This window comes from Pecten maximus, chromosome 3, assembly GCF_902652985.1.
Source record: "Pecten maximus chromosome 3, xPecMax1.1, whole genome shotgun sequence".
Taxonomy (NCBI): domain Eukaryota; kingdom Metazoa; phylum Mollusca; class Bivalvia; order Pectinida; family Pectinidae; genus Pecten; species Pecten maximus.
Genome location: NC_047017.1, coordinates 30,209,512 through 30,281,600, shown reverse-complemented (window position 1 = coordinate 30,281,600; position 72,089 = coordinate 30,209,512). Strand labels below are relative to the sequence as shown.

Here is a 72,089-nt window from a genome sequence, read left to right as displayed (position 1 = left end):
ATTGTCGTCCAAGTGTATATAAACTGATACAATTGTTTTCCAGTAAAAGTGTTAAAACTTTGAATAGATTGGGTAAATCTTTGTTACATTCCACTGCAGAAAGAAAAAGTCTCCTCGTAAGTACATGTAATTAAATAAAATATGTTTTGGAAATTAAGATCACAGTTTTCATGTATAGTGTTCTGGTGTATATTTAGAAAGTAGTTACTTATATTGAATAGTATATGTTTAAATTATGACTTCATGCTGTCATCACGTCACAGGTATGCATAACGTAAATGCTGAATTGTTATGCATCAGTTACAAGTTTTCACAATCGATATGTAATTAATCATTGTTTGTCGTAATTATATTGCTTGTGTTGTGTCCTCCGTCATCTTATACATATATATGAATACTTTGTAATCCTATATGCTGTGTTGCATTTGGAAATAAATTGAAATTGAATCATAGGTAAATAAAACTGGACTTATAAGTAAACTGACATAACGATAGATGATGTGATCGCCTCTGGAATGTATTTAATTAACAAAACATTGATAAATGGAGAGTTCGAGTGTCATTCCTAATTGGTGTTCACCTCACAGAATTAAACATAACCTTGGGGACAAGATTGATTATTCCCCATACAATATATTGAAACAGATATCGGTACTGGTAAACACTGATTAACTAGAATATAGGAACAAACAAACATGTTATCGAGTGAACTCACTTGGTTAATTATAAGTCGGCGGAATGGACGGACAATTACGACTTAGTAGGAATGGCCATCGCCTGTCAGTGATCCATGGAATCAATGACTGTAGTTTTGCAGCTTCTCAGACCGATCTGTCTGCGATTGTCCGTTTTCCATGGAGAATACATCACCTCGTATAGCATGACTCTTAGTACTCCGTAGACAACGAGAGGAACGCTTATTAGGCCGCTTGGCACATCTGCGCCATACCCAGGTAATGACCGCTTGGGTTATATAGGTCATTTGTCCGGTAAATGATGATGTCATACAGATTGGATATACTTTCACTCACCAAAGGAGACGTAATCTTAGTCGCACCTACATGTAATAAAAGCCATACTTTCACTGAAAATCGATTATATTAATGATGTACAAAAAGGTACTGGTAAAAGTACAAAGAGAATAAGATAAGGCGTTCTGGAATAGTAACCGTCTTCTATATCATCGACGACACCGCCATGCTTATTCACGTCATTTCGAGTCGCAAGCTAACGTCACACCCAGAACGCTTGGTACAATGTATCTAGAGATATTTTATTACGTTATGGAATATCTTGGCAGACGTTATTTCTATCTTAATCTTTTCTTTGTCACCTTCTCAATCTCTTTTCTTTGTCAATGACCTGGATTTTTGTTAAACATTTACCTAACGGATGTCTTGGATAAACGCCCGAAACAAACAGTAATTTTACTCTAAATACGTTAACATTGAAAACTTAAGGAATTTGATTTTGTAATCGCGAATGAAACTAGTATTATGTATACGTATGTGGAATTGGCTTGGCACAATTTTGACACATCATATTTTTTTATGTGGAAATTGTTTACATCAATATGATTTTACCTTTGACGTCAATTTAAGAGTGATTATTATTCCCAAGGTTCCAAGTTATCCGTGTTTAAGTTTCGTTTGGAGTGACTCTTCTGTTCTAGTTTCATCAAATCTATATTCAAATTAAGCTTTCTAGAATGCCAGAATTTCAATCCATTGACCAGAATAAAATCACACGTTTGTTGTGTTGGTATGACCGGGCCTCTCAGCGCAGAACAGAAACAGGCTGGAGCCGGTTATAGTGAGAAAGATAATAATATTCTATTTTTAAAAGTTAAATGTTACAGATGCCACAGGTGGCTGTCGCTTAGATTGACTGACGCCTGTGAAAGTCAATTCTCTCGAGAGTCAATAGCAATTTAAAAAAAATAATTGATTTTCTTATGTAAGCAACGAGAGTCAAATTAGATTATTGACAAATGTTCCAATGTCGTTTGCGCCTGCAATAACTGTTTTAATTATACAGATTTGAATTGCGTAAAATAACCAGTAATACTTGAACACATTACAGGCATGGGCGCTCTAGTAGCGGCAATCCCTGGGATATCTGTGATCTCGTCGGGCTCGAGACTACGCTAGGAACGTGTGAGATTGGCTTTAAACCACAATCCATTTTCACATCAGAATCCTCGGCATTGATTAATTACATGCCGGGTCTCTCTGACATTATTGATTAATTAACATGCTGCTCTCTTTAATTGAAAGGTTTCGTTTGATTAGCTTTCTAGCAATATTTCTTTTCTTCTGAAATCAATCGGGACTAATGATCGGACATATTTGTTAAAGGATCAGCTCTTGATATTATATAATACAATCCTGCAATATATAACGGTTAGCCTCTCGTTATCATTAGATTTTCACTCACTTACATAGCCAGAGACGAACTAATACGATAGTACAATTCTTAATGCTGTGGGTGACGTCTCTCTTTCGTTTGCACTTTGTTGTTTTATTTCTGTTCTGTCGTTTTCATTTCTGACTTTAATCGTATTGATTGGGTTGATGCTATGGTATTCCTGTTCTGATTTACTCTGCAATCTGTTTATACTTGACAAGAGAAAATTGTGTACAATGTTAGAATGAAACACAAAGTCGATTAGTGTTAAGAGATGGAATTTAAAAGACATTGATAACATTGTAAAGTTTATAAATATGGAACTAGTTTTATATAATACTGAAACGCCTGTGTACGTACGTGATACTTTTCATTTTCTCAAAGTCCTCGTGTGCCTATTAAGGATGTGGCTACCTGGATTTGACCCAAATTTGCTATGCTATGCTGTTGTTTACAGTTGTTTTGGTACTGTACTGTTGTTTACAGTTGTTTTGGTACTGAACTGTTGTTTACACTGGTTATAGTCCTGTACTGTTGTTTGAAGTAGTTTGGTATTATGCTGTTGTATTAATAGTGGTCTTGGTACTGTACTGTTGTTTAAAGTAATATTGGTATGGTACTGTTGTTCGAAGTGGTTTTTGTATTGTACTTTTCTTTAAAGTGGTTTTGGTACTGTAATGTTGTTTACAGTGGTTTTGGTACTGTACTGTTGTTTACAGTAATATTGGTATTGTACTGTTGTTCGAAGTGTTTTTTTTACTGTACTGTTGTTTACAGTGGTTTTGGTTCTGTACTGTTGTTTACAGTGGTTTTAGTACTGTACTGTTGTTTACAGTGGTTTTGGTTCTGTACGGTTGTTTACAGTGGGTTTTGGTACTGTACTGTTGTCTATAGTGGTTTTGGTACTGTACTGTTGTTTACAGTGGTTTTGGTTCTGTACGGTTGTTTACAGTGGTTTTGGTTCTGTACTGTTGTCTATAGTGGTTTAGGTACTGAACTGTTGTTTACAGTGGTTTTGGTACTGTACTGTTGTTTACAGTGGTTTTGGTTCTGTACGGTTGTTTACAGTGGGTTTTGGTACTGTACTGTTGTCTATAGTGGTTTAGGTACTGTACTGTTGTTAACAGTGGATTTGGTACTTTACTGTTGTTTACAGTGGTGTTGGTACTGAACTGTTGTTTACAGTGGTTTTGGTACTGTACTGTTGTTTACAGTGGTTTTAGTACTGTACTGTTGTTTACAGTGGTTTAGGTACTGTACTGTTGTTTAAAGTGGTTTTGGTACTGTACTGTTGTTTACAGTGGTTTTGGTACTGTACTGTTGTTAACAGTGGTTCTGGTACTGTACTGTTGTTTACAGTGGTGTTGGTACTGTACTGTTAGGGTGGTGTTATTTTAATCTTAAAGCTGTGTCTGTTGTTATGTGGTATTGTTCTGGAAAGGTTACGTTGGTTGGACCTTTTAAGTTTGGTTCTGGAAAAAACAATACATGCTTTCCTGTGGTTTGACAATCGTCATTCTACACGCTGACACTTATGAGACAGGTGACACGTACATCTTGACCGTGAAATTCGCTACATGGTGACACGTACATATTGACCGTGAAATTCGCTACATGGTGACACGTACATATTGACCGTGAAATTCGCTACATGGTGACACGTACATCTTGACCGTGAAATTCGCTACATGGTGACACGTACATATTGACCGTGAAATTCGCTACATGGTGACACGTACATCTTGACCGTGAAATTCGCTACATGGTGACACGTTCGAGACAGACGACGCTATCTTGACATTAAACTTCGCTACATGGTGACACGTACATCTTGACCGTGAAATTCGCTACATGGTGACACGTACATATTGACCGTGAAATTCGCTACATGGTGACACGTACATATTGACCGTGAAATTCGCTACATGGTGACACGTACATCTTGACCGTGAAATTCGCTACATGGTGACACGTACATATTGACCGTGAAATTCGCTACATGGTGACACGTACATCTTGACCGTGAAATTCGCTACATGGTGACACGTTCGAGACAGACGACGCTATCTTGACATTAAACTTCGCTACATGGTGATACGTACATCTTGACAGCGAAGTTGTGTCGCATGGTGACAGGTACGAAACAGGTGACACTATCTTGACTGTGAAATTCGCTACATGGCGACACGTACGAGATAGGTGGCACCATCTTGACCGTGAAATTCGTTACATGGTGACACGTACATCTTGACCGTGAAATTCGTTACACGGTGACAGGTACGAAACAGGTGACACTATCTTGACCATGGAAACATGGTTCATCAGCCTTGGTTACAGTACAACATGTCGTCCGTGACCTGTCTGCCTACTCCCAGCTTTAACGATACCTTACCCTCTAAATGTTCCTTTTGTACCACCTTACCCTCTAAATGTTACTTTGTACCACTTTACCCTCTTAATGTTCCTTTTGTACCACCTTACCCTCTAAATGTTCCTTTTGTACCACCTTACCCTCTTAATGTTCCTTTTGTACCAAGTTACCCTCTAAATGTTCATTTTGTACCACCTTACCCTCTAAATGTTCCTTTTGTACCAAGTTACCCTCTAAATGTTCCTTTGTACCACGTTACCCTCTAAATGTTCCTTTTGTACCAAGTTACCCTCTAAATGTTCATTTTGTACCACCTTACCCTCTTAATGTTCCTTTTGTACCAAGTTACCCTCTAAATGTTCATTTTGTACCACCTTACCCTCTAAATGTTCCTTTTGTACCACCTTACCCTCTGCATGTTCCTTTTGTACCACCTTACCCTCTAAATGTTCCTTTGTACCACCTTACCCTCTACATGTTCCTTTTGTACCACCTTACCTTCTAAATGTTCCTTTTGTACCACCTTACCCTCTAAATGTTCCTTTTGTACCAGCTTACCCTCTAAATGTTCCTTTGTACCACATTACCCTCTAAATGTTCCTTTGTACCACCTTACCCTCTAAATGTTCCTTTGTACCACCTTACCCTCTAAATGTTCCTTTTGTACCACCTTACCCTCTAAATGTTCCTTTGTACCACCTTACCCTCTAAATGTTACTTTTGTACCACATTACCCTCTAAATGTTCCTTTGTACCACCTTACCCTCTAAATGTTCCTTTGTACCACCTTACCCTCTAAATGTTACTTTTGTACCACCTTACCCTCTAAATGTTCCTTTGTACCACCTTACCCTCTAAATGTTACTTTTGTACCACCTTACCCTCTAAATGTTCCTTTGTACCACCCTACCCTCTAAAATGGTCCGTTTGTACCACCTACCCTCTAAATGTTTCCGTTGTACCTACCTTCCCTCTACATGTTCCTTTGTACCGACCTTACCCTCTAAATGTTTCCTTTTACCACCTTACCCTCTACATGTTCCTTTTACGACCTTACCCTCTAAATTTCCTTTGTACACCCTTACCCTCTAAATGTTCTTTGTACCACTTACCCTCTAAATGTTCCTTTTGTACACCTTACCTCTAAATGTTCCTTCTGTACCACCTCACTCTTATTTCCTTTTGTACCCCATTCCTTAAATGTTCCTTTGTACGACCTTACCCTATACATGTTCCTTTTGAACCACCTTACCCTCTTAATGTTCCTTTTGTACCACCTTACCCTCTAAATGTTCCTTTTGTACCACCTTACCCTATAAATGTTCCTTTTGTACCACCTTACCCTCTAAATGTTCCTTTGTACGACCTTACCCTATACATGTTCCTTTTGAACCACCTTACCCTCTTAATGTTCCTTTTTCGACCTTACCCTATGACCATTCCTTCTTGAACCACCTTACCCCTAATGTTCCTTTGTCCACTACCCTTAACTTCTTTGTCCATTTACCCCTACCCTTAAATGTTCCTTTTGTACCACCTTACCTCTAATTTTCCTTTTGTACCCCCCTAAATTCCTTTGTACCACCTTACCTCAATGTTCCTTTGTACCACCTTACCCTCTAAATGTTCCTTTTGTACCACCTTACCCTAAATGTTCCTTTTGACACCTTACCCTCTAATTTCCTTTTGTACCACCTTACCCTCTAAATGTTTTTTGCCACCTTACCAAATTCCTTTTGTTACCTTTTACCCAACTTTACCCTTATAATTTCCTTTTGTACCACCTTACCCTCTAAATGTTCCTTTTGTACCACCTTACCCTATAAATGTTCCTTTTGTACCACCTTACACTCTAAATGTTCCTTTGTACCACCTTACCCTATAAATGTTCCTTTTGTACCACCTTACCCTATAAATGTTCCTTTTGTACCACCTTACCCTATAAATGTTCCTTTTGTACCACCTTACACTCTAAATGTTCCTTTGTACCACCTTACCCTATAAATGTTCCTTTTGTACCACCTTACCCTATAAATGTTCCTTTTGTACCACCTTACCCTATAAATGTTCCTTTGTACCACCTTACCCTATAAATGTTCCTTTTGTACCACCTTACACTCTAAATGTTCCTTTTGTACCACCTTACCCTATAAATGTTCCTTTTGTACCACCTTACCCTATAAATGTTCCTTTTGTACCACCTTACACTCTAAATGTTCCTTTGTACCACCTTACCCTATAAATGTTCCTTTTGTACCACCTTACACTCTAAATGTTCCTTTGTACCACCTTACCCTCTAAATGTTCCTTTGTACCACGTTACCCTCTAAATGTTCCTTTGTACCACCTTACCCTCTAAATGTTACTTTTGTACCACATTACTCTCTAAATGTTACTTTTATACCACCTTACCTTCTAAATGTTCCTTTGTACCACCTTACCCTCTAAATGTTCCTTTGTACCACCTTACCCTCTAAATGTTCCTGTGTATCACATTACCCTATAACTGTTCCTTTTGTACCACCTTACCCTCTGCATGTTCTATTTGTACCACTCTACCCTCTAAATGTTCCTTTTGTACTACCTTACACTCTAAATGTTCCTTTTTACCACCTTACCCTCTAAATGTTCCTTTTGTACCACCTTACCCTATAAATGTTCCTTTTGTACCACCTTACACTCTAAATGTTCCTTTGTACCACCTTACCCTCTAAATGTTACTTTTGTACCACATTACTCTCTAAATGTTACTTTTGTACCACCGTACCCTCTAAATGTTCCTTTGTACCACCTTACCCTCTAAATGTTCTTTTTGTACCAACTTACCCTTTACCTGTTCTTTTTGTACCAACTTACCCTCTAAATGTTACTTTTGTACCACATTACTCTCTAAATGTTACTTTTATACCACCTTACCCTCTTAATGTTCCTTTTGTACCACCATACCCTCTAAATGTTCCTTTTGTACCACCTTACCCTCTAAATGTTCCTTTTGTACCACCCTACCCTCTAAATGTTCCTTTTGTACCACCTTACCCTCTAAATGTTACTTTTATACCACCTTACCCTCTAAATGTTCCTTTTGTACCACCTTACCGTCTAAATGTTCCTTTTGTACCACCTTACCGTCTAAATGTTCCTTTTGTACCACCTTACCGTCTAAATGTTCCTTTTGTACCACCTTACCCTCTAAATGTTCCTTTTGTACCACCTTACCCTCTAAATGTTCCTTTGTACCACCTTACCCTCTAAATGTTCCTTTTGTACCACCTTACCCTCTACATGTTCCTTTTGTACCACCTTACCCTCTAAATGTTACTTTTGTTCCACCTTACCCTATAAATGTTCCTTTTGTACGACATTACCCTCTAAATGTTCCTTTGTACCACCTTACCCTCTAAATGTTCCTTTGTACCACCTTACCATCTAAATGTTCCTTTGTACCACCTTACCATCTAAATGTTCCTTTGTACCACCTTACCCTCTAAATGTTCCTTTGTACCACGTTACCCTCTAAATGTTCCTTTTGTACCACGTTACCCTCTAAATGTTCCTTTTGTACCACCTTACCCTCTACATGTTCCTTTTGTACCACCTTACCCTCTAAATGTTACTTTTGTTCCACCTTACCCTATAAATGTTCCTTTTGTACCACATTACCCTCTAAATGTTCCTTTGTAACACCTTACCCTCTAAATGTTCCTTTGTAACACCTTACCCTCTAAATGTTCCTTTGTACGACCTTACCCTCTAAATGTTCGTTTTGTACCACCTTACACTCTAAATGTTCCTTTTGTACCACGTTACCCTCTAAATGTTACTTTTGTACCAACTTACCCTCTAAATGTTCCTTTTGTACCACCTTACCCTCTAAATGTTCCTTTGTACCACCTTACCCTCTAAATGTTCCTTTGTACCACCTTACCCTATAAATGTTCCTTTTGTACCACATTACCCTCTAAATGTTCCTTTTGTACCACCTTACCTCTAAATGTTCCCTTTTATACCACCTTATCCTCTTAATGTTCCTTTTGTACCACCTTACCCTCTAAATGTTCCCTTTTGTACCACCTTATCCTCTAAATGTTCCCTTTTGTACCACCTTACCCTCTAAATGTTCGTTTTGTACCACCTTACCCTCTTAATGTTCCTTTTGTACCACCTTACACTCTAAATGTTCTATTTGTACCACCTTACCCTCTGCATGTTCCTTTTGTACCAACTTACCCTATAAATGTTCCTTTTGTACCACCTTACCCTCTAAATGATCTTTCTGTACCGCCTTACCCTCCTAATGTTCTTTTTGTACCAACTTACCCTTTACCTGTTCTTTTTGTACCAACTTACCCTCTAAATGTTCCTTTTGTACCACCTAACCCTCTAAATGTTCCTTCTGTACCACATTACCCTCTTAATGTTCCTTTTGTACCAACTTACCCTATAAATGTTCCTTTTGTACCACCTTACCCTCTAAATGATCTTTCTGTACCGCCTTACCCTCCTAATGTTCTTTGTGTACCAACTTACCCTTTACCTGTTCTTTTTGTACCAACTTACCCTCTAAATGTTCCTTTTGTACCACCTAACCCTCTAAATGTTCCTTCTGTACCACATTACCCTCTTAATGTTCCTTTTGTACCACCTTACCCTCTAAATGTTCCTTTTGTACCACCTTACCCTCTTAATGTTCCTTTTGTACCACCTTACCCTATAAATGTTCCTTTTGTACCACCTTACACTCTAAATGTTCATTTTGTACCACGTTACCCTCTAAATGTTCCTTTTGTACCACCTAACCCTCTAAATGATCTTTCTGTACCACCTTACCCTCCTAATGTTCTTTTTGTACCAACTTACCCTTTACCTGTTCTTTTTGTACCAACTTACCCTCTAAATGTTCCTTTTGTACCACCTTACCCTCCTCATGTTCCTTTTGTACCAACTTACCCTTTACCTGTTCTTTTTGTACCAACTTACCCTCTAAATGTTCCTTTTGTACCACCTTACCCTCTAAATGTTCCTTTTGTACCACCTTACCCTCTTACTGTTCCTTTTGTACCACCTTACCCTCTTAATGTTCCTTTTGTACCACCTTACACTCTAAATGTTCATTTTGTACCACGTTACCCTATAAATGTTCATTTTGTACCACGTTACCCTCTAAATGTTCCTTTTGTACCACGTTACCCTCTAAATGTTCATTTTGTACCACGTTACCCTCTAAATGTTCCTTTTGTACCACCTTACCCTCTTAATGTTCCTTTTGTACCACCTTACCCTCTACATGTTCCTTTTGTACCACCTTACCCTCTAAATGTTCCTTTTGTACCACCTTACACTCTAGATGTTCCTTTTGTACCACCTTACACTCTAAATGTTCCTTTTGTACCACCTTACACTCTAAATGTTCCTTTTGTACCACCTTACCCCCTAAATGTTCCTTTTGTACCACCTTACCCTCTAAATGTTCCTTTTGTACCACCTTACACTCTAGATGTTCCTTTTGTACCACCTTACACTCTAAATGTTCCTTTTGTACCACCTTACACTCTAAATGTTCCTTTTGTACCACATTACCCTCTAAATGTTCCTTTGTACCACCTTACCCTCTAAATGTTCCTTTTGTACCACGTTACCCTCTAAATGTTCATTTTGTAACATCGAAATGCTCGTTTGTACCATCTAACCATTGCATGATCACACCCTATAAACTTTCCTTCTTCAACCTGTTTAACCTCCCACTATCCTATTATTGTATGACAATAATATAAATGAAATGTGAATATTAATATTTATCTTCCTTCAAAACTTATTGATAATAGTTGGTGATGATTCCATAACCTTTCGTCTTACGTTCATTGTGAATCGATACTTCTATTCGCACTCGCTCACGTAGTGATATGTTTGTATATGGATGTGCATTGTATGTGAATTGATTAAAGTTTAGTATAAGATCTATTAATTCAAGGAATTTGTTTCAATTTCATTTCAAGGATATCGGCGGATTAAACAGAAATTTGTCAAACTCCAATTGCAGTTATTCCGGAATAACCCAAACAAAAAGAGAATATTAAAGTATAAAAAGTATAATTGAATATATCTACAGCGATAATTGTTCACATTGAGTACACTATTAAATGTTTTTTTTCTTTTGTTGCATTTTTCAATCTATTTCCTTAAACGAACATTTATCAGCATTTTATTGTAGTTATCCCATGATTAGTTAAAAAGGTAGACAAAGTATAATTGAACATATCTACAGCGGTAACTGTTTACATGTACTACACCCTATGTAGGTTTATCATTCCTTTTCCTTAGTATATGACACTAGACGTGTAGACCTTGTTCTACACTATAGGATGGTACAGTTGTAACTTTCATATATCCAGTGTGAAATTTAATTAATTATTAAGATGAGCAATTTGCTCATTAAAATGCAGTACATTTATTTACTAATTAATTCAAGGCTCATGTGTAGCCTGATAATACCATAACTATTACAGACTAGTGTTAGTCTTTAGTCTCTGAACTCCAAAAAAATAAGTATGTGACATTGATAATCTATATAGTTTAATCATTGTATAATTTAACAATAACGGATAGCATAATTGATAGCTTTTAATAGATTTTTATCGTAATTAGTGTCTCATAAGCCAATAATGGCTGGATGTCAATATGTATTTTATTGTTCTTATGTACATTTTTTAATCAAGTATTGTATTGACATGTGACACTCAAATAAAATAAAACTTGAACCTTGAACCTTGTAAAAAGCTCATATATATGATGGGGTCTTCCCCGAACACCAACTCTAGTTAGGGTGGGGTGTTTACATAGGGGTTAAGGTGTGTTGATAGGGAGTTATAGTCTGTTACAGAAATATCCTCAGTGTAAGAACACAGGTAAATCAGAGCACAGGTAAATCAGAACACAGGTAAATCAACTTACCTGGTCAGAAAAGTATTCGCTGTTAATGATTGCCAAACTGTTTCAAAAGTAGTGTATAAAACTGAAGCACACTTTGGAAAATCATCATATCTTGCTTCGATATTTGAATAATCAACATCTTGGCATACATATGTATTTACTGAATCTTGAATTGTAAAACAATTGCATCGTTAGATTTTAATTTTATTAAATTTAGTGTCTTATTGATTTAATTTGTGCTTGTTTATTTGTCACCAGGTTCTGCTTTTCAGAGCGCCACATGGATTTGATGGACGTCAATTTGAATTGGCCGCGGCGGCGGCGGCGGCGACGACGACGTTTACTCTTCCTGTTATTAAGGCGATGATCATTAAACGAACCCTTTATATAAGAGATCATCATATTTGTTTTTGACTTCGGAGAACATCATGTTTATCTTTTTATCAAAGGAAACATTAAGTTGATCTTTTTATTATAGAGAACATCAAGTTGATCTTTTATTATAGAGAACATCAAGTTGATCTTTTTATTATAGAGAACAAGTTGATCTTTTATTATAGAGAACATTAAGTTGATCTTTTATTATAGAGAACATTAAGTTGATCTTTTTATTATAGAGAACATCAAGTTGATCTTTTTATTATAGAGAACATTAAGTTGATCTTTTTATTATAGAGAATATTAAGTTGATCTTTTTATTATAGAGAACATCAAGTTGATCATTTTATTATAAAGAACAACAAGTTCATCTTTTATTATAGAGAACATTAAGTTGATCTTTTTAATATAGAGAACATCAAGTTTATACTTTTATTTTAGAGAACAACAAGTTGATCTTTTTAATATAGAGAACATCAAGTTGATCTTATCAACACAAAGAACATCATGTTTATCTTTTTATCAAAGAAAACAACAAGTTGATCTTTTTAATTATAGGGAACAACAAATTGATCTTTTATTATAGAGAACATCAAGTTGATCTTTTTATTATAGAGAACATCAAGTTGATCTTTTTATTTTAACATCAAGTTGATCATTTTATTATAGAGAACATCAAGTTTATACTTTTATTTTAGAGAACAACAAGTTGATCTTTTTAATATAGAGAACATCAAGTTGATATTTTTATTATAGAGAACATCAAGTTGATCTTTTTAATTATAGGGAACAACAAATTGATCTTTTTATTATAGAGAACATCAAGTTGATATTTTTATTATAGAGAACATCAAGTTGATCTTTTATTTTAGAGAACATCAAGTTGATCTTTTTAATATAGAGAACATCAAGTTGATCTAATCAACACAAATAACATCATGTTTATCTTTTTATTATAGAGAACATCAAGTTGATCATTTTATTATAGAAAACATCAAGTTGATCTTATCAACACAAAGAACATCATGTTTATCTTTTTATCAAAGAAAACAACAAGTTGATCTTTTTATTATAGAGAACATCAAGTTTATAATTTTTATTTTAGAGAACAACAAGTTGATCTTTTTAATTATAGGGGACAACAAATTGATCTTTTTATTATAGAGAACATCAAGTTGATCTTTTTATTATAGAGAACATCAAGTTGATCTTTTTAATTATAGAGAACAACAAATTGATCTTTTTATTATAGAGAACATCAAGTTGATCTTTTTATTATAGAGAACATCAAGTTGATCTTTTTAATTATAGAGAACAACAAGTTGATCTTTTTATTATAGAGAACATCAAGTTGATCTTTTATTATAGAGAACATCAAGTTGATCTTTTTATTATAGAGAACATCAAGTTGATCTTTTTATTTAAGTGAAAATCATGTTTATTCTTTTTGATTTGATGCGTATCACTTGCTTGCAGACATCCTGATATAACCGAGTGGACAGTATATGTGTCTACATCCGTTACATCATTCCTGTAGACTCCAGACTACAACCGAGAGACTAACTGAAGGCTAGGTTCTGTATATTGTGATATATAGGTTTGTTTATTGCAGACGAAAGTATTGAGATATATTGATATTGCTTAACAGTATTAATAGTTAAACCACTAGGTTCTGTGTCCCCGGATGATGCATGTCTTTATCCGATCACCCGTTTTTTCCTAGGGATACTCCATCAGTAAGATCTGTCAAGCGCCTCCATCAGGCCAGCAAGAATGATTAGCAAAACTTGCCTCGCAATTGTAAAATACAGTATATTTTCATTAACCCGTCTTCTATAAACCCTGGATTCTTCTACCCTCGCTAGCCATATACCCCTGATGTTGTGTGCCTTCTTCAACTTTCTATATACACCAGATTATACTTGTCCTATTAGCCTTCTGAAAAATCACTGATGATGCTTGTCTTACTACAACCCCTGACCCCCCCCCCCCCCCCCCCCCCCCCCGGAAGACGCCTGTCTTAATACGGCTTCTAAAGTTCCCGGATGGTGTATTACGCCTTCTAAATATCCCGGATGATGTTCGTTTTGTGGCGCCTCCGGAAGAATTCTATATTTAGTGGTATTACATCCGCTTTTATGGCCTTGTGGTCCTTCAGCTGAAGAGTAAGGAAGAATCCCGAATGATGCATATCTTATTACGCCTCGGAAAATGTTGAATGATGCTTGTCTCCTTTAGCCTTCTGTAGACACCGGTTGAAGATGGTTTTATTAAGCCGCTCAAAGACTCTCGGAGATGCATTTTTTTTCTCCACCGGCCATAATCCCCGGATGAGTCCTCAGATGGTGCGGATGAAGAAGCGCGTGCTATAGGCCCCGGATACAACCCGGGTGTTGTGTGTCTAACGACGGTGGTATCGATTGTCGTGCTACGTCTCACAGGCCTATGTTGTTCGCATCAGAACGGGTGATGGATGAGGGACATGTTCCGCGCTCATTAATCTACAAGTAATATACTTGTTAAGATAAATAACACTAGATACAATTACTGCTGATAGATTTACCAATCATTCCTTCCTACCTCTGTCATTTGTAACATTTATCAAAGACGACTGCTGTCTAAAGAGAAAATCCCTTACACACTCAGCTTAAATTGTTTCGCGATTCTCAGCACGATCATGTTTACAGTTTTGACTTAATATCTTAAAATCAGCTTTCTAATATGCAATATGCGACTTGCGCTTTTGTCGGGGGGGGGGGGGGGGGGGGGATGGGATAACGCGCCAACACGGGAAGTAGTGCTAGAATCGGAAGGGAAGTTGCTGTCTCATGGAAGGTGTAAAATTCTTTTCGCTTGTAAGCAGATATTCCGAGAAAGTGGTCCTCGCTGATCATGACAGTCCCCGAAATGTTGGCAAGTTGCTCTCTTCATTTTTTGGACGGGAAACCCACCGGGACGAGTCCAGTCCCTTACCTGGAGTTTACTGACACGTACGCGGTACTTAATAAGCTTTCATATTTGGCCCTTATATATCCTATTGTTTTGTGTACAGGGATTTCAAGATAAAAGTACCGTTATTGTTAAGTTATTATGTATTTACAGAATACAGAATAATCATCTTGTTCCTACCATTCGGCAAATCAGAAGTATATTTTACTTCCTTCTTTGAAGAGCTCGTAAGTGTAGACTAACTATAAATTGCCTTTGACATACACAATTCCTTGAACTTATTATAACCCTTCCATAAAATAACCACACGAGTTACATGTTACAGAAATTGAGGTAGGATTAGTCACAAAAGAGAAAGAAAATGAAAATTCCTTGCCTCCTAGCATCACAGATAATCGTGTTGATTGTCTTTTGGATGTCGATCCTTGCCTCCTAGCATCACAGACGATCGTGTTGATTGCCCTTAGGGTGTCCATCCCTTGCCTCTTAGCCTCACAGACAATCGTGTTGATTGCCCTTAGGGTGTCCATCCCTTGCCTCCTAGCCTCACAGACGACCGTGTTGATTACCCTTTAGGTGTCCATCCCTTGCCTCCTAGCCTCACAGACGATCGTGTTGATTGCCCTTTGGGTGTCCATCCCTTGCCTCCTAGCCTCACAGACGACCGTATTGATTGCCCTTTGGGTGTCCATCCCTTGCCTCCTAGCCTCACAGACGATCGTGTTGATTGCCCTTTGGGTGTCCATCCCTTGCCTCCTAGCATCACAGATTATCGTGGTGATTTACCCTATTTTACTTTTGGGTTTTCTGTCCTAGTCCTGTCTCCTAGCATCAAAGACAAGTCCTTCAACTTTATTTTTATCTTTATTTTATCTTATACCTATCAATTTGGTTAAAATGCATCAACTACTTAATTACTATTTTAAGGTTCTGTTGTTTACTTGCTGATATTTAAATCATTCAAATTACCGTTTACATCGCCAATTAACGACCAATTTTTACTTGTTGTACCTTGTAAAGAAGTAAAAGCACGAGCACGCCTATTGTTGTTAATTTTTTTGAGTATGCCTAATCAAGCACGTTGATTTATTTCACGTATTTTTCTTTTTTTCTTTTTAGAGTCATCCAGAAACCGAATGTCATCAGGAAAGATATTTCTTTAAGTAGACGGCTGATAAGATGTTATGCAATTATTTTCGTCGTTAATAGATGTCTTCAGAATCTAATAAACGCTCTAGCGATATATAAAATACTTCAACATTTCGCTAAGCCTAATAAAAATGGACCGACCGAATCCCGTGCTAAACCCTTTATTGATTTTATAAAAGAAAACATTGGGGATAGCGATCACTTCTCTCATTACTTAGTTGTTCTAACTGACTGTAATACCGGAGTGATCTGTCCGTATTATCTTTAATACCAGTCGTTCCGACTTATATCGTGGCTCGGCTCCGGGTTACCGTCTATGTCATTGCTGCTTTACGTATTGTACAAGTACTGATGTACTGTTGGTAATCTTACTCAACTAACACACACCACATATAACAACAAACACGAACATTAAAACCCCTGAAGACATATCCAGCATGACAAACTCCTTTGTTAAAAATCGGTATGATTTAATATATATAAATTCTGCATCCGCATATGAAAGTTTACTATGTTAGATATACTGATACAACACACACACGCTCGACACACGATGGCTAGAGAGAAGTCTCCATTATGGTCCTACATTGCTGAGAAGTGCTAGGCTGTCTATCACTCTCTGTACGAGTAAGTCTTGAGCTAAATGGACTGTCGTTTTCATTCTCAAATAAAGGCGTGTCCATCGACAAGGCATCATCATAACAAGGGAGAGAATCCTCCGAAAGCCCGGACCGCGCGGAACGGACCATTGAGGGACCCATTGACTGTGCACTAGGCGACCTAAGGGGTAAAGCACAAGTTCGTCTTTCCAAATTAAGCGATCGCACTGTGCTTGTCTCTGGGTTATTTTTGGACTTTGTCCTTGGCGACCTGTTAAGGCCCAGAACACGAACGGTAGATGTCTGTGTATTAATGGCCACCATACACTCCTGTGGGGATGACGGGGAACTAACGGGGTTGCTAGGTGTATCCTCCCGTCTCCAAGGACCTATGTATCGGCGCGATTTTCTTCTAGGACGGCTAGGAAAACTGAGATCGATTTGCATATCATTTTGAATAACAAGACCCCCATTCACTATTGTGTAACTATGACAACGTCTGAGTGACGGAGATATTGGGCCAGGCGGCAGTCTTTGCAAGGCATCCTGTTTGGTAGCAGACGACAGCGACCCATACGTCACGCTCCGCTTAGCACCATATATGGGCGAGGTGGTGACGTTTCCGTTTGCATCAGGAACTTCGTAAGTCACATTGGAGGCCATTAAGAGTGCCTCGGAATAACTGGGCACTAGTGCATAATTGTTCTGAATAGTTAACTCCAGTTCGGTGCTAGTCATTGTATTTACTCTAGTTAATTGCGCTATAGGGTCCGGTGGCTCACACTCCACGTAATTAGTTCCAAACACTTTGTGAACGTGATAGTGGACATATGCAGTCTTAAATTCGATGATGACTCTCAATGGCCATGACATAAGCAAACTAGACGCAATCCAAAATATAACATGGGACACATACCAAGGCAGATTATTAGGATCAGCAAACGTTATCATATATTCCTTAAAGTTCACATTCAGAAGATCCATTCCTTCTCTGGTTTCCATGTAGTCATCCCTTCTCTCGTTTTCACGAAAGAAGCGACTCCTCTGCTCATCAAATTCACATTCGGCGTCAACAGAAGCGAACGAAAATCCCTTACTAAACTTGATCTTAGTGGCGGGATAGTCTTCTAGACCATGCATTGATGACGACATATCTTTGATGCCACACTGAGAAAAGTTAAAGGCGGAGCCTGCGGTGTGCGAATTGATGCGCTCGTAGTACACTTGTGTTGTTGTGAAAGAGTCACCATTCCTGTATCTGGTCACGTGACGGGTTTTTCTGACATAGTGGTAGCAGAGTGCCTTCCACCACAGGATGGGGATTGCATTCTGCATGTTGTTGATCTTTTCGTACACGGTGCCCACATCCACCTTGTGGTGCAGCTCGATACGCGTGTGGCTGTGCCAGCATTCCACCAAGTAGACCAGGTACAACATGATGACAAATGCCACAGGTATGTAGATATATCCGTCTTCACACGGGCTCGACTGTGTGATGGTCTTGTCTGACCGGCGTGGGCCGTAGTAACTAACGACGACAGTCGTGATTATAGCCACACGACACCACGCGATGGCGCCAAGGCAACCGCATATCAGAACGGTGAGAATTAGGCATTTCCAGTGAGCGTCACGTCGCAGGGAACCGAAGAACGACTGCTTGATCGGTCTTTGCTGTAACGAAAAAAATGTACATATTGAACTGATTTTCTTGAAATGATATTAAAACACATCATGATATAGCGGTTCAATTACTAGAATGTTTATTTTGGTTGAACAACTTAGACAGACGCAGTGTGATTCATGAATTAAACAAGCATGTTGGGAATTGCTAAAGCAATACATGTCCCCTACCGGTCCGCTAAAAATAGTTACAGTGACCTTGACCTTGGCCCAAAAAAACCTTGAAACTCGATATAGATCTGTAGCTTCTTAAAGTGAATTGTCATCCAAGCTTTCACTCTCATACCTTGACACGTGGTTGAGAAAAGAAAGGGAAACGGAGTGGATGGACTGACAGTCGGACGGGGAGGAAACCCATAGTCCCTCCGGATTCACGTGTCTACGTGTATAATTATTTAACTGTGCTACAAGATGTTGTTTTTTTGTAATTTACTGTCTTCATCCGAGAAATTTCCTCTTTTAATGCTACCCCGGTCTCTATGTATAAATGGCATGGATTTTAAGATTATTTTGGAAGCATGTAACAGTGACAAACGAATTGACTTTATATCTGTTTCCATGTTAAGAGAGAAAGTCAACAAGCGAATAGTTACTACATGATTTGATACTATGTCATACCAAGAAGTACCAATGCCCTCGTGGACAGTCTAACTTCAAAAGACACTGTTACTGACTGAGGAGTCTTTATAAAATTTACCCTGTATTATACAATAGCATATTCTATCGTCTTATTTCAACGTTATACATACTTCTTTCATTTAATTTTATTACGCGTCGTTTTTAAATTTTAAGACGACATGATAAACATTCAGAGTTTTTCTATGTAAGGCATTTTCAGCTGGCTGGGAGAACCGACAATTGATGATGAATGTAATGCGTGATTGGTCATTTATTTATATTATCCAATGAAATTGCAGATAAGAGAAATCAAATTTGCTGCGGAGCATGTATTACGCAATAGTTTGAAATATATTTTTAATGTCGTTGGGATCTGGAGAATTACTTTCAATTCTCGACATTTGAATGCCATACCCAATGGGTCATTAATGATCGTACGATATTTGTAAAACCATGTTAGATTAAAACAATGCAGATTTGAATGTTCTTCGGTGATTCATGTTGGGAATCGAGTTATATCAGTTGGAAAATGGTATCTGGGTCAACGCACTCTTAATTAAATCAAGATTGGCGAAAATGTTTTAACGGATTGCAAATTAGATTACTGCCGTGGTCGAAAGGTATATATCAGTTTGAAGAGTAAAGCTTTCTGTGCATACTGATACCTTTATTACATGGATGTGAATACATTTTTGAGTTATGAGTTTCGAAATAAAGGATCTGATGCCCACAAATCTTATTGTGTCCCTTTCAGTTTTACCTCCTGTGTTAAGGTTGGCGAGAATAAGAGAAATAACATGGCGGCTACATGTATTTGGCTTGCTTTTTCAACAACAGAAATAACACGGCGGCTACTTGGCTTGTTTGTTCAAGACAGCAATACTTCCGTTTTTCTCATGCTATAGAAATGTTTACACCTTAATAAGTTCACCATCATCGAATCGCGGTCTGTTCAAAACGTCATTCGTCTTGGGTCCATCCTTCTGTCATTCGTCGTCCGTCAGTAAACAATATTTGTTCATAAGAAGTACCAGACGGATCTTCCGAATTGTATGTACAGGTTCCCATTGATCCATTGAGCTGCACTTAATGGACATTTTCATTTATAAAAACATAGTTTTAGATAAAATCTGTTAGTTTCAAACAAGGCATGTCAACACTGATGGAAACCACAGAATTAGTAATACATGACAACATACGTAGATTATCATATTACGAAAAACACGATATACATATCATATTAACAATGCTGCACTTGTCATATTACGAAACAGGCTATAGATATCGTATTGACAACAATGTTGAAAACTGTCATATTACGAAACAGGCAATGCATATCGTGTTGGAAATATTATGCATCAAACTGCCATACCACGGACGCCACAGTGACTAAATTTGGCGATACTTCAGCAATGGAACATTGCATGACAGTTGATGGGTAATAAACAGGATGCCTGTTTAACGCATATGCAAATACAATATCGATATTAGTCATAGCATGTGATAGAGGAACCACGCAGTGGACGAAATCCCTTTTTTCAATCAATGTTATAAATAGTTTGCTACTACCGTAAATTGTCATATCACTGTCATTGTGTGAGTGTTGGGTGGGAGTTGTAACAGCACCCTAATCAGTGTGGGGAAGGAGTTGTAACAGCACCCTAATCAGTGTGGGGAGGGAGTTGTAACAGCACCCTAATCAGTGTGGGGAGGGAGTTGTAACAGCACCCTAATCAGTGTGGGGAAGGAGTTGTAACGTCACCCTAATCAGTGTGGGGAGGGAGTTGTAACGTCACCCTAATCAGTGTGGGGAGGGAGTTGTAACGTCACCCTAATCAGTGTGGGGAGGGAGTTGTAACAGCACCCTAATCAGTGTGGGGAGGGAGTTGTAACAGCACACATCATTAGTGTGGGGAAGGAGTTGTAACAGCACACATCATCAGTGTGGGGAGGGTGTTGTAACAGCACCCTAATCAGTGTGGGGAGGGAGTTGTAACAGCACCCTAATCAGTGTGGGGAGGGAGTTGTAACAGCACCCTAATCAGTGTGGGGAGGGAGTTGTAACAGCACCCTAATCAGTGTGGGGAAGGAGTTGTAACAGCACCCTAATCAGTGTGGGGAGGGAGTTGTAACAGCACCCTAATCAGTGTGGGGAGGGAGTTGTAACAGCACCCTAATCAGTGTGGGGAAGGAGTTGTAACGTCACCCTAATCAGTGTGGGGAGGGAGTTGTAACGTCACCCTAATCAGTGTGGGGAGGGAGTTGTAACGTCACCCTAATCAGTGTGGGGAGGGAGTTGTAACAGCACCCTAATCAGTGTGGGGAGGGAGTTGTAACAGCACCCTAATCAGTGTGGGGAGAGACTGTAACAGCACCCTAATCAGTGTGGGGAGAGACTGTAACAACACCCTAATCAGTGTGGGGAGGGAGTTGTAACAGCACCCTAATCAGTGTGGGGAAGGAGTTGTAACAGCACCCTAATCAGTGTGGGGAGGGAGTTGTAACAGCACCCTAATCAGTGTGGGGAAGGAGTTGTAACAGCACCCTAATCAGTGTGGGGAGGGAGTTGTAACAGCACCCTAATCAGTGTGGGGAGGGAGTTGTAACAGCACACATCATTAGTGTGGGGAAGGAGTTGTAACAGCACACATCATCAGTGTGGGGAGGGTGTTGTAACATCACCCTAATCAGTGTGGGGAGGGAGTTGTAACAGCACCCTAATCAGTGTGGGGAGGGAGTTGTAACAGCTCCCTAATCAGTGTGGGGAGGGAGTTGTAACAGCACCCTAATCAGTGTGGGGAGAGACTGTAACAGCACCCTAATCAGTGTGGGGAGGGAGTTGTAACGTCACCCTAATCAGTGTGGGGAGAGACTGTAACAACACCCTAATCAGTGTGGGGAGGGAGTTGTAACAGCACCCTAATCAGTGTGGGGAGGGAGTTGTAACAGCACCCTAATCAGTGTGGGGAGGGAGTTGTAACAGCACCCTAATCAGTGTGGGGAGGGAGTTGTAACAGCACCCTAATCAGTGTGGGGAGGTAGTTGTAACGTCACCCTAATCAGTGTGGGGAGAGACTGTAACAACACCCTTATCAGTGTGGGGAGGGAGTTGTAACAGCACCCTAATCAGTGTGGGGAGGGAGTTGTAACAGCACCCTTATCAGTGTGGGGAGGTAGTTGTAACAGCACACATCATCAGTGAGGGGAGAGACTGTAACAACACCCTAATCAGTGTGGGGAGGGAGTTGTAACAGCACACATCATCAGTGTGGGGAGGGAGTTGTAACAGCACACATCATCAGTGTGGGGAGGGTGTTGTAACAACACACATCATCAGTGTGGGGAGGTAGTTGTAACAGCACACATCATCAGTGTGGGGAGGGTGTTGTAACAGCACACATCATTAGTGTGGGGAGGGTGTTGTAACAGCACACATCATCAGTGTGGGGAGGTAGTTGTAACAACTCAATGATCAGTGTGGAGAGGGACTTAATGGCAGGTCAACAGATATCAGGCTGAGTGTTAATATCTAAAACTAGCTAAAACCCCGTCTTGTAATATCATAATGTTCTGTATTAACCATGTGAAATATGACTTCTTTGCCTATCTGACAGAAAACTATTGGTATTGAGAAATGCAGAAATGCAGACGGCTTCGACTGCAAATTCTTAACTTATTCCGATAACCCAATGGTCGTGAAGAATTAACCTAACGTCGCCATTAAATAAGACAGTCTTGTTATTTATGGGGGATTTCTGCTGAGGAAATTAGCCACATGTGTATTGCTTTGGGATTACAGACGAATATAAAATAAGTATAGAGAGTAAGACATCGTAAATACTGATAGAAGCCTGACTGATTATCCATACTAATGTCTCGGCTGTCCCACTCCCCCCCCCCCCCCCCCCCCCCCCCAACAGAGTATCGACTGTTCAAACTCCATGCCTCCCCTTTAAACAAAGTGCCGGTTGTTCAAACATCCTGCGCCCCTACTACCACAAACACTATCGTTTCGGCTGTTTTAACTCCATGCGTTCCCTCAAGCACACAAAGTGTCGGCTGTCCCAGCATTACAGCTTCCTCCACGACACACTATCGTGTTGGCTGTCCCAGCGTTACAGCTTCCTCCACGACACACTATCGTTTTGGCTGTCCCAGCGTTACAGCTTCCTCCACGACACACTATCGTGTTGGCTGTCCCAGCGTTACAGCTTCCTCCACGACACACTATCGTTTTGGCTGTTCATATGTAAAAGCGATGGTTGTTACATCCCTTTCCCCCAAATACCTTAACGCGTCGACTGTTACACCACAATCCCAAACACACTCCCACGCGTTAGCCGACACAAACCCCCGACGCATCAATATGTCGACCGTTGCAACTACTTCCAAATGCTTAGCGTGAGCTGTTTAATCTGACTCCCAAGAGCTTATTAGCTGTTCTAACTTCCTCCTCACTCAAAATTTCAAGCTGTAACCAATTCATCCCCAAAGTAAGTTCTGTTGTTCCATCTTTCTTCCCCCACATTATCTTGTAAGATATTGATGAGATAAAGCAGCTTCAAATTAAAAATAAAATAAATGATAAAGCTTTGCAAGATATCTTGATTATGTTTTCTGTAAACAAATATGAGCTATTTCTTTCAGCAACAGAAGAAACACTCCCTTTATGTCAAATAATTGATGACAACATTGCCTGTGCTATCCTGTATACGGACATTATGTAAGTTGCCGTTTAATAAAATTTGTTAGAAATGGCGAAACTCTTTTCATTGGACTGGGGACAAAGTGTACATATTCAATTTTTCTCTTAAGTAAGACGATTTTCATTATGAATGAGTTATATCATAACTGTTTTGATATGACAAATAATCTTCAATTCATTCAATTATTTCCCGATTAGTGAAAACCGATAAATTATCAGTTTTGATGTCTTGCAGTAAGTGCACTTGTTATGATCCGCATGTTACGATAAACAACGGCAATACACATCTCTCCATGCACATACCCCCTGTTCATACCCGGCATATGTCTTGGACGACCGACATCTATCAGAAATCGTCCGTCGGCCGTCCAGAGCTTGTACGTTATCGCAGCTAATACCCAAACAAAGAATAAACATAACCGCAATTATGTGTGTATCAGAAGACAACGGAAACAGGACGAACAGGTAAGTGTTGCCCTGGAAGTCATTACACTTTATAAGTGTCATTCAGATATCTTAGCATCCCTAACTTATAAGTAGTTAGAAAGGAAATTATGTTAAAAAGGAAACGCACACCACAGACAGGCGACGATCGTGTAAGTCTGTAATCGCCATTACACGGCGCAAACAGCGTCATACATTACCACTCTAAAAGTCATTGTCACAAAGTAGACCCATCATGATCACACAGATGTTTGTACCCTACAATTCTTCCTCCGCAAGTTGCAATTTGAAGCTATTATTTTCGTCACCTTAACGTTGTTAGTAAGTGTCACTGGGGTATCGATCACGGAGGAAAGTCGGTCCATTCTAGGCTTATTCGGACAGTCGCACAAACTCGCACATCAACATCCTATTAACCAACATTATTATCAAGTGTTCTATGGATGCAGATTTTACAATTACAGGTTTCCGGTTTGTGTTGCCGCGAGTGAGAGTGGGTAACATATAGTTTAGTTCCCGGAACTGTGTATAATTTGCCGACTATTCATTTTACGCGAATTACCTGATAACACAGCTCAGTGAAATGGTACACCGACACACATTGATTGTCACACCAGCCATTCCGGGTCTAACGACTTCAACACACGCTCCGCCCTTTTGTTATCACCACAGACTGGGTTTAATGAATCTGTTTAGTTGGAGAACTCCAGTATTTGGTGTTTGGTAATGAAAGGGACACTTTGCTGTGGTAAAAAGTGTAACACGAAGAACCATGCGATAATCGCGACAACACCTTTTTATTTGACAGAAAACGAAGATATGAATGGCAAGGAGAAATATGTTTATCTGATCACGTCACTCTGCGTACTACTATACTTGTCAAATCGAGGTCATTTTGGTATGTGGAATCAATAGTGTAGGCCTATAGCTTCTTGGGAGCAAAACCTGAGTCAGTATAGGACTGAGGCGTGTTAGCAATGGTGTCGTCAATTACATGGAGATAAGTAATTGTTTCTGAAACAGTTTTCATTCTAAAATCCTGTCAGACATTAACCGATGACGCTGGCAATGTTGATTTTACACGAGACACACACTATATCAGCAAATCTCAATACAAATTGATAGAAGGGCCAAAAATAAATGAAACTTGCATCTAGAACAAAACAACCTAGTAACATTTGTCAATCGCATGTCGCCTGTCATTGTCACGTACCATGGGCCCAATAAAAGTCATTACACTTCCCTCTAGCGTTAACCCAACTGAAACGGCCCCATCGTTACGGGTTCGGTTCTATACATGCACAACGACCCGGGTATGTGATTTATTGCCTTGTGTGTGACAATGTTTACGATTTATGTAATGGAGAATGTTATCGAAGCGACACGTCTATTTGGTACGGATACTATAAATGGACTACTGTTCTATGTCAGACCAATGTACTACATAACGAAGACGGCGACATTTTATTGCTTACACTTCTCTCTCAATACCACAGCCTGGTGTAAATTGTTTCCAAAATGAGGCAGCTCGCAGCAGAATGAAAGCTTTGGCAGAGACCTGGAATGCGTTCTGTCTAAAAGTTGGAATTGGTTGCCTGATCAATAGGTTCCGGAACTACAAAACGATCGGAAGAAATAGCCGAAAATTAGATTACACTTACAGGACATTTAGATGAATCAGTACATCCAAGTGAATTGAATAAGGCTTTTAGTGTCATTTACAGTTAGTGGTAAGGGTAATACCACCAACGTTTTGTTACACTGTTGATTGTATTTGCTCGCCCTAGGAGATCTCCTAGTGTATTTATGTGTTCCATGTAAGACAGTTACACTCCATTCCGGTAAAACTCTGATTTGACACTTAGTCTCGGTAGAATCGAGTTAGGTAATGGACACGCAGAATTGCCAGACATCGGTAACACTGATGACATGTGCCGGCGACAATGGCTTTAATTACCCAAAGTGCCACTGTGCGGAGTAAAGTGTTTTCAGTAAACACATGTGATGTCTATAGAATATCTAGGTCGAATTGCTGTAAAATCTCGGTGATGCAGGTGGATTTGGTACACAATCAGTCCACGTTAACGGGAGGGATTATCATACACATCTACTCTGGGGCATAAAATATTCAGAACCTCTTATGACTGAACTGATAAACAATTTAGTACTGTCTGATAGGTAATATAAACAAACTAATTACTGGGAAGTGAACATGTCAAGGGTTATCGGGTATATTGAATGTTATCGGGAACGGTATAAGGATGACCGGATACATAAATACGGTAACCATGTACATCATACGGGTTTTCGGGTAAAGTGTGCGGATTATGGGGTACGTTATACATGTACCGATTATCGGGTACATTGTACGGAATATTAGGTACATTATACGGGTGTTGTAATACATTATACGGACTATCGGTCAAATTATACGGAATATTGGGTACTTAATACGGAAATCGGGTATATCATACGAATTATCGTGAACATTATACGGACTATCGGTCAAATCATACGGAATATTGGGTACTTAATACGGAAATCGGGTATATCATACGAATTATCGTGAACATTATACGGACTATCGGTCAAATCATACGGAATATTGGGTACATTATACGGGTTATCTAGAACATTATACACGTAATTGTGCGTATTTTTCGGATTATCGGGTACATTTGACTGATTATCAGGTTAATGATACGGATTATCGAATACATTATACGGGTTATCAGGTACACTATACGGGTTAACAAATACACGGTATGGGTTATCAGATACACTATACGGGTTATCAGGTACACTATACGGGTTATCAAATACACGATATGGGTTATCAGATACACTATACGGGTTATCAGATACACTATATGGGTTATCAGGTACATGGTACGGGTTATCAGGTACATGGTATGGGTTATCAGGTACACGGTACGGTTAACATATACACTATACGGGTTATCAGATACACTATACGGGTTATCAGGTACACGGTACGGTTAACATATACACTATACGGGTTATCAGATACACTATACGGGTTATCAGGTACACGGTACGGTTTATCAGGTACACTATACCGGTTATCAGGTACACGGTACGGGTTATCAGGTACACGGTACGGGTTATCAGGTACACGGTACGGTTTATCAGGTACACTATACCGGTTATCAGGTACACGGTACGGGTTATCAGATACACGGTACGGGTTATCAGGTACACGGTACGGGTTATCGGGTACACTATACGGGTTATCAGGTACACGGTACGGGTTATCAGATACACTATACGGGTTATCAGGTACACGGTACGGGTTAACAGATACACTATACGGGTTATCAGATACACTATACGGGTTATCAGGTACACGGTACGGGTTATCAGGTACACTATACGGGTTATCAGGTACACGGTACGGGTTATCAGATACACTATACGGGTTATCAGGTACACGGTACGGGTTATCGGATACACTATACGGGTTATCAGGTACACGGTACGGGTTATCAGGTACACGGTACGTGTTATCAGGTACACGGTACGGGTTATCAGATACACTATACGGGTTATCAGGTACACGGTACAGGTTATCGGGTACACTATACGGGTTATCAGGTACACGGTACGGGTTATCAGATACACTATACGGGTTATCAGGTACAAGGTACGGGTTATCAGATACACTATACGGGTTATCAGGTACACGGTACGGGTTATCAGGTACAGATTATCGAGTACATCATAAAAGTAATCGGGTACATTTTACGGGTTTCAGGTACATTATGCGGGTTATTAGGTACAGTATACGGATTATTGATACATTATACGAGTTAACGGGTATATGGTCCTGTATTTGTTTAGAAACATTAAATGCTAACACATCCGGAAATCATGATATTGCACCAAGTATCTCACAGTTAATCTATATTTTGTTCGTGTTACATGTACAATGTACCTTCATTTTATTGATTTTCGTTTGAATTACGGTTTCGTTTAAACAGCCGGCATATTTTTACACATAAACAAGGACTGAATTCTATGTGTTATCTTTAAATAACAAAAACTTAACTGACCATGTCAATCAGATATACACTGTAGAACATGGAATCAATGACAAGACAGACTCTTCAACATCAGCCGCTTACCTCGATATTACCTACAACTACGATGACGAGTGACTGTATTTGTAGGTAGATTATGACGTCATTCTGATGAGTGACTGTACTTGTGGGTAGGTTATGACGTGATACTGATGGGTGACTGTACTTGTTGGTAGGTTATGACGTCATACTGAGGACTGACTGTACTTGTGGGTAGGTTATGACGTCATACTGGGGAGTGACTGTATTTGTAGGTAGGTAATGACGTCATACTGGGGAGTGACTGTATTTGTAGGTAGGTTATGACGTCATTCTGATGAGTGACTGTACTTGTAGGTAGGTTATGACGTGATACTGATGGGTGACTGTACGTGTTGGTAGGTTATGACGTCATACTGGGGAGTGACTGTACTTGTTGGTAGGTTATGACGTCATACTGATGAGTGACTGTACTTGTGGGTAGGTTATGACGTCATACTAATGAGTGACTGTACTTGTGGCTAGGTTATGACGTCATACTGAAGAGTGACTGTACTTGTGGGTAGGTTATGACGTCATACTAATGAGTGACTGTACTTGTGGGTAGGTTATGACGTCATACCAATGAGTGACTGTACTTGTGGTAGGTTATGACGTGACACTGATTACTGACTGTACTTGTGGATAAATTATGATGTAATATTGATGAGTGACTGTTGTGTTTATGTTGCTCTCTGAAAGATTTATATTGCAATCAAGGAAACCACAGGATGGCAGGACAATCTGCAGTAATGATAGCCGCTGTGATATCGATATGATACCTAGAGCCTCTCACATAGTGTAGTCAGCATAGCTCTCTACGATACGGTTGTCTCAGAGTGTACCACAGATACAGGTATTGTAAAATAACTTCACCAAACACCATTACAGGGGCGCCTTATGATGCGTCCTCCGTACCGAGGTAGGTCGTGGTCGGTAATGTGTTATATAAGGAGTTCCAGAAAGACAACACAACTACATAACTGTATAACCATATATCAACAGTGGTAACATTTGTAGTTAATAGTAACACTATTGAGGCCGTGGTACCAGTTCAGAATATAGTCACATCTCAAACTATCTATCAAAATATCCCAGTCTACCAAACATCCCAGTTCCACCAAACATCCCAATTTTACCAAATCCATTCAGTTATGCGGTAAATACTTTCTCCATTATAACATTTGTTAATGACTGTCTTTATTTCTCAACTTCCCTTCAGATGTCCTAAAAGGAGGATCAGCTGTCGCAGTTTTATATAACTACATATTCCAAAAACTGAGTAACAAAACTACAGCCTAACCATGTCTACCAAGATACTTTACAATGACCGCTCCTCGTCAAGTCTTCCGGCAAGTGTTTTTGTAGAAAAAATATATATGATATAGAAATACGAATCCAGTGTGTCCAGTGACCCTACTTTGGCGAGTTTGTCACAAGTAAATATCTTGCCTGGGGAGTATATATTACGCTTCCATTTCCATGGTTTTTATTGAATAACCTGCTAAATAGCAAGAATACGACACTTTGCAAACATTGCAATGTAAACAAGGGGCGTGCCAGAAGGCATTCCCGTCATATTTATCTGTATACACTTTAATTTCGTCACGAGTTAAATCAATGACAATTAGTCTGTGTCAATCAGATATACAAGTGCCTCTCTGGGATAACTCTCCAAGATTACCGATGCTTGTGGAGCAAAGCTGAGTATTTACCCCAGGTCCCGACATTGGCATGATGAATTAAATTTGAATAACTGCCTCCATTCGGGGTCGAACCCGAGACCTCCACCTTTAGATTCCTCCAGTCGAACGATATATTACGGCTAGTATTCACAATGGTTACATAGTAATCAGGACATTTGTCCATCAAGATTACAGTGCTCTGGAAAAATTCGGCCGTCAGGCTTCCAATGTTCTGGATAATAGTTCGTCAAGTTTAGAGTATCCCGGACCTTAGTTCGTCAAGTTTAGAGTATCCCGGACCTTAGGTCGTCAAGTTTAGAGTATCCCGGACCTTAGTTCGTCAAGCTTAGAGTATCCCGGACCTTAGTTCGTCAAGTTTAGAGTATCCCGGACCTTAGTTCGTCAAGCTTAGAGTATCCCGGACCTTAGTTCGTCAAGCTTAGAGTATCCCGGACCTTAGTTCGTCAAGTTTAGAGTATCCCGGACCTTAGTTCGTCAAGTTTAGTGTTTCGGACATTTGTCTGTCAGGTTTACAATGTTCCTGACATTAGTCCGTCAGTTTACAATGTTCCTGACATTAGTCCGTCAGTTTACAATGTTCTTGACATTAGTCCGTCAGGTTTACAATGTTCTTGACATTAGTCCGTCAGGTTTACAATGTTCTTGATATTAGTCCGTCAGGTTTACAATGTTCCTGACATTAGTCCGTCAGTTTACAATGTTCCTGACATTAGTCCGTCAGTTTACAATGTTCTTGACATTAGTCCGTCAGTTTACAGTGTCCGGGCATTTGTCTGTCAAGCTTACAATGTTCTTGACATAAGTCTGTCCGGTTTACAATGTTCTGAACAATATTTCGTCAAGTTTACAGTGTTCGGACATTTGTCCGCGAGGTTTACAATGTTCTTGACATTAGTCCGTCAGGTTTACAATGTTCTTGACATTAGTCCGTCAGTTTACAATGTTCTGGATAATAGTTCGTCAAGTTTAAAGTGTCCCGGACATTAGTTCGTCAAGCATTTGTCCGCGAGGTTTACAATGTTCTTGACATTAGTCCGTCAGTTTACAGTGTCCGGGCATTTGTCTGTCAGGTTTACAATATTCTTGACATTAATCCGTCATGTTTACAATGTTCAGGATACTATTTCGTCAAGTTTACAGTGTCCGGATATTTGTCCGCGAGGTTTACAATGTTCTGGGCATTTGTCCGTCAGGTTATCAGTGTTCCTGACATTAGTCAGTAAAGTTTGCAGTGTTACTGATATTAGTCAGTAAAGTTTGCAGTGTTCTGGACATTAGCCCGTCAGTTTATCAGTGTTCCTGATATCAGTCAGTAAAGTTTGCAGTGTTCTGGACATAAGCCCGTCAGGTTTACAATGGTCTGGGCATTTGTCCGTCAGGTTATCAGTGTTCCTGATATCAGTCAGTAAAGTTTGCAGTGTTCTGGACATAAGCCCGTCAGGTTATCAGTGTTCCTGACATTAGCCCGTCAAGTTTGCAGTGTTCTGGACATTAGTCCGTCAGGTTATCAGTGTTCCTGATATCAGTCAGTAAAGTTTGCAGTGTTCTGGACATAAGCCCGTCAGGTTATCAGTGTTCCTGACATTAGCCCGTCAAGTTTGCAGTGTTCTGGACATTAGTCCGTCAGGTTATCAGTGTTCCTGATATCAGTCAGTAAAGTTTGCAGTGTTCTGGACATTAGTCCGTCAGGTTTACAATGTTCTGGGCATTTGTCCGTCAGGTTATCAGTGTTCCTGATGTCAATCAGTCAAGTTTGCAGTGTTACTGATATCAGTCAGTAAAGTTTGCAGTGTTCTGGACATTAGCCTGTCAGTTTATCAGTGTTCCTGATATTAGTCCGTCAGTTTACAGCGTTACTGATATTAGTCAGTAAAGTTTGCAGTGTTCTGGGCATTTGTCCGTCAGGTTATCAGTGTTCCTGATATTAGTCAGTCAAGTTTGCAGTGTTACTGATATCAATCAGTCAAGTTTGCAGTGTTCTGGGCATTTGTCCGTCAGGTTATCAGTGTTCCTGATATCAGTCAGTAAAGTTTGCAGTGTTCTGGACATAAGCCCGTCAGGTTATCAGTGTTCCTGACATTAGCCCGTCAAGTTTGCAGTGTTCTGGACATTAGTCCGTCAGGTTATCAGTGTTCCTGACATTAGCCCGTCAAGTTTGCAGTGTTCTGGACATTAGCCCGTCAGTTTATCAGTGTTCCTGATATCAGTCAGTAAAGTTTGCAGTGTTCTGGACATAAGCCCGTCAGGTTATCAGTGTTCCTGACATTAGCCCGTCAAGTTTGCAGTGTTCTGGACATAAGCCCGTCAGGTTATCAGTGTTCCTGACATTAGCCCGTCAAGTTTGCAGTGTTCTGGACATTAGTCCGTCAGGTTATCAGTGTTCCTGATATCAGTCAGTAAAGTTTGCAGTGTTCTGGACATTAGCCCGTCAGGTTTACAATGTTCCTGACATTAGTCCGTCAGTTTACAATGTTCCTGACATTAGTCCGTCAGTTTACAATGTTCCTGACATTAGCCCGTCAGGTTTACAATGTTCCTGACATTAGCCCGTCAGGTTTACAATGTTCATGACATTAGCCCGTCAGGTTATCAGTGTTCCTGATATTAGCCCGTCAGGTTTACAATGTTCCTGACATTAGCCCGTCAGGTTTACAATGTTCTGGGCATTTGTCCGTCAGGTTATCAGTGTTCCTGATATCAATCAGTCAAGTTTGCAGTGTTACTGATATCAGTCAGTAAAGTTTGCAGTGTTCTGGACATTAGCCTGTCAGTTTATCAGTGTTCCTGATATTAGTCCGTCAGTTTACAGCGTTACTGATATTAGTCAGTAAAGTTTGCAGTGTTCTGGGCATTTGTCCTTCAGGTTATCAGTGTTCCTGATATTAGTCAGTCAAGTTTGCAGTGTTACTGATATCAATCAGTCAAGTTTGCAGTGTTCTGGACATTAGTCCGTCAGGTTTACAATGTTCTGGGCATTTGTCCGTCAGGTTATCAGTGTTCCTGATATCAGTCAGTAAAGTTTGCAATGTTCTGGACATAAGCCCGTCAGGTTATCAGTGTTCCTGACATAAGCCCGTCAAGTTTGCAGTGTTCTGGACATTAGTCCGTCAGGTTATCAGTGTTCCTGACATTAGCCCGTCAAGTTTGCAGTGTTCTGGACATTAGCCCGTCAGTTTATCAGTGTTCCTGATATCAGTCAGTAAAGTTTGCAGTGTTCTGGACATAAGCCCGTCAGGTTATCAGTGTTCCTGACATTAGCCCGTCAAGTTTGCAGTGTTCTGGACATAAGCCCGTCAGGTTATCAGTGTTCCTGACATTAGCCCGTCAGGTTATCAGTGTTCCTGACATTAGCCCGTCAAGTTTGCAGTGTTCTGGACATTAGTCCGTCAGGTTATCAGTGTTCCTGATATCAGTCAGTAAAGTTTGCAGTGTTCTGGACATTAGCCCGTCAGGTTTACAATGTTCCTGACATTAGTCCGTCAGTTTACAATGTTCCTGACATTAGTCCGTCAGTTTACAATGTTCCTGACATTAGCCCGTCAGGTTTACAATGTTCCTGACATTAGCCCGTCAGGTTTACAATGTTCATGACATTAGCCCGTCAGGTTATCAGTGTTCCTGATATTAGCCCGTCAGGTTTACAATGTTCCTGACATTAGCCCGTCAGGTTTACAATGTTCATGACATTAGTCCGTCAGTTTACAATGTTCCTGACATTAGCCCGTCAGGTTTACAATGTTCCTGACATTAGTCCGTCAGGTTTACAATGTTCCTGACATTAGCCCGTCAGGTTTACAATGTTCATGACATTAGCCCGTCAGGTTTACAATGTTCCTGACATTAGCCCGTCAGGTTATCAGTGTTCCTGACATTAGCCCGTCAGGTTTACAATGTTCCTGACATTAGTCCGTCAGGTTTACAATGTTCCTGACATTAGCCCGTCAGGTTTACAATGTTCCTGACATTAGCCCGTCAGGTAAAGGACTCGCGTTCCATTGGTCGCCTTTTATGTCGAATTATATTTACAACTTTGCAGACACTGGTCTAGCGTACCTGTATCTTAAATTTTCTTGGAATATCAAGTATCGGCATTCATTTCATTAAAAGAATATGTGCTAAGAGTAATTTGAGAAATCGTTAAAGTACAAGACAAACTCGCACGTCTCATAGTAAGGGTGTTATTTTTAATTTGTCATGATTAGCTTTGCGTTTAATTTCGATCAACACACATACGGCATAGTACAAATGCGACAGGCATTAAGTTTAAACTATGTGTTTTATGCAACAAAGAACATCTATATCCGTCCGTATGTTCCCTTTATTAAAGCGACTATTCGGGGAAGAAATTGGTCAAGTTGAAAAAACGGCAAATCCATAAAGAAAATACTCTCTTATGAAAAATTCTTATTGAAGTTTTGGCGATATGTAACCCCTAGAATTAAAAAATAATAATTTTCTGGGGAATCCTCTCACTGTCGAATGACGAGATAAAATGCAAATTTCCCGCTTTGCAAAGAATGCGTTATCAAAAATATACAGTATAAGTAACACTCTGACGGTGGTGTACGCTGATTAAACACCTACAATTACCGGGTTCAAACCTCGATCATTAACCGTTCGAGATGTTCACTAATGAAACACCTACAATTACCGGGTTCAAACCTCGATCATTAACCGTTCGAGATGTTCACTAATGAAACACCTACAATTACCGGGTTCAAACCTCGATCATTAACCGTTCGAGATGTTCACTAATGAAACACCTACAATTACCGGGTTCAAACCTCGATCATTAACCGTTCGAGATGTTCACTAATTAAATACCCACAATGAACGGGTTCAAACCTCGATCATTAACCGTTCGAGATGTTCAATAAGTAAACACCTACAATGACCGGGTTCAAACCTCGATCATTAACCGTTCGAGATGTTCAATAAGTAAACACCTACAATGAACGGGTTCAAACCTCGATCATTAACCGTTGGAGAAGTTCACTAATTAAATACCTATACAACTAATGGGTTCAAACCTCGATCATTAACCGTTCGAGATGTTAAATACCTATATAACCGGGTACAAATCTCGATCATGCAGTAACCATCCGAAAAGTTCACTAATTAAACACTTACACGATCGTTAACTGCCCGAAATGAAATGCTATCATTTCCCTCCCAAGATTAAAAGGATTGAAACTTTATGAATCATGGCAATAATATAGCGTGGGAAATGGATTCGGGACGTGCCAACTTATTCAATGGCTGATCTCTGAAATGTAAATATGACTCCACATCACCCGTGTAATGTTCCGCTATGGTTTCCACTCGACAATAAAGCAGTGTTGTGGTCTGAGCAAACCATGCCGTGTCTGACAGGTTATAGAGTAGGTGCTCGATACGTTAGGGACATGAATATATGGTGTAACATATTGACCGGCTAGGCGAATCTGGACAGCGATGGAGTGACAAGCATGCGATATAGCATTGCACACGCCCAACTCATTGTGTTAAGTGATCAACGACCTATTGCTCAATTAGAGAAAGCCTCGGAATGAAAGCTCTAATTTGGCATTAGGCTGCGTAATACGTTTTGTTTGTTGACCAAAGAATCGTGTATTTCTAAAAGCTAATGATATATTTTCCTGGAAAGCATAACGGCCAACATTCGATCACTTAAGAAGTTGGGAATGAAACATATAATGCTTTCTGACAGAAATTGGTCTACCGTGGCATTGAGCTTGATACCCATCGATCCTAAGGGGGTTAGCACTGGTCGAGTAGTTCTTGAAGCCAAGGAAAGTCATAAAAACACGGCCTGTACGCTCCTAATAGTCGAACAGGATGTCTGTCCAGCCAAACTAAGACAACAGATTACACACGGGACAAAACGTAACCAGAAACAATTGATCAAATAATGAAATAGACCAACCTATTGAGAAAAATCAATAGAACAAATATATAGTAAAGTAAAACACCGGGAAAATATCACAAATGTATTTACGTTGCTTTATAGGATCGGCCGTTCAAATAAATGAAGCCCAGTTAATCAAAATAAATGTCAGGCAATTGATTCAGAAGCAAACTTAATTAAACTCTACTTGGGGGAAGTTTCGCTGTGTTGGATAGCTAAACTCTACTTGGGGGAAGTTTCGCTGTGTTGGATAGTAAAATTATACTTGAGGAAAGGTTGCTGTGGATAAACTCTACTTGGGGGAAGTTTCGCTATGTCGGATAGCTAAACTCTACTTGGGGGAAGTTTCGCTGTGTTGGATAGTAAAATTATACTTGAGGAAAGGTTGCTGTGGATAAACTCTACTTGGGGGAAGTTTCGCTATGTCGGATAGCTAAACTCTACTTGGGGGAAGTTTCGCTGTGTTGGATAGTAAAATTATACTTGAGGAAAGGTTGCTGTGGATAAACTCTACTTGGGGGAAGTTTCGCTATGTCGGATAGCTAAACTCTACTTGGGGGAAGTTTCGCTGTGTTGGATAGTAAAATTATACTTGAGGAAAGGTTGCTGTGGATAAACTCTACTTGAGGGAAGTTTCGCTGTGTTGGATAGTAAAATTATACTTGAGGAAAGGTTGCTGTGGATAAACTCTACTTGAGGGAAGTTTCGCTGTGTTGGATAGTAAAATTATACTTGAGGAAAGGTTGCTGTGGATAAAAGTTTCGCTGTGTTGGATAGTAAAATTATACTTGAGGAAAGGTTGCTGTGGATAAACTCTACTTGAGGGAAGTTTCGCTGTGTTGGATAGTTCCATTTGTAAATTATACTTGAGGGAAGTTTCGCTGTGTTGGATAGTTAAATTATCCTTGAGGGAAGTTTCGCTGTGGTTAAAGTCTACATGAGGGAAGTTTCGCTGTGGTTAAACTCTACTTGAGGAAAGTTTCGCTGTGCTGGATAGTTAAATTATACTTGAGGGAAGTTTCGTTGTGCTGGTAGACCATTGGTGTTGATATTTACTGAACGCTATTTTTGTCGAACGTTATGGTGTTTTACGGATGCGGTATTAGATTGAAGACAACAGCAGAGTAAAACATGGAATTGAAATATATCACACATCGGTCTATAGATATAAATTCCTGTAAATCCGTACAGTACGTTACGGTCTTGTATGAATGTTATATACTAGGAATCCCGACAAGGTAAATGGCTGGCGTATTACTGTGATCGACGTAGGAAGACCCGGCCATCATGCCGCTATACAATCTCGGAAATACTTGACGGAGAAACAGTCATCAAACTGTCTGTTTGCCAGTTACAATTTGTACCGTTTTAAAGTTTACCATTGAGGTCCAATGGCTTGTCAGATCGAGTTAAAGATGGGCGTCCAAGAAAACACAGTCACATGCTCCTAGCGTCTTAAAGGAGCTTGTAAGGGGGAAGAGTAGCCTTGTGGGGTATTTTCCAGCAACCATTGGTTATATGATCACCGACATCTTAACATTCCCTCACAGAAGCAACAGATGTCTGATGTCACAACAACGGCTAAATACATCCATTATCATCGTCTTTCCATTAAATTAGCCCCACGTTGAAGCTGACACTATCCAACGGTGTACGGAGTCGGGGACGTCAGCCTTCCAACACGTGCAAGGAGTCGATGACGTCAGCCGTCCAATACGTGTTTAGATATAGTGTACGGAGTCGGTGACGTCAGCCGTCCAATACGTGTTTAGATATAGTGTACAAAGTCGGTGACGTCAGCCGTCCAACACGTGTTTAGATATAGTTTACGGAGTCGGTGACGTCAGCTTTCCAATACGTGTTTAGATAAAGTGTACGAAGTCGGTGACGTCAGCTGTCCAATACGTATTTAGATATATATAGTGTACGGAGTCGGTGACGTCAGCTGTCCAATACGTATTTAGATATAGTGTACGGAATCGGTGACGTCAGTTGTCCAACACGTGCTTAGATATAGTGTACGGAGTCGGTGACGTCAGCTGTCCAATACGTATTTAGATATAGTGTATGGAGTCGGTGACGTCAGCCGTCCAACACGTGTTTAGATATAGTGTACGGAGTCGGTGACGTCAGCCGTCCAACACGTGTTTAGATATGGTGTACGGAGTCGGTGACGTCAGCCGTCCAATACGTATTTATATATAGTGTACGGAGTCGGTGATGTCAGCCGTCCAACACGTATTTAGATATAGTGTATGGAGTCGGTGACGTCAGCTGCCCAACACGTGTTTAGATATAGTGTACGGAGTCGGTGACGTCAGCTGTCCAACACGTGTTTAGATATAGTGTACGGAGTCGGTGACGTCAGCTGTCCAATACGTATTTAGATATAGTGTACGGAGTCGGTGACGTCAGCTGTCCAATACGTATTTAGATATTTTGAACTTTCACAGAATGACTAAATCCGACGGGAGGGGAAATGTGCTCACCCATCAAAGAATGCAAACATAAAAGAAGAAAGTCACAAACATAGAAATAAATACTATGGAACTACTGTAAAAGTGCTGGAAATACCGGACAAAAGTCAGAGATCTATGAAAATAAACAGAGAATGTAAGCAACGACGCCACTTGAAAAACGCACCAATCGTCCAGATACACCTGTTAACACAGGGTATTGTTGCAAATACGAGTGGTTACATCAATTGTTGTATCTATCACTTTATGTATTGTATGACCAGTTTACAGAGAAGGCAGTGTACAGTAATCAGTAAGAGCATACCAGATGTCGTTACGATGACATTCAGGAAATACTAGCTAATTAGTGGATTTCTTACGTAAACAGCCGAGTGGTGGGATGGTGGAGGAGTCACGTGGACGCCTCTGGTTTAATGACGATATTTTGTGCAGTGTGCCGCTCATTAGTGGCGAATCACAGATATAATTGCAGTGAATACGAGCATTTATAGATCAATTAAAACACTTCCTCTCCGTCGATATGTCCTAACGAGCACTTAAACGAGCAACATCATTTGACGGTCAGGTAAGAAGAACACGCAGTTTCCATAATGATATCAGACATGTCGGTATGACCATATAAAGAAGTAAAACTGAGAGAGACCGCTGAGGAGGTACTATCAGACAAACGTGTACGACCATAGTGGCGGAAGTCAGAGTGACCGCTGAGGAGGTACTATCAGACAAACGTGTACGACCATAGTGGCGGAAGTCAGAGTGACCGCTGTGGAGGTACTATCAGACAAACATGTACGACCATAGTGGCGGAAGTCAGAGTGACCGCTGATGAGGTACTATCAGACAGAAGAGTACGACCATAGTGGCTTAAGTCAGAGTGGCCGCTGTGGAGGTACTATCAGACAAACGTGTACGACCATAGTGGCGGAAGTCAGAGTGACCGCTGAGGAGGTACTATCAGACAGAAGAGTACGACCATAGTGGCGGAAGTCAGAGTGACCGCTGATGAGGTACTATCAGACAGAAGAGTACGACCATAGTGGCGGAAGTCAGAGTGACCGCTGTGGAGGTACTATCAGACAGAAGAGTACGACCATAGTGGCGGAAGTCAGAGTGACCGCTGATGAGGTACTATCAGACAGAAGAGTACGACCATAGTGGTGGAAGTCAGAGTGACCGCTGAGGAGGTACTATCAGACAGAAGAGTACGACCATAGTGGCGGAAGTCAGAGTGACCGCTGTGGAGATACTATCAGACAAACGTGTACGACCATAGTGGCGAAAGTCAGAGTGACCGCTGATGAGGTACTATCAGACAGAAGAGTACGACCATAGTGGCGGAAGTCAGAGTGACCGCTGATGAGGTACTATCAGACAGAAGAGTACGACCATAGTGGCGAAAGTCAGAGTGACCGCTGATGAGGTACTATCAGACAGAAGAGTACGACCATAGTGGCGGAAGTCAGAGTGACCGCTGAGGAGGTACTATCAGACAGAAGAGTACGACCATAGTGGCGGAAGTCAGAGTGACCGCTGAGGAGGTACTATCAGACAGAAGAGTACGACCATAGTGGCGGGAGTCAGAGTGACCGCTGATGAGGTACTATCAGACAGAAGAGTACGACCATAGTGGCGGAAGTCAGAGTGACCGCTGAGGAGGTACTATCAGACAGAAGAGTACGACCATAGTGGCGGAAGTCAGAGTGACCGCTGTGGAGGTACTATCAGACAAACGTGTACGACCATAGTGGCGGAAGTCAGAGTGACCGCTGAGGAGGTACTATCAGACAGAAGAGTACGACTATAGTGGCGGAAGTCAGAGTGACCGCTGAGGAGGTACTATCAGACAGAAGAGTACGACCATAGTGGCGGAAGTCAGAGTGACCGCTGATGAGGTACTATCAGACAGAAGAGTACGACCATAGTGGCGGAAGTCAGAGTGACCGCTGATGAGGTACTATCAGACAGAAGAGTACGACCATAGTGGCTTAAGTCAGAGTGGCCGCTGTGGAGGTACTATCAGACAAACGTGTACGACCATAGTGGCGGAAGTCAGAGTGACCGCTGAGGAGGTACTATCAGACAGAAGAGTACGACCATAGTGGCGGAAGTCAGAGTGACCGCTGATGAGGTACTATCAGACAGAAGAGTACGACCATAGTGGCGGAAGTCAGAGTGACCGCTGTGGAGGTACTATCAGACATAGGAGTACGACCATAGTGGCGGAAGTCAGAGTGACCGCTGATGAGGTACTATCAGACAGAAGAGTACGACCATAGTGGTGGAAGTCAGAGTGACCGCTGAGGAGGTACTATCAGACAGAAGAGTACGACCATAGTGGCGGAAGTCAGAGTGACCGCTGTGGAGATACTATCAGACAAACGTGTACGACCATAGTGGCGGAAGTCAGAGTGACCGCTGATGAGGTACTATCAGACAGAAGAGTACGACCATAGTGGCGGAAGTCAGAGTGACCGCTGATGAGGTACTATCAGACAGAAGAGTACGACCATAGTGGCGAAAGTCAGAGTGACCGCTGATGAGGTACTATCAGACAGAAGAGTACGACCATAGTGGCGGAAGTCAGAGTGACCGCTGAGGAGGTACTATCAGACAAACGTGTACGACCATAGTGGCGGAAGTCAGAGTGACCGCTGAGGAGGTACTATCAGACAGAAGAGTACGACCATAGTGGCGGGAGTCAGAGTGACCGCTGATGAGGTACTATCAGACAGAAGAGTACGACCATAGTGGCGGAAGTCAGAGTGACCGCTGAGGAGGTACTATCAGACAGAAGAGTACGACCATAGTGGCGGAAGTCAGAGTGACCGCTGTGGAGGTACTATCAGACAAACGTGTACGACCATAGTGGCGGAATTCAGAGTGACCGCTGAGGAGGTACTATCAGACAGAAGAGTACGACTATAGTGGCGGAAGTCAGAGTGACCGCTGATGAGGTACTATCAGACAGAAGAGTACGACCATAGTGGCGGAAGTCAGAGTGACCGCTGATGAGGTACTATCAGACAGAAGAGTACGACCATAGTGGCGGGAGTCAGAGTGACCGCTGAGGATACATGTGGAATTCAAGTGTCCAGTTTAGATGGGGTAGACATACATATAGCTTATCCGACTCTATCCTCAAACTGATGGCCATGTTGAATATCTCAAAACGGGCCGGGTGGCAATACGCAATGAACGTACACCAAACATGACAATCTGTAAAAGGCATTTATCTGTACAGACAGTACAGAATTACATTTGGCTGCCCCTTTTTATCGAAGTCGTCCGTCCGTCCGTCCGTCTGTATGGACCTCACTTTGACGATTGGTGACTGGTAACGAATCTCCTGCCATGACAAATGTATGATCGTGATGAAAGCCAGAACACTTGGATTTTCTAATTTCCTGATCTAATGTTACAGGGTAATAGTACACTCTGTTGATACCTAATCAGGTAAACAACCAGGACAATCCGGAATCCGCAGATCAGCAGTCGGAACACCAATTAGTAATTAGGTTGCTTGGTTACGCTTTCTTCAAATGACATTTAAACAAAAAAAAATCTTGACAAATAGATATTGATCAAAATCTTATTTGGATATTGGAAATAAATGACAATGATTTTATTTGAGATTAAGGAAACAATGTGTGCGGGACTTGTCTGGTTTTTGAGCTGAAATCCGCCCTTCTATGCCTTGCTCTTGTTTTGATTACTGGAATGTAATTAAGTCTGCAGACTATCATTGCCTGTTCTAAAAATCAAATTCCAGTCTGAAATGTTATCAAAGACAAGTTATATGAAAGCATTTTTTCTGATTTCCTAATGCCAAATCAAATTCCACTCTAAAACAGAGTAATGGTTTCTGCGGAACAGAACGACTCATTGATCTTTTTATATTAATCATGAAAATAATTTGCTAATAATTTTAAATAAAAGCATCGACATGATCCGGAAATTGAGATATCATCCGTGTAGCGAATTAGTGAGTGTGTAATGAGTAGGCACGCGGGACCATACACCTGTAAAGCACGGGCCCCGCGTGTAGTTCAAGCCCGGCCTAGCGCAGTGATCAAAGTAACTCGATGACGTCCTTCGCCGTGTTGTCTCAATACAGAAAATTGTAAACAGAACATAAAAGCGTTGTATAAAAATGTATAATGTCGACAGATCTTCGTAAATCCTCTGTAGGCCTTGATATTGATCGCCATCAAAACTGCAGACTTCAAAATACAGAAGGAACCTCTCGATTTCATTAGTTTATAAACAGGGCGTGAGTCAGTTCTTCAATAAATACTTCATATAATCTTAATGTTTTCGTTCGTATTTTGTGGGAATATTGAGCAATCCCTCCCTACTCCTCTCTCTCTCCCCCCCCCCCCCCCCCCCCCCACCGAAAACAAAATATGACAGTGTACTGTAGACGACAGAAGTACCAGATATGACAGTGTACTGTAGAGGACGGAAGTACACATATATGACAGTGTACTGTAGAGGACGGAAGTACACAGATATGGCAGTGTACTGTAGAGGACGGAAGTACACATATATGACAGTGTACTGTAGTGGACGCAAGTACCAGATATGTCAGTGTACTGTAGAGGACGGAAGTACCAGACATGACAGTGTACTGTAGAGGACGCAAGTACACAGATATGACAGTGTACTGTAGAGGACGCAAGTACACAGATATGACAGTGTACTGTAGAGGACGGAAGTACACAGATATGATAGTGTACTGTAGAGAACGGAAGTACACAGAAGTGAGAGTGTACTGTAGAGGACGGAAGTACACAGATATGACAGTGTACTGTAGAGGACGGAAGTATACAGATATGACAGTATACTGTAGAGGACGGAAGTACCAGATATGACAGTGTACTGTAGAGGACGGAAGCATACAGATATGTCAGTGTACTGTAGAGGACGGAAGTACCAGACATGACAGTGTACTGTAGAGGACGGAAGTACACAGATACATGTATGTCAGTGTACTGTAGTGGACGGAAGTACACAGATATGACAGTGTACTGTAGAGGACGGAAGTACACAGATATGACAGTGTACTGTAGTGGACGGAAGTACACAGATATGACAGTGTACTGTAGAGGACGGAAGTACACAGATATGTCAGTGTACTGTAGTGGACGGAAGTACACAGATATGACAGTGTACTGTAGAGGACGGAAGTACCAGATATGACAGTGTACAGTAGAGGACGGAAGTACCAGATATGAGAGTATACTGTAGAGGACGGAAGTACCAGATATGACAGTGTAATGTAGAGGACGGAAGTACACAGATATGACAGTGTACTGTAGAGGACGGAAGTACACAGATATGACAGTGTACTGTAGAGGACGGAAGTACACAGATATGACAGTGTACTGTAGAGGAACGGAAGGTACACAGATATGACAGTGTACTGTAGTGGACGGAAGGTACACAGATATGACAGTGTACTCTAGAGGACGGAAGTATACAGATATGACAGTGTACTGTAGAGGACGGAAGTACACAGATATGACAGTGTACTGTAGAGGACGGAAGTACACAGATATGACAGTGTACTGTAGAGGACGGAAGTACACAGATATGACAGTGTACTGTAGAGGACGGAAGTACACAGATATGACAGTGTACTGTAGAGGACCGAAGTACACAGAAGTGACGAGTTTTACACAGACAAACATGAACGTTATCCACGCTTCAGCGTCTGGATCAGTACCCCATATGTATATAAGTCTACAGCCGGTGTCCCCCGGGACTGGACTCTATCGACAGATATATGGAGGTAATTTGTCAGACCTGTATTAGGATGGTTAGGTGCCGGCACAAACACGGCAAAACGGATTGTGATGGCCCTACGGGAGATTGCTATTCACAGAGGCCCTGTAGCACTCCATACTCTAAACACGCTCTTATAGATAGACGGAGTGCCGATCAGCTTTCATGAAAAAGCCTCTTGTGCTTTCGTTGACCATTTGACCAGCAATTCAGGTATCTTTTCAGCGTCTTAATGGACAATGGGAGCGGTCAGTTTGACGTAAAGCTACTAGATACATTATACGTCAGGAGGACAGTCACTTTATGCACTAGAGACCCCGGCGCCAGAATGTAACCGTCAGTTAGGACAAGGTTAAGGAGATTTCACTTACAAAGTCTAAGAAACCTAATTTTGATAATCGATAACAACAGAGGTGAACTTTTGGCCTAATCGCCCACCAGAAACCACTATGTAAAAACTAATGGACATCTATCGAATTCCCTGATCGTGGACAAAAATCCCAACATTATCGGCGAGTTCTATATCTGTGCTTTTCTGGAACCAGCATCAGAATCAGTAGAGAAAACGCAATTACGACCTTCATTTGGACATCATCGAAGTGAATTAGTGGCAAAACTTGTATATGTACAGGCATTAACGCCGTACACCCGCGTAACTTTATTTTTTGAGAAATTCCTTCAATGGGTGCATTTTACATGATTCCTTAAATACATAAGTCGACCATCTACATATATACCTAACGACATGGCTTACAAATCTACATATAGACACATATCTCACCAATCTACATACTTATATACACAACTTACCAATCTACTTATAGACACATCTTACCAATCAACATACTTATAGACACATCTTACCAATCTACATACTTATATACACAACTTACCAATCTACTTATAGACACATCTTACCAATCAACATACTTATAGACACATCTTACCAATCTACATACTTATATACACAACTTACCAATCTACTTATAGACACATCTTACCAATCAACATACTTATAGACACATCTCACCAATCAACATACTTATAGACACATCTCACCAATCTACTTATAGACACATCTTACCAATCAACATACTTATAGACGCATCTCACCAATCAACATACTTATAGACCCATCTCACCAATCTACATACTTATAGACCCATATCACCAACCTACATACTTATAGACACATCTTACCAATCAACATACTTATAGACACATCTCACCAATCTACATACTTATAGACCCATCTCACCAATCTACATACTTATAGACCCATCTCACCAACCTACATACTTATAGACACATCTTACCAATCTACATACTTATAGACACATCTTACCAATCTACATACTTATAGACACATCTCTACTAATCTACATACTTATAGACACATCTTACTAATCTACATACTTATAGACACATCTCACCAATCTACATACTTATAGACACATCTCACTAATCTACGTACTTATAGACACATCTCACCAATATACATACTTATAAACACATCTTACCAACCTACATACTTATAGACACATCTCACCAATCAACATACTTATAGACACATCTCACCAATCAACATACTTATAGACACATCTTACCAATCTACAAATGTATCGACACATCTCACCAATCTACATACTTATAGACACATCTCACCACCAATCTACATACTTATAGACATATCTCACCAATCTACATACTTATAGACACATCTCACCAATCTACATACTTATAGACACATCTTAGCAACCTACATACTTATAGACACATCTTACCAATCTTCATACTTATAGACACATCTTACCAATATACATACTTATAGACACATCTCACCAATCTACTTATAGACACATCTCACCAATCTACATACTTATAGACACATCTCACCAATCTACATACTTATAGACACATCTCACTAATCTACATACTTATAGACACATATCACCAATGTACATATAGACACATCTCTCCAATCTACATACTTATAGACACATCTCACCAATCTACATATTTATAGACACATCTCTCCAATCTACATACTTATAGACACATCTCACCAATCTACATACTTATAGACACATCTTACTAATCTACATACTTATAGACACATCTCACTAATCTACCATCTACATATATACCTAACGACATGGCTTACAAATCTACATATAGACACATATCTCACCAATCTACATACTTATATACACAACTTACCAATCTACTTATAGACACATCTTACCAATCAACATACTTATAGACACATCTTACCAATCTACATACTTATATACACAACTTATCAATCTACTTATAGACACATCTTACCAATCAACATACTTATAGACACATCTTACCAATCTACATACTTATATACACAACTTACCAATCTACTTATAGACACATCTTACCAATCAACATACTTATAGACACATCTCACCAATCAACATACTTATAGACACATCTCACCAATCTACTTATAGACACATCTTACCAATCAACATACGTATAGACGCATCTCACCAATCAACATACTTATAGACCCATCTTACCAATCTACATACTTATAGACCCATCTTACCAACCTACATACTTATAGACACATCTCACCAATCAACATACTTATAGACACAACTCTCCAATCTACATATAGACACATCTCACCAATCAACATACTTATAGACACATCTCACCAATCTACTTATAGACACATCTCACCAATCTACATACTTATAGACACATCTTACCAATCTACATACTTAAAGACACATCTCACCAATATACATACTTATAGACACATCTTAGCAACCTACATACTTATAGACACATCTCACTAATCTACAAACTTATAGACACATCTCACCAATCTACATACTTATAGACACATCTCACCAATCAACATACTTATAGACACATCTCACCAATCTACTTATAGACACATCTCACCAATCTACTTATAGACACATCTTACCAATCAACATACTTATAGACGCATCTCACCAATCAACATACTTAAAGACCCATCTCACCAATCTACATACTTATAGACCCATCTTACCAACCTACATACTTATAGACACATCTCACCAATCAACATACTTATAGACACAACTCTCCAATCTACATATAGACACATCTCACCAATCAACATTCTTATAGACACATCTCACCAATCTACTTATAGACACATCTCACCAATCTACATACTTATATACACATCTTACCAATCTACACACTTAAAGACACATCTCACCAATATACATACTTATAGACACATCTTAGCAACCTACATACTTATAGACACATCTCACTAATCTACAAACTTATAGACACATCTCACCAATATACATACTGATAGATACATCTCACCAATATACATACTTATAGACACATCTTAGCAACCTACATACTTATAGACACATCTTAGCAACCTACATACTTATAGACACATCTTAGCAACCTACATACTTATAGACACATCTTAGCAACCTACATACTTATAGACACATCTTAGCAACCTACATACTTATAGACACATCTCACAAATCTACTTATATACACATCTCACCAATCTACATACTTATAGACACATCTTACCAATCTACATACTTATAGACACATCTTACCAATATACATATTTATAGACACATCTCACCAATCTACATACTTAAAGACACATCTTAGCAATCTACATACTTAAAGACACATCTCTCCAATCTACATACTTAAAGACACATCTCTCCAGTCTACATACTTATAGACACATCTTAGCAACCTACATACTTATAGACACATCTCACCAATCTACATACTTATAGACACATCTTAGCAACCTACATACTTATAGACACAGCTCACCAATCTACATACTTATAGACACATCTCACCAACCTACATACTTATAGACACAGCTCACCAATCTACATACTTATAGACACATCTCACCAACCTACATACTTATAGACACATCTTACCAATATACATACTTATAGACACATCTCACCAACCTACATACTTATAGACACATCTTACCAATATACATACTTATAGACACATCTCACCAATCTACATACTTATAGACACATCTTACCAATATACATACTGATAGACACATCTCACCAATATACATACTTATAGACACATCTTAGCAACCTACATACTTATAGACACATCTTAGCAACCTACATACTTATAGACACATCTTAGCAACCTACATACTTATAGACACATCTTAGCAACCTACATACTTATAGACACATCTTAGCAACCTACATACTTATAGACACATCTCACAAATCTACTTATATACACATCTCACCAATCTACATACTTATAGACACATCTTACCAATCTACATACTTATAGACACATCTTACCAATATACATATTTATAGACACATCTCACCAATCTACATACTTAAAGACACATCTTAGCAATCTACATACTTAAAGACACATCTCTCCAATCTACATACTTAAAGACACATCTCTCCAGTCTACATACTTATAGACACATCTTAGCAACCTACATACTTATAGACACATCTCACCAATCTACATACTTATAGACACATCTTAGCAACCTACATACTTATAGACACAGCTCACCAATCTACATACTTATAGACACATCTCACCAACCTACATACTTATAGACACAGCTCACCAATCTACATACTTATAGACACATCTCACCAATCTACATACTTATAGACACATCTTACCAATCTACTTATAGACACATCTCACCAACCTACATACTTATAGACACAGCTCACCAACCTACTTACTTATAGACACATCTTACCAATATACATACTTATAGACACATCTCACCAACCTACATACTTATAGACACATCTCACCAACCTACATACTTATAGACACATCTTACCAATATACATACTTATAGACACATCTCACCAACCTACATACTTATATACACATCTCACCAATCTACATACTTATAGACACATCTCACCAATCAACATACTTATAGACACATCTCACCAATCTACATACTTATAGACACATCTTACCAATATACATACTTATAGACACATCTCACCAACCTACATACTTATAGACACATCTCACCAACCTACATATTTATAGACACATCTCACCAACCTACATACTTATAGACACATCTCACCAACCTACATACTTATAGACACATCTCACCAACCTACATACTTATAGACACATCTTAGCAACCTACATACTTATAGACACATCTCACCAACCTACATACTTATAGACACATCTCACCAACCTACATACTTATAGACACATCTCTCCAATCTACATACTTATAGACACATCTTACCATGTACACAGTGACCTTTAAACCAGGCCACTTCGGGCAAAAAAAAAATGGATCACCGAGTTTCATATGTATTTTAATGAAGAAAAAAAAAATATAAAAATATAGGTGGCAGCTTTCTCAAAAGTTACGTAAAATTTACCCCAACACCAAAACAGAGTTAAATTGAAATACCCCGGCCGTGGAAAGCTATGGACAGTGGGTTGGATATTCCCGTCAAATCCCTGTGGTGTGGGTCGGTTTGTGTATTCCGGTCCGATATCTGATGGCGTTCGCTCCTATAAAACACTTCTTCACGCGTTCCCTCCTAACACCTAATTAATATTACGTCAAATTGATGAACTTATTATTTACAAGTTACCACTGTTGTCATTAGATTTAACTAATGCCGTGCAGGCTTTTTATAAAACATTCTAAGTTACGGATGTGTTTACTATTGATCCGAACGCAGTTATTTCCAGCCTTCGGAGTATCCTTTTTGGTTTTCTCGGAAAAAAAATCTTACGCACTTTACCGTCAGGACAAAACGATGGTTCAGTTAACATTCGTTTATCGAAAGCCCTAACAGAATAACAAGCTGACGTGGATCAGTAGTAACGGCACACTTGAAATAAATTTTGAATTGTTTAAGTGAGATGCTAAAGCGAGTTTAAAAGTGTCGACGATGATCAAATATGGCTTACATACAAGTTTCTACAATAGTATATAGCTAACATATAAACTCCGCTACTCAATTCGCAGTAAAGTATTTGACGACTGTTACGCTCGCAGTCTGATTTTGTTGCAAACATCCCAATAAAACTGATCTCGTAAAATTTCGAAGAGAATGAAACCTTGTGAAAATGTAACATGTATTGACAAACTAATTGCTTTATATCATGACCTACAGTAATAAAACATATCACTCTGTCTTTATGTAAACCTGAATATGCAGTGGGTCTGATGGGATGGCGCCACGAGCGGGAGACAGGACTGCTCCGCTATATAGCAATCGCACAGCTTTGTTCTCTGGACCGCTGTACTTTACGACGACAGTTCAGTCGGTCTGGAAACGACACCGGCAATAAATTTTCTCCGAACATGATTCCCCACTCTTTATTAGTAGTAATCTACCTCCTACCCATGATATATGACAAGTCATTGTCTCCTGACAAAGAAAGCACCTGCGAGGTTGTCTCCCATACAAATATTATAGGACACAGAAATCATAAAGATGGCGAGAACCAGGGTAACTATGACATTGGGAGAACGTTTTGTTACAAAGATACACGAGTGTTTTTTTTTTTTTTCATTTTAGAAAAGAATTCCTTTATACCGAGTTACTGATGCGAATTCTTCACCATATTAAAAGGTAAGAAAGCTTGCCATAGGTTTGGGGCTAAACGCGCGGAAAATTATACCGATAATTTAGGCATGTCGAATAAAATTTTGTTTAAAATGGCGAAATTCTTTGCGAATGCTACAGAGTGAGTCGAGAATGAGAGCTGTGTAACATAGGAGTATAGGAGGGTACAATTATGTAATTATGTACCTTTAACTAATCGGTCGGTATGACAAATCGAGAACGCCTTCAAACCAACGCCAGCCACCTGTCTGGTCTGTCCTTACCCTACAGTATGGGGAATGTATGTTTTACCTTCCGGGGTCGATATCTCATCAATATTTAAACGCCAAGAGAGTTTTATCATATCAAACTTAATGCTACAGATTACGGGGGAATGAAAGAAAGTGAGTGGGATTTGGTAAACTTCAATTCCATTGCCCGCGTGCTCGTCATGATCTTAATCTACTGCAAGGCACGTTCGTCATCAACATTGGCCTAATAACTTATTGTTATATCACGTTCGTCATCAACATTGGCCTAATAACTTATTGTTATATCACGTTCGTCAACAACATTGGCCTAATAACTTATTGTTATATCACGTTCGTCAACAACATTGGCCTAATAACTTATTGTAATATCGCGTTCGTCATCAACATTGGCCTAATAACTTATTGTAATATCACGTTCGTCATCAACATTGGCCTAATAACTTGTAATATCGCGTTCGTCATCAACATTGGCCTAATAATTTGTGATGTCGTGCTTTCGTCGACATTTGATTGAAAGTTTGTTGCCATGCGTGTCCTTCAAAAGGATCTAATTGATAATTAAAAAAATATTTTCACCTTCCACATTGGCCTCATATTCTGCTGTTTGGCGTTTTCACGAACAGCGTCACATCCCTAAGGATTTGCTGTTAAGAGCGTTTCACGTTCAAATGCAAATAAATACAAACAAATTACTGTTTCTATTGTTATTAGTATTTCTTCGTCTCAAAATGAATAACTTGACAACTCTACAGAGTTGGAATGGCACCACACCTCTACAACTAGAGGTTCAAAATATTCCTTCGGAGAAACAGCCAAAGATTTAATGGTTCTTTTGATATATAAACCGACATTGTATAATATTAAAGTGTATGAAGACTCAGTGCATGGTGTCCATAGTCTGAGCCACAAAGTGATGTAGAGCTTGGTCCCATGGTGTAAGTGCAGTATGAAAGTGACGTGCTAATACATGTAGGTCACCCATACGGCGGACAGAATCTATGATTACCCAAAGATTGCTGACGTCACCGCGTTCTGTGAACAATGACTGTGTTGACTATTTCAGAGATTGTTGACATCATAGTATTTCGTTTCTATCAAGATTCGCTGTGACTGCTGTCAATTATATGCTTTAAATAGGTTGTTAGAACGACAAAAAAAATGTGTGCATCCGCTGAAAATTAATAAGTTGATACAACAGAGCTTTTTAATGAGAACAAGTATCTTGGTCATATCTCCCTCTATGTATTTGTTTCGGCGCATTAATTGGCCGCAGACTGCGTTGTTTATATAGAAACAAATGCGGGCTTAGTCTTCGAACAAGAAGAGTCTTGTCCAATATTGGACGGAAATTAGATGGAACATGAACCAAGGCTCGGACAAATAAAGCTTCTGTCATGTCGATAATATATCACGTGATTGGGTGATGGAGCTATTGTACTCAGGTATAGCAGATATACATGTATACGAGTTTCGGATTATAATAGAGCTAATATCGGTGCGAATAGTGAATGGTAGAAAGGTAGATATTATTTCATTTAAATGAGAAGAAATCCACATATCACAGTCACTCTAAACCCCGATGAATTCGGTTACACGTTCTCGAGATTAAGGGTGGGGCGGGAGGAGGGGTAGTTTCCACGAGGATTAGGTTTTGATAAATATTTGCATGTATACAAGCACATCACCTTGGAATACAGCTGTTGTTTCAATCTGACTTAACGGAGCCAACACATCATACATCATACGCCTCTGTACTTCATACCTAATGGGGTATTTTTACTAGATTTCATTAATCTAGCTGTCCTTAGGGAGACATGTAAAGGAAGGTCGAGAAAACTTTCAGGATATTGTGATTACGACAGACACTGTATCATCACCTCAAAAGTGTTAACATAGTTGAAGTTTATGTAGAACAGGGTTCATTAGCACGACTGTTTGGTTTTAATTTCTGGAATGATTAAGTTGTGTTTTCTCCTTATTTCAACTGCCTCATCAGATACGTGTCCTGTACAATGTACTGTATCGTCATTATCAGAAACCAGGACAACTAACCGAACAAATAGTTCCACGATTGTAATAGTGACCCCTGAGCGAACACATATTTTCTCGATTGTATTTTTTCGGTTGTAATAATAACCCCTGGCCGAACACATATTTATCCGGTTCTAAGAAGTGACACCTTAACCACTCGGCCACCACAGTCCTCCATATCCGACTGATTCTATTCATTTGTTACAATCATCGTCAGTGCAGCCATATAGGTAGTAATGGACATGAGCATTGTTATAGGAGTACATATAGCGTATTCATTGAGGTCTTAAGGAATCCTGGTTATAAAATCAAAATGTTTAAAATACAACACAATCATGCATGTACATTTTGACAAAATTACAAAAAATGTGTTAAATAATAGAATATATAACCTAATGATGATACAATGTGAGAATCAAAACGGTAGGTTACGAGGGATCACTAAAGGCGGTGCTCCACTCTCTATATGTAAATTTAAATAGAAAATATTCCATACACGCATGCGCAAACGGGTTTGTTTGAAAAATGGATGGCGGGTGATCGAAGCCACGCATCAAAAGCCCAAAGTCGATCAGACGTATTGGTTGCTGCCGCGAAGGCAAAGGAAATGAGTGGGCAAAATCACAACATCATCTGTGACTTACAGAGTCGACTTAATCTGTAAGATAAAACTAAAAGATGAGTTACACGTGAAATGCCACCATTAATTGACAGTGAATCTTCTCAGCATTTGATAAACATGCTTTTCTGTTTATCATCCGAGGATGTACCTCGGCGCGCGTATGCCAAGCGCTGGTTCACGATCTATTTTTAGATGTTTATTACATACTTTACTTATTATGAATTGTTGACATAACTGAGGTGATTTGACAGAAATCAAATGAAGACAAACCCAAATTAAGACTTGATTGTGCTTAGCTCGTTTCTCGCTCTACACCATACATTGCGATTGGTCGAAAATAAGCAGAAAGAGCACACGAACAAAATTCATATAATAAAAAACATGTTTTCATGGTGCCATGTCAGATCGGAGAAGCCATGTCTGGCTAAAGTCGACATAAGGACGGCCGTTACAGTCGACTATGGCGGCCTTGGTTATTATCTGCTTTCATTGATATACATTTGTATATTGTTCGGTACCGTCAACATTTGCCACCAATTCACAATGATGTTTTATAGGAGGTCAATTGCTCTATATAGGTTAGAAAGTGTCTGGCCGGTTCTAAAGAAAGCATTACAAGCCAGCTTCCTTCTGCGGAAGGCCTCGGGTGTTTACGTATCATGACTTCGTACAGTTCTAATACAGAACTGTGCATGTTGTTATGGAACTGTGCTAATTGACATTTCCATATAAATAGTTCAATGGGATGTGTCCACAATGCAATAACGACCGTCTAAGGCAGAGAACGGCTGTAAGTGGCCAGGGTGAGCACGGCTTGCTGGAGATCGGGAGTGTAAGAAAGGATTCCTACAGCATTAATCAGCACTGTCATAGAGCCGTGCTACAACAATGTAGCGCTTTATGAATTTTGATTCGATATTAATGTTTTTTATTTATTTATTTTTACTTTAAGGGAATAAAACTTAACGTCATGCCATAATGAAGCCAGATCTTTTAACAGTTGATTGAAGTCATGAATATTTTGGTGTAGACTTTATATTGGCGAATGTACATAGTTGCTGGGTATGAACATGAATTTCGGGATAACATTGAAGGTCAAAGAGGTTATATTGACGTAACCCATGAACACTAGCACTCGAGCAATATTCAGTTTAAATAGTTTCATAAGCAAAAACAAAAAGAAACATATATCGGCTTAAAGTGTACCTAGTGACCTCACGAAGCAAGCATATTTATTTCATAAGAGCATCAATTGTGGCTCCTATGGAGGTGCCGCGATTGCTCAGTCTGTTAGAGCGTCGACCACGGTAATATCACGTAGAAAACAAAAGTGCGTGGTTCAACGTTCCAAGCCGTGTCGGTTCGTGTTGTTCAGTAAGCTGATAAACCGGTTTGTGCTGTCGTGGTTAGTCCTTGGACGAAACACATTACCCTAACTGCTCTGGATGGCATGCGACGGGTCATCATGTGTGTTGTTCAGTGAAGTTGTCACCAAATACTACAAGGAGACCCCGCCTCAAAATGACCCTGGCTGTTCACTGGGCGATAAACCAAGTAAAAAAAAAAAAAAATATATATTCTATAGAATTCGGGATGGATGTAATTACCGTTAGTTACATAGAACTATACTTCAAATACAAAAACACCCGTCTTTGCTACAGTTATTTTTAGTCAATTTCAATAACAGGAACGCCGAGTTTAAATGACTGAATGTAATTCATTTATAAACTTGCACCTATGGTCCAACTGGGCATTTTTTGTTTTCGTGGAAAGCGACAAGATCTTTACATGACGGGTCTAATATAATGATATATTCTTATTAAACGAAATGCACTTGTGTATTCCTAGGAAGAACATGATATAACACCTAGGTGAATTTAAAGCTGGTACGTTCAGTGGTTTCTTTGTCATTTTGTTTAAAATGATGGATTACTTGGATGAAGCAAAAGACAGTTTCAATCGACGTATTTCTTTTGTGTAGAGTTTGCCTCATTTTTATTGATTTTAACTTAGATCTGCCGTGTTTCGTCTTTTGCATCCCTTGTAGTCACGAAGTGTGTTTTATCAGAACAAGAAATATATCATCAGATGATATAGAATTGATCACTGCCATGCTGGCATACAGTTTCACTTGGAAAAATCATAATCTACAATTTCTTTCTATGTTGTTCGAATGTTCGCCAATAGACACGGATCAACATGTCCGTGATTTTTTTTATATCTTCCATCAGGCGCTGTGTTGTGTAAAACAGAATTTGTCACGAGGATGGAGGCGTTAGATGGATTGGACCAATCAGACGATAGAAGGCGCCACTGGCGTACGGCTTAAATGTCTGGATTACCTTTGACATATCGTACCTACTACACCAGTAGTCCGAAACCAGCAGTCGTCAGGTGGCTCCCTCTGTCAGAGACAGACTGCGTTATCGAATTACATATATTGCGGGGAATCCTAACAAGGCTACTTTACTTCTTCAGATGACCTCAGGTCTTGACCTTACCGAAATTGAATATATGGTTCCGTTTATTGGCATAGCGTCGATGGTTTTATTATTTATGTGCAAGTATTAGTTGGCTAGACACCACCAAAATTTTTAGGGTAGCCTGTTATTGTAGATGTGCCAGTCGGCAGAGACGCGGACAATCAGGGAGACTCCTTGGTCATTACGTCTACGTGTGAATATCAGAGTGGCTAACCCTATTAGTACGCGATCGATGTACACGCCAGTCGTGAATGAACAGTCTTCCCTCAAATGGCGCTAATCATTTTTACAACTGTGTGGACAAAGTCCTAACGGATTTATAACCTTGCTTTTACCTCCGAACAGTCTTTTCCTCAAACATTTCATACATGTTTCAAAGCAATACGAAAGATGAACACTTGCGTTTGTATGCATCGACTTCACATGACTATTGTATGTGTAAGGTAGGATCCTTGTGCCTGCATCGAGCGTGATTAAAGAACGTTCACAAAGTTTAATCTGCGATAATGCTGGCAGACGTACATGTGTATCGGACAGTTATCAAAATTATACGATCTTCTTTTATAGCGACGAAAGCTGACCGCCTCCATCGTCCGTCGAAAATTGGACAATACTTTGTCCTACGCCGTAATAGACCCATCAGAACGCTATGCACATAGCTATTGGATTATTTTGGCTTGCATATGTTGATTATTAAGAATAATAACAATTTTCTGATGTTTGTAAGCAACTAAACGTCTATTTCTGCTCCCCGGGGTTAAAAGCAAGCGACGTCCAGAAGCTGTAGCGTACTATTAACTTTCAGTGTACGCTCGACTGGTCCCCGGAGAGATCACACTCGGAATGACGTCTTGTTCTAAAAGCATTTAAAGAACGCATCACATCAACAAACGATGTCTATCTGGTATATTCGTGAGATACAGTCATTCCGAGGCATAAGAGATTTGTCGGAACTCTCGTGTAATCTCACGAAAACACAGATTTGTCGGAACTCTCGTGTAATCTCACGAAAACAGAGATTTGTCCAAACTCTCGTGTAATCTCACGACAACAGATATTTGCCCGAACTCTCGTGTAATCTCACGATAACAGATATTTGTCCGAACTCTCGTGTAATCTCACGATAACTGAGATTTGTCCGAACTCTCATGTAATCTCACGATAACAGAGATTTGTCCAAACTCTCGTGTAATCTCACGACAACTGAGATTTGTCTGCTATGTTGACATAACTGAACTCCCCTGGCTAAATGAGTTTTCCACGTGTAAACGGCAATATCTATGTTTACGTCACGGGGATATTGTCAGATTACAGGGATTCGGTGTTTGTTTGTTTTTATCTAAAAGATACGCTACGTAAGGATGGGAAGAGGGATAGGGCTACATATGATTCGGGTGTTTCTCCAAAATATGTGGGATTTAGAATTCATAAAACCATACACACATATGTGTCAAAAGAAATGTATATATAACATACATTTATATTTAGGTGCAGGCTAATTTTGAGTACAGGAATCACACCCAAACGTAACCGATAACACCAATAACAACGTAGAATCTGTTAGGTAGGTTGTTTACTTTCATGTTCAATTGTAACGAGACTTATCACAACGAAATCATTGGGACATGTGTTCTCAATATAGTTGTCTAACTCAGAAGATGGTGAACTTTATTTGAAAATCGAAATTCATGTAACTTCAATATAGATCGGAATGTCATAGGGGGACGTTAAGTATCATGTATTGATAATGATGAGCATATAGCTTATCGTGTCCTCGTGCTCCGTGTGTCACAGCTTCCCGTAGCCTCGTGCCCCGTGTGTCTCAGCTTCCCGTGTCCTCTTGCACCGTGTGTCAGAGCTTCCTGTAACCTTGTGACCCGTTTGTCACAGCTTCCTGTGTTCTCGGGGCCGTGTGTCACAGCTTCCCGTATCCTCATGCCCCGTTTGTCAAAGCTTCCCGTATCCTCGCGCCCCGTTTGTCACAGTTTCCCGTGCCCACGTTCCCCGTGTGTCACAGCTTCCCGTATCCTCGTGACCCGTGTGTCACAGCTTCTCGTGTCCTCGTGACCCGTGTGTCACAGCTTCTCGTAACCTTGTGCCCCGTGTGTCACATCTGCCCGTAACCTTGTGCCCCGTGTCACAGCTTCCCGTGTTCTCGGGGCCCGTGTTTTACAGCTTCTCGTAACCTTGTGCCCCGTGTGTCACATCTGCCCGTAACCTTGTGCCCCGTGTCACAGCTTCCCGTGTTCTCGGGGCCCGTGTTTTACAGCTTCCTGTAACCTTGTGCTCCGCGTGTCACAGCTTCCCGTTACCTTGTGCCCCGTGTGTCACATCTTCCCGTACTCTCGGGGCCCGTGTGTCACAGCTTCCCGTAACCTTGTGCCCCGTGTGTCACATCTTCCCGTAACCTTGTGCCCCGTGTGTCACAGCTTCCCGTAACCTTGTGCCCCGTGTGTCACAGCTTCCCGTAACCTTGTGCCCCGTGTGTCACATCTTCCCGTACTCTCGGGACCGTGTGTCACAGCTCCAGTACTGTGTTACTGCACTTCTCACTCACAACACCGTTAATGTAAATTGTCTAAAAGCGATGAAGTAGTTGTGTGGTATTAACAAATTAATCGACTATCTCGTCCACTGATAGCTTACTTAATCTGCTGCTTTATTCGTGTCATTAACCCTGCACGTGACTTCAGTGGACTTCACTAATTGTTGATCAAGTCTATTGGACAGATGATTATGAACGGAGCTGGCGATAGTAATTACCGGTGTCGACCATCCATTTCTAAGCAATCGTACACCGTCTCTCTGTGTTGTTCCCAGCAGACTCCGGTGATTCGTGTACAACATTCTACATTGTATATTTTCCATGTATCTTATTAAGAGGACCTGTGTAACTTACTGTGTATTTCCCTGTATCTCAACCAACATATTACCTGTGTAACCTACTGTATATTTCCCTGTTTCTTAACCAACACAGTACCTTTGTACAAAGCAGCTTACTAAAGTGCAGCTATCACTGTCTGTATGTACCTTATGGAGAGTCACTTCGCATTTACACTCTGATATTTATCACCTGGGAGTTTGTAACTATGTGACCTTTTTCAATTTGACTGTAATTGTTTTTCATCTTTCACTTTAAGTTTCGCAGTTAACAGAATATAACGAAACCGTAATTCTAACTAAAAGCCGATTAAAAGGTGACAAAATATGATTAGAAATAAAGATATGTATAGAAACCTTTGAACATGAACAAGGAGGAAATGATCAGGCGTTCTGGAAGGGGAAGCGTTTTCTAGTTCATCGACGACACAAGCCTTGCATATCCAGGTCAAAGGTGGGTTACATTGTCAAAATGATAATCTGAGAGGTGACCAGTGAACCACTAGGAGTATCATCAAGTACCGAACACGTCTCATAGTATATATCACACACATGATGTCGACCTTGAAATGCTTCCGTCGTCATCAACCTGCATCACTCCAGACCTTGATTTGTTAATTCTTCAGCATATTTCACCCAAAATTTATTATTTTATTTTTACATCCTAAAGGTTTCGTCTGCCATGCATGTGCTGGCAGTATATATTGTAGCGGTGTCGCCTCAGTAAGTTACATTGTGTATCTCAGATTATGTTGGCTTCACCATGCAGACAATATACATGTACAACATACTGTGTCGGTGTACTTCAACATACAACTCTTTAGAACATTCAATGTACACCTGTCATCGGACTACAATATACAGCTTGTATGTACTCTCTTGACCGCTGACTTTGTTGTTTCAATATGAAGCTGACTTGCCCCCCAACCCCCAACTACACCCGTTTCTCGTATAATTTCACTTAAATCTACATGGATAATATGTTATCGTTTGCACTATTAATGGAGTACATATAGCAATACCTACATCTCACGATGATCAAAGCCTTAACACTAGCAGTAATTACCGCGTGCTAATTAGCTTATACACATATATATAAAGACTGTTTGTCTTTTCCGATCTTTTAGTTTGTTTTCGTGATATTAACTTTTCTTCTTTCTCAAACCTACGCCGTTTGCAGGTCGAAATCGATTCGTCATTACGTACCTTGCTCCGTATATTACGATTTCAGTGGCAGGTTCGAATTCTAACTGACAAACATGTATATACAGGTCGACTGGGACTTTTGTGCAAGCTTCATGGACTCAATCACGATCTTATTGGGAAATAACACTGGTTTCTTGTTACTTTAAGACAATAAACAGTTTTGATTGAGCTAAATAGTGTGTCGTGTGGCTCCGTTGTCATCACCCCGGTTCTTTACTTGAGAACATGCCATTCATTGGGTATGATTGTCATAATTGGATGGTGTCGTTGATACAGCAAAACACGAGTTTATTGAATTTGAATTGTTTGCTTGCAAATCTTAGTGTATAGATCACTTGATATTTTGGATATAAAGATTCCAATCAAATCCCATTGTAATGTCGATATACGGTTTACGCAGTAGCATCGGGACGAAATCATTGAGCTTTTGTTTTAGGTAACCAAATCTGATTACAGTGCTTTATATAATTACCGCAGCTACCCTAAACGAAATTATTCAGATTTTTCCCGATCTGCGAGCTATTATCTAGCTTTAACTGACAAGAAAAACAGCGGTTGGTGTGCTTATCTGCGCGACTTCCGGTGGTATCTCAGCTTTTACGGAATTCATTGGCATTTTCAAACGATTGATATATGACATGATATGAGATTGTGGTTCAGCCTCCGTGGTACTGACAATAGTTGAGTTACGTCATCAGACGCCTACATGTACAGGCAAGCCCACAGCTCGTGTGATCTATACGAGTTATTCCCTCTTACTTGTTGAACGGCGCGTAGAATATCGACAAGTACTTCCGGTTCAAGTACAGATACCTACTGCACCAGAGACTTGTATATTGATATATGCACTGTTATATGACCACCTGTGTCCTTTCTAAGAAACACTAATACACAAGCCATTATCCTGTTAACTCTCAATACTATGAATATATGCCGCCAAAACAAGAAGTATGCCTGAATGAAATAATGTTAGTAAGAGTATTCGTTTGATCGTTTACATGTCAGTTTTTCATTTACATTTTTTCATTTTACATTTTTCATATGTAATAATAACGTGCGCATCCTCTTGAAAATAGAGACTTGCGTCATCACCTATCTATAAATAGTATCGTGGGTTATCTATCTTCTCACAGCATCACGCGCAATCAATCAGTGCATATTAATTGTCGCATGCAATTAATTGACCAATACTGTACAAATTCATGAATAGTAACACGCGTCACGCATCTACATGTATATAGTTACTACATGAACTTATATTCTATACATCTATACACTCAAGAGTACGCCAATCATCTATACACATGTAACAACACGAGTTACATACATATGTACACATACCAACACGCGTTACACGTGATATCTACACATATACTAACACGAGTTAAACATGATATCAATACATACCAATACACGTGCTACATATGATGCGTACACATACCAAAACGTGTTACACGTGATATCCATACATACCAACACGCGTTACACGTGATATCTACACATACAAACACGCGTTACACGTGATATATACACATACCAACACGTGTTACACATGATAAATGTATCTACACATACCAACACGTGTTACACATGATATCCATACATACCAACACGTGTTACACATGATATCTACACATACCAACACGTGTTACACGTGATATCCATACATACCAACACGTGTTACACATGATATCCATACATACCAACACGTGTTACACATGATATCTACACATACCAACACGTGTTACACGTGATATCCATACATACCAACACGTGTTACATGTGATATCCATACATACCAACACGTGTTACACGTGATATCTACACATACAAACACGCGTTACACGTGATATCTACACATACCAACACGTGTTACACGTGGTATCCATACAAACCAACACGTGTTACACGTGATATCTTCACATACAAACACGCGTTTCACGTGATATCTACACATACAAACACGCGTTTCACGTGATATCTACACATACCAACACGTGTTACACGTGGTATCCATACAAACCAACACGTGTTACACGTGATATCTACACATACAAACACGCGTTTCACGTGATATCTTCACATACCAACACGTGTTACACGTGATATCCATACATACCAACTCGTGTTATACGTGATATCCATACATACCAACACGTGTTACACGTGATATCCATACATACCAACACGTGTTACACGTGATATCCATACATACCAACACGTGTTACACGTGATATCCATACATACCAACACGTGTTACACGTGATATCTACACATACAAACACGCGTTACAAGTGATATCTATACATACCAACACGTGTTACACGTGATATCCATACATACCAACACGTGTTACACATGATATCTACATATACAAACACGTGTTACACGTGGTATCCATACAAACCAACACGCGTTACACATGATATCTACACATACCAACATGTTTTACATGTGATATCCATACATAAAAACGCGCGTTACACGTGGTATTCTTACATTTCAACACGTTTACTCGTGATATCTACACCAATATACCCACACGAGTTACACGTGATATCTACAATACCAACACACGTTATACATATGCTATATACGCATATCTCACTTGTGATGTAGTTGTGGTTATCTATAAACTTTACACATTTAATACCACGTTACAGTCGCAGACACACTGGCATATTTCGTGATCGGTTGAGTTGCTTTCCGGGACTTGGTGCGAGCTGGGAGCGATTCGTGATTAAATTCACTACAAATGATATACAGTTATCGAAATGAAGAGATTGAAGGGGACACACTGTACCTCAAGGCATCAGACTAGATTATAAAGTATCTCATAAATAATTGATAACACAATCAGAAACATCAAGTTGCTTTCACAGGAAAATAAAACCTTCAGAGGAAAACTTACTAGGTATGGACCTACCCTTGGCGGATAGTGAACTGTAGGCAAATCGTGGTCTGTACACTTCATTTGAGTAAGGTTCTGATTTCAGAATAACTACATTACAACAGTAGATTGATCAAGTTTGAGAGAGTGAAACAAGGCGCTAGTTGATTTGTCTGTATTTAGCAACAAAAAGCAGCATATCTGTTAGTCCGTGGTTATGGTTTATGACATGTCTAGAGGCCAATCATTGTCTGTTATTCTCATCTCTGTGTAGAAATAAATGATGACCGATTCACAAACAGAAATACTTATGTTATGATAGTTTTGTTTGGCTGACGTAGTATGAATCTTCTGCTAAAATCGATAAAAATGACATTTCTGAGTAATGTCAGTGTGTTGTAAACACCGGAGGTATTGAAATTGCTCATCACCAAGACACAATGGAGCTACATGTAACAAATAAATCATTTGTGAGACAGATAATCCACAAACGGATTATACCTGTGATACAGCTAATACAAAAACGGGTTGTCTGTGAGACGGTACAGCTAATCAACAATAAAACGGGTTATCTCTGAGAGAGCTAATCCCCAAAATGGGTTATATGTAGGACAGCCAATCCACAAACGGGTTATATGTATGACAGCCAATCCACAAACGGGTTATATGTAGGACAGCTAATCCACAAACGGGTTATATGTAGGACAGCCAATCCACACACGAATTATCTGTGAGATAGCTATCAACAAACGGGTTATCTGTGGGACAGCTAATCCACAAACGGGTTATCTGTGGGACAGCTAATCCACAAACGGGTTATCTGTGGGACAGCTAATCCACAAACGGAATATCTCTAAGACAGCTAATCCACAAACGGGTTATATGTAGGACAGCCAATCCACAAACGGGTTATATGTAGGACAGTCAATCCACAAACGAATTATCTGTGAAATAGCTATCAACAAACGGGTTATCTGTGGGACAGCTAATCCACAAACGGAGTATCCGTGGGACAGCTAATCCACAAACGGAATATCTCTAAGACAGCTAATCCACAAACGGGTTATATGTAGGACAGCCAATCCACAAACGAATTGTCTGTGAGACAGCTAATCCACAAACGGGTTATATGTAGGACAGACAATCCACAAACGGGTTATATGTAGGACAGCTAATCGACAAACAGGTAATATGTAGGACAGCCAATCGACAAACGGGTTGTATGTAGGTCAGTCAATCGACAAACGGGTTATATGTAGGACAGCCAATCCACAAACGAATTATCTGGGGGACAGCTAATCCACAAACGGAATATCTCTGAGACAGCTAATCCACAAACGGGTTATATGTAGGACAGTCAATCGACAAACAGGTAATATGTAGGACAGCCAATCGACAAACGAATTATCTTGGGGACAGCTAATCTACAAACGGACTTTCTCTGAGACAGCTAATCCACAAACGAACTTTCTCTGAGACAGCTTATCCCACAAACAAGGCATAGGTAGGCCAGCCAATCCGCAAACGAATCATATGTAGGCCAGCCAATCAGGAACAAGGAACAACAAACGAGTTATATGAAAAGCAGCCAATCAGGAAAAAAGTACAACAGACGACTTATATGCTGGGCATCTAATCAGACAAAAGGAACAGATCTCGAGCAGAAGTACAGTGGTATATTAAGTTCTAGTGTAAACTTTAGAACAGACAGATTTGGATTTCTCATTTGCGTGGACTGCAAACTTTCATTAAACAATCGGTAAGACCTGTGAACAGGTGCGACAACCGAATATCATTATTTTTTTCTTTATTAGTCTTACCGTATTACTGTACATGGCAAAACCAACATGACTTCCTTAACATATAGAATGTCTGTTTGCGTGTTCAGTAAGCTGTGGTTAGTTATATCACGGCGTTATTAAAATGTAATTGTTTAATTGTTGGATGGTTCCGTGTACTCACTTGCGAAGACATGAGTTTGACTGACGGCGAAACATGAACATCTTAACATCTTTATAAAGATAATTGTCAGAGGGGTCGCGTGCTAGGTCTAATTTAGAAATATCAGTTTCATTTCATGAAATAGTCATCGGATATTGTGTTTCTAGGACGAATTGGCCGATGTCTGTTCGATTTTATCACACAAAAGAGGTGACTGTGTGACATACTCAGACATATCAAATCCACATAAACTTTTCCTAAACTGTTGAAAAATGAAAGTGAGACAGTCGAGAATCATGCTATGGTATCATAATTGTGTATTCCTTCTCCCTGACTGATACACATTGATATAAAAAAAAGTTTCAATATCATTACTTCATTTCTGATCATTACTGTTTAATATATTTTGTGAGGGACCTTATCGTTCCTTAATTTCGTGTTTACGTAACGTTGATGATTTATTATTCCTTAATATTAAAGTCAAGTGTCCAATTAATGGACATTTAGCTGCTATATTTTATATATGTTGAAATCAAACAATAGCAATTGATTTTGTTGAAAAATGTATTTGATGATTCTATAGAAGTGCCAATGGCCTGAAATCCTAACAGAAAGCGTCGCACGTATTTACTGAAGGTAACCATATTTACAGATATACTAATAGTATTTTTTTTTGTGAGAACTTTAATTGAATGTTTTAAATACCTCATAAACTTAAACATTATTCAATTTGTTTTTGATAATGAACTTAACTTGTATGTAAACAACAAAGATAAACTGAAATTTCAAGAAATATCACAAGCATATCAATGTTTACTGTCGTACTGGTAAATTCAGTACCAACACTGCATACATTATCATGTAAACATTCATTGTGGTTCATAAATTCTTGTCTGCAATTGTCAACAATCATGTAAGGCCGTTTACATAACCATTTTCGCGGAGCCCTAACTGGCGAGTATTGTATACCTGGCAGTAATAGTACATACATAGTTAAAACTATGACTTACCTCAGTTGGAGAAGTATCCATTTGCATCACTAGTTAGAAGAGCCAGCAACCCTTCCCATGTTAAACCCCGTGGGACAAGGGCGTTACCACAAAGTCCCCTCGTGGAGCCGTGGCGTCGCCTCAAAATGTATGAGTACAGAGCGTCGCTTGGGACCGGGTTTCTAGTGTGGGGCTCGAGGTTACCAGCTATTTGTCCTGGTCACAGCCTATTTCCAGCGTCATGTTCCGCAGAAACAATTCTTTGGTTTGTTATTTCTGCCACCATTTTGTGTCTACTGATAATATATAAACCACTTCGGGAACATAATACTACGCAGGACGCATATAGGGAGAAATACTCTTTACCACATGTTGGTCACACTTTTAGGGTATCTCAACTTCCGTAAGTTTCCGTGCCGGAGTGGCTGTGCACGAGTTGCAGTGGTTCGCAAGTATGTCCAGCTGCTGCTTGCGCCTCCCTGACTGGCTAACGCCTTTTTTGTCAATTACAGATCTATGCAGGCTAGGGAAGCACAACTGTCCCAAAAGGTTTGCTATTTCCCCAGAAAATCAATGCAGCATCTCGCAATGAATGATTTCTGTGAATTAAAGGCTTGTTTGTAAGGACAAGATAACGCTCACTATTTACTCACTGGGGCCCGAACCCCTCACCCATTGGTCCCAAATCTCCTTTAATGCCACATCCCGTGGTTGGCATGTGTTGTCTATGTTCATACGAAGCATGACCATTAAGTCCAGATCAGTAGGCTTGCTTTCACGCGAGTTTATGTAAAACAAATTCGTGATGTAGACACTAATTACTAGTGCTGGTCACATTCTGAGTAGCCTTGTGATTTCCGTACCTTGTGGTTTCCGTACCCATTTTGTCTGAGTACTCGAGTATACCTGTCAGAATGTTTTTCCAGTTCGTTAATAGATGTATAATGGACCATTACGTAAGCTCTCTGTATAAATGTCGTTGTCACCAAGGAGTGTTTACAACATCAGGAGTATACCCCAATAAGTCCAGCTTAAGAGAATCCCGATAACTTTAGCTCGGAAAGTATAATGGCTTGATAAGATATCTGGCAGATTATAGCTGAATTTTATTAATCCATTGTTTCACTTCAGGAATCCCTCGTCACCAGCGTAAGAGAATATCCAGTCTCTGTGGTATTGCTAGAGTTTACCATCTTCGGTAGCGAATATTATCGGCTAATCAGCACACAGCATTGTCTTTCAGACCTTCGTTATGATTCGTCGTTTACTCAGAACGTGTAATAATACCCAGGTTCGTGATCGTCCTCCCTCCTGTATAAGTGAGCACGGCAGGTGCTTGTACCACATCCGGGCGTTAGTAGACCAAGGGTCACTTTATGGAGTAACGAGTTGATGAAAAACCAATAAAGTGATTTGATTTGGCTGTGGCACTTCACTGATGATAACGCACAGGTAGACATGGACTTACCATTAACTAGCAGTGTCGGACGTGCAAACCGCTCAACCGGAACGTCACCAGGGAAGCTGGGCACTTTATCATACATCTACATCGTACTAATGACTCTGGCACCAACCTCAGGTCCATTCACAGTTACACATGTATTATAGCACGGGCCGTCATAGGATAATTCTGTCTTGTTTGTCATTGATTCGTTAAGGCATTGACTCAGGCTATCTAGTGGTGGCGTGCCTTGAGTATAACCCGGCGGCACTACTGTCGCTAGTGTTTGTATTATTGAACTTGTACAAGCTGGCCAGTATATAGTGTTTCCATATAATGCGACATTGTCGTCCTGCAATTATCTTTGTTTGTTGTTTTATGGGTAATAAAATTTATAGAATACACCTATGAGTACAAGTCATCTCACTGTCCAAAGAATGTTTCCAATGTTTCGATCGTAGATCTGGCCACATACTCGTCGCTATTCAAAAATGTTACACACCGGGAACGATCTTACTGCTTTTGTTGTTCGTTATTGTCACATAAGATAGTCACTCCTTGTAGCGGCACATTGTCGCTATAACTATGGCGACGACTAGCTAGGCATTATATCGTCATTTGTAACATTACGTACTAAGACATTATATAATCCATCGCTCCTAAATACAACATCGTACGACATCAGCCGCTGTGTCTATAAAAATAGGTGTTATAGGATTTTCTCGGAGACAACGTGTCGGAATTGCTCCTTTCGCAGTAGGTCATATGATTGGGAATGCTTACACACAGAATGGGCTCCAGTGTCTTATACGTCACCGAATTACAGCAGAGTTCCAGCGCCTTGTACGTCACCGAAATTCAGCAGAGTTCCAGCGCCTTGTACGTCACCGAAATTCAGCAGAGTTTCAGCGCGTTGTACGTCACCGAAATTCAGCAGAGTTTCAGCGCCTTATACGTCACCGAATTACAGCAGAGTTCCAGCGCCTTGTACGTCACCGAGTAACAGCAGAGTTCCTGCACCTTAAATTCCAGCGCCTTGTGCGTCATCGAGTTACAGCAGACGTGAGATAACCTGTACTCACCAAACATTCAATTAATGAAGCTTCACGCCAAATCACCATGCCCACTATCACAAATATCTATAATAATCCGCACATCGTAATGTTCCGTTATCCTTCCTCACGCCACCATCTTGTCTCCGATGGGGTTTGTTTTCCCCCCGCTTTAAATTAATTTCGGGCATGTTTACGGCTGTGTCTGGCGACGTTTTGAAACAAAGCGTGAAGCCCGTATGTGGTGGAAGAAAGTGTCTGGATATTCGTATACACTTCTCACTCTCAATAATGTCATCCAGTTTATCTTGTGCCATCACATCTCATAGACTAAAGCACGTGTATACCGGTACACTGGGACCTTTCTGACGGACATCAGTGACCAGGCGTGTATACCGGTACACATTGGACCTTTCTGACGGACATCAGTGACCAGGCGTGTATACCGGTACACATTGGACCTTTCTGACGGACATCAGTGACCAGGCGTGTATATCGGTACACTGGGACCTTTCTGACGGACAGGAGTGACCAGGCGTGTTTATCGGTACACATTGGACCTTTCTGACGGACATCAGTGACCAGGCGTGTATATCGGTACACTGGGACCTTTCTGACGGACATCAGTGACCAGGCGTGTATATCGGTACACATTGGACCTTTCTGACGGACATCAGTGACCAGGCGTGTATACCGGTACACATTGGACCTTTCTGACGGACATCAGTGACCAGGCGTGTATATCGGTACACATTGGACCTTTCTGACGGACATCAGTGACCAGGCGTGTATATCGGTACACTGGGACCTTTCTGACGGACATCAGTGACCAGGCGTGTATACCGGGGTAATGGGACCTTACTAACGGACAGCAGTAGACATGCGTGTATCCCGGAACATTGACCTTGCTTACGGACATTAGTACATACGCGTGCACACCGGGACATATGAACCTTTCTGATGGACATTAGTGGACAGGCGTGGATACCGGGACACTGGGACCTTTCTGATGGACAACAATGGACGGCATGGATTTTTACGCCTCGACATATCGGGATACTTGGAACTTTAAGACGGACAGCAGTGGACATTTCTGACAGATTGCAGTGGACAGGCGTGGGTACCGAGATATTGGGACCTTTTGGATGGGCGGTAGTGGACAGGCGTGGATACCGAGATATTGGGACCTTTTTGACGGGCAGTAGTGGACAGGCGTGGATACCGGGATATTGGGACCTTTTTGACGGGCAGTAGTGGACAGGCGTGGATACCGGGATATTGGAACCTTTTTTTGACGGGCAGTAATGGACAGGCGTGGATACCAGGATATTGGGACCTTTTTGACGGGCAGTAGTGGACAGGTGTGGATACCGAGATATTGGGACCTTTTTGATGGGCGGTAGTGGACAGGTGTGGGTACCGAGATATTGGGACCTTTTGGATGGGCGGTAGTGGACAGGTGTGGGTACCGAGATATTGGGACCTTTTTGACGGGCAGTAGTGGACAGGCGTGGATACCGGGATATTGGGACCTTTTGGACGGGCAGTAGTGGACAGGCGTGGATACCGGAATATTGGGACCTTTTTGACGGGCAGTAGTGGACAGGCGTGGATACCGGAATATTGGGACCTTTTTGACGGGCAGTAGTGGACAGGCGTGGATACCGGGATATTGGGACCTTTTGGATGGGCGGTAGTGGACAGGTGTGGGTACCGAGATATTGGGACCTTTTTGACGGGCAGTAGTGGACAGGCGTGGATACCGGGATATTGGGACCTTTTGGACGGGCAGTAGTGGACAGGCGTGGATACCGGAATATTGGGACCTTTTTGACGGGCAGTAGTGGACAGGCGTGGATACCGGAATATTGGGACCTTTTTGACGGGCAGTAGTGGACAGGCGTGGATACCGGAATATTGGGACCTTTTTGACGGGCAGTAGTGGACAGGCGTGGATACCGGGATATTGGGACCTTTTTGACGGGCAGTAGTGGACAGGCGTGGATGCTGGAACATACCGGGATACTGGGACATACCGGGATACTGGGATCTTTCTGATGGATAGTGGTACAGGACAGGCGTATTCATCGGAATAATTGGACCTTTTTGACGGACAGTATTGGACAAGCGTTGATACCGGGACACTGGGACCATTCTGACGGAGAGCGGTGGAGGGAGGTCATTACCACAGTTACGGTACCAAACGTTACTTTAGATTTAATGGGCGCTCGGTCGTGGGAGAAATATTGCTGTCGTAAATGGCGTCTCGACTCCGTTGCTACTTTTAAGAGCGTCTTTACCTCATCAATAATTCGACCCGTTTCCTAAATCCTTTAGTATTTTAAGCTTATTGTTGGATATTTTGTGTCTACTGAAAAATGGTCAAGAAAAAGCTTAAAGCTAAAGTATGACCAGAAAATAACGACATAAATGTATACGTCCTCAACGGGCTTGCGATACGATTTTACAACACATGCCCTTAACGGATTGGAGGTACGGTTATACAACACACGCCCTTAACGGACTGGAGGTACGGTTATACAACACACGCCCTTAACGGACTGGAGGTACGGTTATACAACACACGCCCTTAACGGACTGGAGGTACGGTTATACAACACACGCCCTTAACGGACTGGAGGTACGGTCTTGCGGTACGGTTATACCGTGGTAACCATACCAAATGTCCTATATTGTCGGACTGTTATAGATTATATAACACAAGTCCGACAATATAGGACTGTGGACACGGTTATATAACACACGTCCGACAATATAGGACTGTGGACACGGTTATATAACACACGTCCGACAATATAGGACTGTGGGTACTGTTATATAACAAACGTCCGACAATATAGGACTGTGAGTAAGGTTATATAACACGTCCGGCAATATAGGACTGTGAGTACGGTTATATAACACACGTCCGAAAATATAGGACTGTGGGTACGGTTATATAACACACGTCCGACAATATAGGACTGTGAGTACGGTTATATAACACACGTCCGACAATATAGGACTGTGGGTACGGTTATATAACACACGTCCGACAATATAGGACTGTGGATACGGTAATATAACACACGTCCGACAATATAGGACTGTGGGTACTGTTATATAACACACGTCCGACAATATAGGACTGTGAGTACTGTTATATAACACACGTCCGAAAATATAGGACTGTAAGTACGATTATATAACACACGTCCGACAATATAGGACTGTAAGTACGGTTATATAACACACGTCCGACAATATAGGACTGTGAGTACGGTTATATAACACACGTCCGACAATATAGGACTGTGAGTACGGTTATATAACACACGTCCGACAATATAGGACTGTAAGTACGGTTATATAACACACGTCCGACAATATAGGACTGTAAGTACGGTTATATA

At 40.3% G+C, this 72,089-nt stretch overlaps 1 protein-coding gene across 1 annotated transcript; it reads right to left on the bottom strand.

The window, feature by feature from the left end:
- Nucleotides 1–15,200: 15,200 nt before the first annotated feature.
- On the bottom strand, nt 15,201–67,897 carry LOC117323868 (transmembrane protein 151B-like). Its single transcript, XM_033879371.1, has 2 exons — nt 66,205–67,897; nt 15,201–18,450 (listed from the first exon to the last, which is right to left on the bottom strand). The coding sequence occupies exons 1-2, from the start codon at nt 66,229–66,231 to the stop codon at nt 16,738–16,740; spliced, it is 1,740 nt and encodes a 579-aa protein (XP_033735262.1). The 5' UTR covers nt 66,232–67,897; the 3' UTR covers nt 15,201–16,737.
- Nucleotides 67,898–72,089: the final 4,192 nt, after the last annotated feature.

Coding starts and splice junctions, on each gene's coding strand:
- LOC117323868 (XM_033879371.1), bottom strand. CDS start 66,231: ATGCAAATGGATACTTCTCCAACTGAG. Junction 18,451..66,204: donor TGGATACTTCTCCAACTGAG/GTAAGTCATAGT, acceptor TTTTCGTTACAG/CAAAGACCGATCAAGCAGTC.